A 57,084-nucleotide genomic window follows, 5' to 3' on the forward strand; every position below is an offset into this window, starting at 1 on the left:
GAAAATAAACAGTGTCATCTTACACCATATACTGCCTTTCAGGCGATAAACTTTTTGGCACGTGACAACCACATACGTAACAAACCCCGCTTGACTATTGCGTGGTCAAAGTTTATTCAATAATAACAGTTAACATATTAGTATTAGCGAATATTAAGACCCAACATTTCTTGTATTTATTAGGATCGAGTACCTTTGCCAATATATCTGCAGGCATACTTTCAGTTGGGATGTGTCTTAGTTTGATTTTACCTTCACTGACGAGGTCCTTCATAAAATGTAATTTTACGTCAATATATTTTGCCCTTTTGTGAGAGCCTCCCCCCATTGGCCAAACATATTGCTGCTTAATTATCAGAAAATATACAAATCGTTTTCGTTTTAAGTTTCAATCTCCGCTTAATTTCGTCTACCCATTTATCATTATTGTGAGCTATTATAATGTCATCTACAGGAATCAACAGTAATAAAATTTTCGTACCTCCAGCCCTATAATATAAACAGTCATTAGAGGTTGACCTCTGCAACTTTACCTGCATTAATTTTTCTTTTAGTGTTTGTTGCCACACGCGCCATGATTGTTTTAATCCGTACAATGCTTTATGCAATTCATAAACCCAGTTTATTTTCCCTTCTATACTGAAACCTTCTGGCTGAGTTACATAGATTTCGTCATGCAGCTCTCCATTAAGGAAAGATGTTTCGAAATTAAACTGTCTGAGTTCTAGAGTGTTCATTGCAGCTAATGCAAACAGCATCCGAATAGTTGTGCTCCTAGCAATCGATGCATGTTTCTCCAAAATCTACTCCACTAACCCGAGTGCAGCCTTTAGCTACTAACCTAGCTTTGAATTTACTTTTCCCTTCTAATTCCTTCTTTGCAAAAACCCATTTAGTTTTTATCGCTCTCTTATCACTAGGTAATTCACATAATGTCCATACCTTTTGATCTTGAATCGCCTTTAACTTTGTTTTCATTGTATTAACCCAATCATTAGAATTTAGATTCTTAATTACCTGCATATATGAAAAAGACACTCGTCCTACTGCAATGACAATTGGATTTCCGTATCTTCGTGGTGGTCCAACATTTCTCCTAAATCGAGCACTTGTCGAGAGAGATGAATGGCTCTACTCTTGATTATGCTCGTGCTCTTCAGATTCATCATCCGAATCTTCACATTTGGAATCAGCCCCCGCTGACCTTCGGTGTTCATCTGCGTTAAACTTTTTCCTCTCATCTGAACTAGAGATCGGGAATACGTGGATGATTTCTATCTATTTCTTGTCTTCTTGACATTTTATCAAATTTCACGTCTCGTGATACCACATTGTACTTATTGCTGGGATCATACAGTCTGCACGCTTTCGTGGTGGGCGAATAACCAAGCAAGATGCATTTTCGGGCTCGTACTTGAAACTTATGCTTTCGTTGCACCTTATGGATATGTACTGTACATAAGCTGTGCATCCGAATACTCTAAGATATCTTAAACTCACTTTACGGTTAATCCGTTTCTCATACGGAATATTTTCATTCTTTTGTGGAATTCGAATCACGGTGTAAGCCGCTGTTAATACACTTTCTCCCCAGTACTCCGGTGGAATATTAGCTTCGAGCAACATACAACGGGCCTTTTCTAATAAAGCTTATTCATATTCATCCGCTCGAATTTTCCGTTCTGTTGTGGCGAGTACGGAAAAGTAAGCTGGTGAATTACTCCATTTTTACTCAAAACGCTTTAAAATTGACAATTTACATATTCGCCGCCGTTATCAATTCGCAGGTTTTTTATTTGTTTACCTGTTTGCTTTTCTACCAATCTTTTATAGTTTATAAAACAATTAAGTACTTCACTTTTTGATCTCAGGAGATATACATGGATCCATCCCGAATAAACGTCAATGAAAGTCAGCAAATATTTCGCCCCTCCAATTGATGTCACTCCCGTATGGACTAGACACACGTCACTATGGACTAGCTCTAATAGACCTCTTGTTTAATGATTTTTTCTTTGGCCAAACGGCTGGCGTTGACTTTTGTCTTTGGTACACATATCACAAACGTCATTTGGTACTGTTTTGAAGTCGAAGCTGTATGGTTTCCCCTTTAATATATGCTTCATGGTAGCTTCACTTGGATGTCCCATTCGTTTGTGCCATAACCAATATTTACTTTGAGGACTAGCTATATTAAAAATTGTTTTATATGTATCTAGTACATATAATTGGTTTATTTTCTTCGCTCTGGCATACATAAGTTCGCCCTTTCTGATGACACATTTCCATAAAAATGCGTATTCAATCCTCCCTTGGTAAGCTGGCTTACTGATAACTGATTGACAGTCGCCTCGGGAACATACCAAACATACACAATTGAAAGTTACACCTTTTACGTTTAATCGCAAGGATATATCGCCTTCATCTGCGACCCTCAAACTTGAATCATTTGCCACATATACCACATGATTAGCAGGTCTAAAGTTGGATATCGACTTTAACATGGTCCCCAACTGTCAGGGCCATCGTTCCTAACGCCCTTCGGTAGCAACTTTTTTCCTTCGCCCTAGGATCTCTATCTGTTACCGGCGTCTCGATCGCTGCCCGTAGATCTTCCTTCATCAACAGCATTTTTTATGTCGAATTGCCATTATGATAAATTAGTTGAACCGTTTAGTTTTTGGAAGTTGACGAACCCTTCCTTTGTGAAGGTATCTCCAAGTCAATTTTTCATCTCACACGTTGTATTTCGGATACCTAACCAAATCACATAGAAATCCAGTATTACTCCGAACAAAAAATTATAAAGACATTACTGGGCCCATAACCCTTTCGTTAGTAATTTGTTGGTGAAGTTGGATAAACTGAGTCAATAAAGATATAAACGGGAGACGGACAAAACTTCTATACGTCTTTATTCAACGAAAAGCTACAGTCAGAAGACATTAGAAAAAAAGTAACGAGAATTCAAAGGGTCATAGGCCTTTAATCAAAGGGCCTTTCAGACGATAAACTTTTGGCCCGTGACAGCTATATATCTAACAGATTCTTATTATTTTAAGCAGTATTATACAAGTGGATTCAATACACTTGTTTTCCTCTCTAAAGTACTCAATTTGATTTGGCTATAAAAATTAACAGTTAAAGATATAAGTTTACCAAAAAATTTATATGAGAGCAAATCTCATTTGATTTTATCAAAAAATTAGTATATCTCTATGGATTCTCCAGCAGTCACAGTGACAACATCAAGGCGACAGGCAATTTCCTGCTATGTGCGCTGCAGTGTGTCCTGTCTCACAGTGGCTATGGCTGCGATGATGGGCTTCCAAGATCCCGAAGGTCCCCAAAGTAGCATAAACCGTATATTTCAAGTAACTCCCACAGAAAGAAATCTAAAGGGGCCGTATTGGAATATCTTTGTGACCACGCTATCGGGCATACCAGACTATAACCTACTTTCTCCTGTGGCAAAACCATGACTGGACAATAAAGCGCATGATGTGGCATACGCTTTTAGACCTTTGATGCTATGATGATCTTTCTCATGCTCATTAAGATATTTACTAAGGCCCACCGTGGCGAGAGGACGTGACACATTCTTTATTTATTCATAATAAATAAGTAATTATCATTTTAGCATCGTTTTTAATGATCAATTTGTTCAAAGAGAACTTTTGAGATTCATTATTCTTCATACTTTGAATTAAAAAATGATTTATTTCAAAATTATCTACAGATGAACTTTAAAGAAATTCAAGAATTGAATTAGTAACAGAAGATCGCGTAATTGAAAGATTGAGGATTCGATTAGGCAATGCAATACATGAGCACATAGGCGATCTGCAAAGAGGAGGTGCTTCCAAACAGAATTTTTATGGTAAACTGGTCCATATTTAGGTGTTAGATACACGAAGAAAGCCCGGAAAACTCCAAGTGTCCAGCATATTGGCGAGGCGCGAACTCGCCACCAACTACCAGTGTTCAGTGGTGTCATCCATTCGACCATTGGTGGGCCATCATACCCTTACACACAAGATTGAATTCGACAGCACAGTGGGGATAGATTTCTAAGCATTTCTGTACTTAAATTATTTATTAAGAGCACAAATTAAATTCTATTTCCTTTATATTTTTCTGATTTGGAGTTATTCAAAGAAGAAAGGATAAAATCCTTTCTAAGTATTGACATAAATTCTTATTTCTGATATTTTTATAACACGTTAGATTTATTTTATATTCTTTAATTGTATATGTAATATCATTAATCAAACTTTTATTGGATTTTATTAGAAATATTTAATTCATCCGTTGAATTTCCATATAGTAATTAGTTTACATGGAAGTTTATGGGAATATGAATTTTACGTGGTTGTAGTTGACACGAAATTACCAATAATGTTATTAATTAAAATTTTAGACATCCCTCCTGAATACTAATAAGGACATTTTCACTCGAATGACATTCTATCTCCGTTCGTAAGTCATACAATAAAGATTTATTAGTATAAGTCGTTAATGACTTTATAAATAGGAACGATTATATTACTTGTTAAGATAGTTTCCTCTAGGCTCTACTAACAATTTATAAATGGAAACTATGTAAGAAAAAAGAAATATCAAGCTGATCAAAATTAAGATAAACAGCAGTGGAATAAGATAATTTTCTTTTTAATATGAATTTTGATATCCTTATTGAAGACTCCTCAGTTTTCAGATTCTTTGTTCTTCATTTCTTTGTTGGTTATGCGTGATTTAATAACACAGATAATATAAAAAGATTTATTGACACTAATGGCTTTTTACTCGATATCAAATTTGCATACGCCTATCACAGGTTTTCCCTCCTCCATTTTTAGATTTAATTATTTCAAATAAATGACTTACTCATTTAATTTTTTAAAATAGATTTTTTTATTTTAAATACTGTATATATTTAAACACTAATCAAATAAAATTGTAGGATTAATGGGATAAAACAATGCAACACGTGGGCGATCTGCCAAGCGGGAATGCCTCCAGGGAGGACTTTTCTACGGGAAACTGGCTCCTGTTTAGGTGTTAGACACGTGAATTAAACTTGGAAAACTCCACGGGTCGAACCCGCAACCAGTAACCGAACCACTACATTTAAATATTTTCAAAATTATAAATTGCATGAAATTTAACATTTAAAACTAACAATATAAATTATTTAACATTAAATTTATGCATATAAATAAAATAAAGAATATATTTTATTAATATTTGTTTTTATTGTTTGTTAATTTATGTTGGCATTTGTGACGTTTTTTAAATCAAACAATTGAAATATAAATTATTATTTGTCTTTGTGTTTTATAAACAAAAAATGAAGACAATAATATTTAAGTTTTAATACATTTTTCTTATTTTTAATTTTTTACTCGAGTATTCTTCAAAGATGAAAACAAGTTCAAAATATTCTAAGATAAATCTAAAATCTATTAAAATTAATTTTTGCTAATTATATTTATAGTATAGAATGGGTTAACCAAGCTCAAAGAGGAGATTTTAAGCACCATTCCAAATGTCCTTGCGGTTACCCTTGTAAGCCTCTGTGATTCATATCAGAGGGACTCGAAAAATGTAGTCTAAAGAAATAATATGTCGGACTGATGGGAAAATTCAATACAACACATGGGCAATCTGCCAAGAAGCACCGTCTATGAAGACTTTCTACGGAAAACTGGCCCGTATTTACGAAGAAAGTCCGGAAAACACCCCGTTAGACACGTGACGCTTTCTGTATCAGGCGCGAACCCGTGACAAACAACTGTTGTTCGATGGTCTTATCCACGCGGCCATTGGAAAACAAAAATACAACTAATTTATTTTATTTATTATTTTTATGGCTTTTGGAGAGTTGCCCCATATTTGTAAGTGACCCATGTATCTTCTCATCTCATTCAGCCCCAAAATAATCAAAAAATAAAGCATATTTATTATGGAAAATGAAATATTAAATCTCCAGAAACGAATCGATTGGCACGAAAACTGATGAAAGACAAAAAGTATAAAGATTTGTTTTTCGGAAAGAAAAATCGGTGTCAAAAATCAAATAAACTTAAAAGTAACGTTTTCGAAGAATAAAATATATAGATTATATAAAGCAATTTATTGAATTTGACATAGATTTATTTATATTTAGCAAAAACTTATTTATTCAGGAAAACATCATTCAACGTTTAAATTTTTCTGAAATTCGAGTGGTTCAATGTTACGAATCATAGAAAAAAATATAATAGAAATTCCTGAATATAAAATTAATGGATGGTTCAAGAAACTTTTTGTAATATTATACATAATTATATCACTATTTTGAATTTTATAAATCGTACTTTATAATATTCGGAATAAAAATTTACGTTAAAAAAAGTCTTTCTCATAGCTTTATTCATGAAATCTTTCCATTAGGATTGCACGGATGTCGTCAGAATCCATTTTCAGAATTTGCCTGAGGTTTGGATTATGATTCAAGTGTGACGTGACAAATTCAGGATAATGAGGAATTTATGTAACTTCAATTTTTCAAAGAATCTAATGCTCCAGCTGAAATCTATTGAAGATTCTTGTATAATATCCTTATTGATTTATCTTTTATAATTTTAATATATTAGAAATCAAATTATTTTATTATTATTTATAACGATTAAAGTCTTATTAGTTTACTTTAAAATTATTTTGAATTTCTTGTAACTGAAATTCTTGCACAAGAACTTCATCAAGTTTGTTGAAGATGATCAAGTAATAAAAAAATTTTCTTAAAAATGAGAATTTTTATTAAATATTCTGTAAAAATATTTTGGGATTCTGTTAAATTTATAAAACTTTAATCCCAATATTATAAATTGTTGAAATTTCCTTACTAGAAGAAGAATGATAGCAATGGTATCAGCGGAAAACTTTGTTTATAAATAAAAAAATTTCATTTAATATAAATTTAAAATATTTTGTGAGATAATCTGAAAACAGTTTTTGATGAGAATGTCTAAAAACCGAAAGATAACAAACGTCAGTAGATAAGAAAAACATTTAACTTCCGTCGAATGAAAATGTAAATTTTCATACCTCGGTCATCCATCAAGGAAATTTATGGTCAATGTCACAGTTAGATATTGCTAAATAAATCTTACCTTCCCCGTATCTACGATTTATAATTTTCTACTGCAACAATTAATTGAGTGGCCTTAACTTCGGCCATAATTAATTTGGCCGCTTTGCAAAGTGTTCGCTGACAGCTCCCTCTATAGGTAATATTCGAAAACAAAAAAAGTTCCTCCTCCAACCCTTCAATGAGAAGTCCTTTTTCTCATAAAGGTGGCTACTGCGATAAGTAGCCGTGTTGAGCCTCGGGCCAAACGTGATACAAGCAGCTGGAGTTGATGTTTGTTTATGAAAGAAGTGCTTTCCTTTATGTCCCATCAATAACACACGTAGCATGCTTTAAAAAAGGGATACTCTCATACTACAAAATAAGCTTAAAATCAATTTGTTTCACCTATAAAATTTACATCAAATAATAATTAAACTTTTTTAAAAAAAACGTAAATATTTCCAAAATTAATGAGAAGGTTTCAAATTTCTAAATTTTTTTACCCCACTCTTCTTGATCGGTTTAAATGATTAAAGATTTCACTTCAATAGTCAATAATTTTTCTTTTAGTGTTTGTTGCCACACGCGCCATGATTGTTTTAATCCGTACAATGCTTTATGCAATTTATAAACCCAGTTTATTTCCCCTTCTATACTGAAACCTTCTGGCTGAGTTACATAGATTTCGTCATGCAGCTCTCCATTAAGAAAAGCTGTTTCGAAATTAAACTGCCTGAGTTCTAGGTTTTTCATTGCAGCTAATGCAAATAGCATCCGAATAGTTGTGATCCTAGCAATCGATGCATGTTTCCCCAAAATCTACTCCACTAACCCGAGCGCAGCCTTTAGCTACTAACCTAGCTTTGAATTTACTTTTCCCTTCTAATTCCTTCTTTGTAAAAACCCATTTAGTTTTTATCACTCTCTTGTCACTAGGTAATTCACATAATGTCCATACCTTTTGATCTTGAATCGCCTTTAACTTTGTTTTCNGGTTGACCTCTGCAACTTTACCTGCATTAATTTTTCTTTTAGTGTTTGTTGCCACACGCGCCATGATTGTTTTAATCCGTACAATGCTTTATGCAATTCATAAACCCAGTTTATTTTCCCTTCTATACTGAAACCTTCTGGCTGAGTTACATAGATTTCGTCATGCAGCTCTCCATTAAGGAAAGATGTTTCGAAATTAAACTGTCTGAGTTCTAGAGTGTTCATTGCAGCTAATGCAAACAGCATCCGAATAGTTGTGCTCCTAGCAATCGATGCATGTTTCTCCAAAATCTACTCCACTAACCCGAGTGCAGCCTTTAGCTACTAACCTAGCTTTGAATTTACTTTTCCCTTCTAATTCCTTCTTTGCAAAAACCCATTTAGTTTTTATCGCTCTCTTATCACTAGGTAATTCACATAATGTCCATACCTTTTGATCTTGAATCGCCTTTAACTTTGTTTTCATTGTATTAACCCAATCATTAGAATTTAGATTCTTAATTACCTGCATATATGAAAAAGACACTCGTCCTACTGCAATGACAATTGGATTTCCGTATCTTCGTGGTGGTCCAACATTTCTCCTTAATCGAGCACTTGTCGAGAGAGATGAATGGCTCTACTCTTGATTATGCTCTTGCTCTTCAGATTCATCATCCGAATCTTCACATTTGGAATCAGCCCCCGCTGACCTTCGGTGTTCATCTGCGTTAAACTTTTTCCTCTCATCTGAACTAGAGATCGGGAATACGTGGATGATTTCTATCTATTTCTTGTCTTCTTGACATTTTATCAAATTTCACGTCTCGTGATACCACATTGTACTTGTTGCTGGGATCATACAGTCTGCACGCTTTCGTGGTGGGCGAATAACCAAGCAAGATGCATTTTCGGGCTCGTACTTGAAACTTATGCTTTCGTTGCACCTTATGGATATGTACTGTACATAAGCTGTGCATCCGAATACTCTAAGATATCTTAAACTCACTTTACGGTTAATCCGTTTCTCATACGGAATATTTTCATTCTTTTGTGGAATTCGAATCACGGTGTAAGCCGCTGTTAATACACTTTCTCCCCAGTACTCCGGTGGAATATTAGCTTCGAGCAACATACAACGGGCCTTTTCTAATAAAGCTTATTCATATTCATCCGCTCGAATTTTCCGTTCTGTTGTGGCGAGTACGGAAAAGTAAGCTGGTGAATTACTCCATTTTTACTCAAAACGCTTTAAAATTGACAATTTACATATTCGCCGCCGTTATCAATTCGCAGGTTTTTTATTTGTTTACCTGTTTGCTTTTCTACCAATCTTTTATAGTTTATAAAACAATTAAGTACTTCACTTTTTGATCTCAGGAGATATACATGGATCCATCCCGAATAAACGTCAATGAAAGTCAGCAAATATTTCGCCCCTCCAATTGATGTCACTCCCGTATGGACTAGACACACGTCACTATGGACTAGCTCTAATAGACCTCTTGTTTAATGATTTTTTCTTTGGCCAAACGGCTGGCGTTGACTTTTGTCTTTGGTACACATATCACAAACGTCATTTGGTACTGTTTTGAAGTCGAAGCTGTATGGTTTCCCCTTTAATATATGCTTCATGGTAGCTTCACTTGGATGTCCCATTCGTTTGTGCCATAACCAATATTTACTTTGAGGACTAGCTATATTAAAAATTGTTTTATATGTATCTAGTACATATAATTGGTTTATTTTCTTCGCTCTGGCATACATAAGTTCGCCCTTTCTGATGACACATTTCCATAAAAATGCGTATTCAATCCTCCCTTGGTAAGCTGGCTTACTGATAACTGATTGACAGTCGCCTCGGGAACATACCAAACATACACAATTGAAAGTTACACCTTTTACGTTTAATCGCAAGGATATATCGCCTTCATCTGCGACCCTCAAACTTGAATCATTTGCCACATATACCACATGATTAGCAGGTCTAAAGTTGGATATCGACTTTAACATGGTCCCCAACTGTCAGGGCCATCGTTCCTAACGCCCTTCGGTAGCAACTTTTTTCCTTCGCCCTAGGATCTCTATCTGTTACCGGCGTCTCGATCGCTGCCCGTAGATCTTCCTTCATCAACAGCATTTTTTATGTCGAATTGCCATTATGATAAATTAGTTGAACCGTTTAGTTTTTGGAAGTTGACGAACCCTTCCTTTGTGAAGGTATCTCCAAGTCAATTTTTCATCTCACACGTTGTCTTTCGGATACCTAACCAAATCACATAGAAATCCAGTATTACTCCGAACAAAAAATTATAAAGACATTACTGGGCCCATAACCCTTTCGTTAGTAATTTGTTGGTGAAGTTGGATAAACTGAGTCAATAAAGATATAAACGGGAGACGGACAAAACTTCTATACGTCTTTATTCAACGAAAAGCTACAGTCAGAAGACATTAGAAAAAAAGTAACGAGAATTCAAAGGGTCATAGGCCTTTAATCAAAGGGCCTTTCAGACGATAAACTTTTGGCCCGTGACAGCTATATATCTAACAGATTCTTATTATTTTAAGCAGTATTATACAAGTGGATTCAATACACTTGTTTTCCTCTCTAAAGTACTCAATTTGATTTGGCTATAAAAATTAACAGTTAAAGATATAAGTTTACCAAAAAATTTATATGAGAGCAAATCTCATTTGATTTTATCAAAAAATTAGTATATCTCTATGGATTCTCCAGCAGTCACAGTGACAACATCAAGGCGACAGGCAATTTCCTGCTATGTGCGCTGCAGTGTGTCCTGTCTCACAGTGGCTATGGCTGCGATGATGGGCTTCCAAGATCCCGAAGGTCCCCAAAGTAGCATAAACCGTATATTTCAAGTAACTCCCACAGAAAGAAATCTAAAGGGGCCGTATTGGAATATCTTTGTGACCACGCTATCGGGCATACCAGACTATAACCTACTTTCTCCTGTGGCAAAACCATGACTGGACAATAAAGCGCATGATGTGGCATACGCTTTTAGACCTTTGATGCTATGATGATCTTTCTCATGCTCATTAAGATATTTACTAAGGCCCACCGTGGCGAGAGGACGTGACACATTCTTTATTTATTCATAATAAATAAGTAATTATCATTTTAGCATCGTTTTTAATGATCAATTTGTTCAAAGAGAACTTTTGAGATTCATTATTCTTCATACTTTGAATTAAAAAATGATTTATTTCAAAATTATCTACAGATGAACTTTAAAGAAATTCAAGAATTGAATTAGTAACAGAAGATCGCGTAATTGAAAGATTGAGGATTCGATTAGGCAATGCAATACATGAGCACATAGGCGATCTGCAAAGAGGAGGTGCTTCCAAACAGAATTTTTATGGTAAACTGGTCCATATTTAGGTGTTAGATACACGAAGAAAGCCCGGAAAACTCCAAGTGTCCAGCATATTGGCGAGGCGCGAACTCGCCACCAACTACCAGTGTTCAGTGGTGTCATCCATTCGACCATTGGTGGGCCATCATACCCTTACACACAAGATTGAATTCGACAGCACAGTGGGGATAGATTTCTAAGCATTTCTGTACTTAAATTATTTATTAAGAGCACAAATTAAATTCTATTTCCTTTATATTTTTCTGATTTGGAGTTATTCAAAGAAGAAAGGATAAAATCCTTTCTAAGTATTGACATAAATTCTTATTTCTGATATTTTTATAACACGTTAGATTTATTTTATATTCTTTAATTGTATATGTAATATCATTAATCAAACTTTTATTGGATTTTATTAGAAATATTTAATTCATCCGTTGAATTTCCATATAGTAATTAGTTTACATGGAAGTTTATGGGAATATGAATTTTACGTGGTTGTAGTTGACACGAAATTACCAATAATGTTATTAATTAAAATTTTAGACATCCCTCCTGAATACTAATAAGGACATTTTCACTCGAATGACATTCTATCTCCGTTCGTAAGTCATACAATAAAGATTTATTAGTATAAGTCGTTAATGACTTTATAAATAGGAACGATTATATTACTTGTTAAGATAGTTTCCTCTAGGCTCTACTAACAATTTATAAATGGAAACTATGTAAGAAAAAAGAAATATCAAGCTGATCAAAATTAAGATAAACAGCAGTGGAATAAGATAATTTTCTTTTTAATATGAATTTTGATATCCTTATTGAAGACTCCTCAGTTTTCAGATTCTTTGTTCTTCATTTCTTTGTTGGTTATGCGTGATTTAATAACACAGATAATATAAAAAGATTTATTGACACTAATGGCTTTTTACTCGATATCAAATTTGCATACGCCTATCACAGGTTTTCCCTCCTCCATTTTTAGATTTAATTATTTCAAATAAATGACTTACTCATTTAATTTTTTAAAATAGATTTTTTTATTTTAAATACTGTATATATTTAAACACTAATCAAATAAAATTGTAGGATTAATGGGATAAAACAATGCAACACGTGGGCGATCTGCCAAGCGGGAATGCCTCCAGGGAGGACTTTTCTACGGGAAACTGGCTCCTGTTTAGGTGTTAGACACGTGAATTAAACTTGGAAAACTCCACGGGTCGAACCCGCAACCAGTAACCGAACCACTACATTTAAATATTTTCAAAATTATAAATTGCATGAAATTTAACATTTAAAACTAACAATATAAATTATTTAACATTAAATTTATGCATATAAATAAAATAAAGAATATATTTTATTAATATTTGTTTTTATTGTTTGTTAATTTATGTTGGCATTTGTGACGTTTTTTAAATCAAACAATTGAAATATAAATTATTATTTGTCTTTGTGTTTTATAAACAAAAAATGAAGACAATAATATTTAAGTTTTAATACATTTTTCTTATTTTTAATTTTTTACTCGAGTATTCTTCAAAGATGAAAACAAGTTCAAAATATTCTAAGATAAATCTAAAATCTATTAAAATTAATTTTTGCTAATTATATTTATAGTATAGAATGGGTTAACCAAGCTCAAAGAGGAGATTTTAAGCACCATTCCAAATGTCCTTGCGGTTACCCTTGTAAGCCTCTGTGATTCATATCAGAGGGACTCGAAAAATGTAGTCTAAAGAAATAATATGTCGGACTGATGGGAAAATTCAATACAACACATGGGCAATCTGCCAAGAAGCACCGTCTATGAAGACTTTCTACGGAAAACTGGCCCGTATTTACGAAGAAAGTCCGGAAAACACCCCGTTAGACACGTGACGCTTTCTGTATCAGGCGCGAACCCGTGACAAACAACTGTTGTTCGATGGTCTTATCCACGCGGCCATTGGAAAACAAAAATACAACTAATTTATTTTATTTATTATTTTTATGGCTTTTGGAGAGTTGCCCCATATTTGTAAGTGACCCATGTATCTTCTCATCTCATTCAGCCCCAAAATAATCAAAAAATAAAGCATATTTATTATGGAAAATGAAATATTAAATCTCCAGAAACGAATCGATTGGCACGAAAACTGATGAAAGACAAAAAGTATAAAGATTTGTTTTTCGGAAAGAAAAATCGGTGTCAAAAATCAAATAAACTTAAAAGTAACGTTTTCGAAGAATAAAATATATAGATTATATAAAGCAATTTATTGAATTTGACATAGATTTATTTATATTTAGCAAAAACTTATTTATTCAGGAAAACATCATTCAACGTTTAAATTTTTCTGAAATTCGAGTGGTTCAATGCTACGAATCATAGAAAAAAATATAATAGAAATTCCTGAATATAAAATTAATGGATGGTTCAAGAAACTTTTTGTAATATTATACATAATTATATCACTATTTTGAATTTTATAAATCGTACTTTATAATATTCGGAATAAAAATTTACGTTAAAAAAAGTCTTTCTCATAGCTTTATTCATGAAATCTTTCCATTAGGATTGCACGGATGTCGTCAGAATCCATTTTCAGAATTTGCCTGAGGTTTGGATTATGATTCAAGTGTGACGTGACAAATTCAGGATAATGAGGAATTTATGTAACTTCAATTTTTCAAAGAATCTAATGCTCCAGCTGAAATCTATTGAAGATTCTTGTATAATATCCTTATTGATTTATCTTTTATAATTTTAATATATTAGAAATCAAATTATTTTATTATTATTTATAACGATTAAAGTCTTATTAGTTTACTTTAAAATTATTTTGAATTTCTTGTAACTGAAATTCTTGCACAAGAACTTCATCAAGTTTGTTGAAGATGATCAAGTAATAAAAAAATTTTCTTAAAAATGAGAATTTTTATTAAATATTCTGTAAAAATATTTTGGGATTCTGTTAAATTTATAAAACTTTAATCCCAATATTATAAATTGTTGAAATTTCCTTACTAGAAGAAGAATGATAGCAATGGTATCAGCGGAAAACTTTGTTTATAAATAAAAAAATTTCATTTAATATAAATTTAAAATATTTTGTGAGATAATCTGAAAACAGTTTTTGATGAGAATGTCTAAAAACCGAAAGATAACAAACGTCAGTAGATAAGAAAAACATTTAACTTCCGTCGAATGAAAATGTAAATTTTCATACCTCGGTCATCCATCAAGGAAATTTATGGTCAATGTCACAGTTAGATATTGCTAAATAAATCTTACCTTCCCCGTATCTACGATTTATAATTTTCTACTGCAACAATTAATTGAGTGGCCTTAACTTCGGCCATAATTAATTTGGCCGCTTTGCAAAGTGTTCGCTGACAGCTCCCTCTATAGGTAATATTCGAAAACAAAAAAAGTTCCTCCTCCAACCCTTCAATGAGAAGTCCTTTTTCTCATAAAGGTGGCTACTGCGATAAGTAGCCGTGTTGAGCCTCGGGCCAAACGTGATACAAGCAGCTGGAGTTGATGTTTGTTTATGAAAGAAGTGCTTTCCTTTATGTCCCATCAATAACACACGTAGCATGCTTTAAAAAAGGGATACTCTCATACTACAAAATAAGCTTAAAATCAATTTGTTTCACCTATAAAATTTACATCAAATAATAATTAAACTTTTTTAAAAAAAACGTAAATATTTCCAAAATTAATGAGAAGGTTTCAAATTTCTAAATTTTTTTACCCCACTCTTCTTGATCGGTTTAAATGATTAAAGATTTCACTTCAATAGTCAATAATTTTTCTTTTAAATTCACTTTTTATAATTTTAATTTATATTTTATTATTATTTATTAATATTTTATGGAAAATAAATTGGAAAAAAGCCAGAAAACTCTTACGAAACTTTACTGTAAAATTTGTAATTTACACAACTGCTGATTGGTCAATATCCGCAGAAGATTTAAAAATTAACCAATAGATTAAACATGCCAGAGAAAAGAGTTAAAAAAAAAAAAGAAAAAAAACGACTTTATTAGTAGCGAAAATAGCAAAAATTAAATAAATTACAGAATTATTTTAGATATTTTTTGATTTTTCTTTTGTTAAGTAAAATTACCTTCATTAAGATAGCGAGAGAGAAAACTAAATTATGTGCATGTTTACCCCTCTTATTTTTTTTTATCGGTTATTTCCTAGAATCTAGTCATCATCCAACGACTTGAACTTTACTGTATATTTATTTTTGTATCTTATCCCATCTTGGAATCCACCCATTTTAAAGAATCATGCCTAACCCTCTACAACCTGGTTTCATGAACTTGATAAGAAATCCTCCGGCTGAGTGGTTTTAAGTGATGGATTATGGTCATTATATTACTGAATAATATCTTATGGTTTAAACATGCACCTGACAGCAATTCGGGTTTATATCTGGGATTATAAAACAGAAATAACTCGTAGAATGTATAAACGTTAAAATATATATATATATATAACCCTTCACGATAATATAATCCCATTCGTAAAATAAATTATCCATTTATTTTGGAATGTATTTACTCCTTGTAATAAAACATGTCGTGAAGATCAAAGCTTCCCTCGAATTTTAAAAAAAGTAAATAAAATAACCCCTGTAAAGAACGATTATTTTCTGATTTTGGAATTGAAAATAATTTTAAATAATTTTAATTAATGTATAAGAATTTTTTTTTTTCGAAAGGTAAAATGTGAAGGTTTGCTGTTTAACATAACAATAGATTAAGTGATTGATATACTTAATTGTATTAAGATCTTAACAGAAGAATGAAAACATTCTTTCACACTTTATTATGTTAGACGTTAAGACAAATAACAGAGATTTTCAGAAGTCAAAAGAGATATTGTTTTAATGAAACAAACCCGAAGACTTAACAAGCGATTTAAAATATCAAGAAAATCTAGTGTTAGATAATTAGCAGACGAAGAAACGCATCTATCAAAGCCAAATCACTAGTTTACCTGAGTGGAAATATCTTGGTCTTGACAACAAAACGAGAAAGATAACCGCCAACCGGGCACATCTTCAAGCAAAAGTAATTAGAGGTCAGTTAAAAGATTGCACTTATACAAGCTGACAGATAATGATAAAGTTACCATCCACCTGAAATGAGCCACAGAGTCAGCAATGGGTTGAATTTTGATAAAGGAATAAATTTATATCCGACCTTTCAACTTTTCTCTAAAATATTTCCTTTTATTTTATTTATTTTTTTAAAATAAATATAAATCTATTTTTAAAAAATGACAGTTCTATTATTTAGTTATTTGTTATTTTTTTTTTTACAAAATATTTTTAAATTGCTGTTTTAGAAGTTAAAGAAATCAAATTAGAATTAAAAATTCTTTTTATTAACCCCTATAATTATATTTAATTAACATTAAATTACGTTTAATTTAATAATTTAATGTGAATTTGGATGTTAGTATTAATATAATTTATAATTTTAATTTATTTTGTATATATTTAAAACCAATAAATTAAAAAAAAGTAAGTTAAAAAGTTTAAATTTAATGAATTTTTACATTTCTTATGATAATTTTAATTAAGTTTTTACCTTTTTTAAAGTCTTATTAACAAAATTAAATCAAGAATAAATATGACAATTAAATTNATCAAGCACCTCTTACCTTCATTACAATACAAGAAAAATCACCCTATATAACCTCTGTTGGTGCCTCGAGTGCCACCGTATTTTTGTATTAAAATAATAATAATAATAATTTTGAATATAAATAAAAGAATTATTTCTAAATTTATTAATTTTTATAAATTAGAATTTCATCCTTACCACCATAAATAATTTATATAAAAATCAAAATCATGTCTTGTCTATTAAATAAAATTTTATTTATTATTATATTAAGAAAAATAAATAAATAAATTATTATATTATCATACGTAATAGCTATTAACGATTTTTTTATAATTAGTATTTATTAAAATTTATAAGGAATTCTTTTAAAAAATAAAATAATATGACATTTATAAGGCTCTTAATTTATATTTCTATAACCTATAATTTATAAATAGATACATTTTTATTAATAGAAAATAATGTAATATTTCAGGGTAGAGATGAGTTTTATAAATTGTTATAATGAATAAATTCTTTATTAAGTCCGACCCCACTCGAGACAGGTGACTCTTCTATATCTCCTCACCCCCTTTACCTTTAACCACCAAAATTTAATAGCATCAATCTCCCTAATACACAAACCTCCCTGTGAAATTTCAGAGATATACAACAAAAGGCATAGGAGATATTAAGTTACAAAGATGTTATACATAACAGCCAAAAAAGTAATAAATAAATAAAACTTTTAAAAATAAAATAAAAGTTTTTATAATAAATTAAATTTTACATTTAAGATAACGTATTAAAAAACATTTTATAGTGTAAAATATTGTATTAAAATCAAGTTTAAAAATTAAAATAATAATAATAATTTATTTAAATACGAACTAACATTTAAAATACTCTTTAATGACTTTTATTAATTATTTTTACGATGTTTATATACTAAAAATGATTAATAAAATATTATAGAATACATTTTCAATTATTTCTGGTAAGATATTTATAAACTAATAAACATTTTATTAATGTTATACACGATTTTTAACTACTAACACAAGCGATAACTTGAAAGATAATGTCAACTAATAATTTTTAAATAAATTTTATGTTATTTCTTCTTATTTTCCTGGTAATTTTTTTAATAAAAACATAATTTCGAATCTCTTCGAAGCAGAAACAATAAGAATTTCCAGGAAGATAGAAGGTATTTAAAAAAAAAAATGTCAACTTTAAATAAATTTAGTCATACAATTCGTATATATTTATGGGATTAACCATAAAAATTAATTTTTAAATTAATTAAGACATATATGCCTATTAGCTTTATTAAAAGGCTAGGTTATCTATGCCTATTAGGTTTAGGCATAGATAATCCGGCCTATATTTAGGGCCTTGGATATATCCAAATATATGCAAGCTGATACTCATTAGATTGTATATATTTAGCTGGAATTCTGTATATTATTTAAATATATTTAAAAGAGGCCTTTAAAAGTTGGCTTTTTTAGGGCCTCGTATAACTTAAAACCACTTCTGTGAGCGCCTTATTGTACAAATTAGAATGTATAATTGTAAGAAGCTGTTGTAAGATAGTAGAACTTTATTTTTTCTTTTTTTATATATATATTTACAGAAAGGATTTGGTTTCAAAGGTTTATAATTTCTCTTTATAGTTTACTAGAAAGTTGATAAGCATATATCATATTATTTTATATATAAATAAAAGTGTAACTTTAATAATTATTTATGTTTAAATAAAGAAAGTAATTAACTAATAGGCTTATGTTTAAGTACAAAACAATGTCTAATGCTTTGAATGTTCACTCTCAGAAGCGCTTAAATGAATATTTTCTGAGCATTTAACGTTTAAAAAAGAATAAAATATTATTTTAAAATAATAAAATGAATATAAAATAATTACTTTTCTGAGTAAACAAGTTAATAATACGAATTTAAATGCATTAAAATTAATATTTACCAAACAATTGAGCGGCATTTTTAACGCTTATAAATGAGAAAAAATTCAAAAAAACATAATAATTAAAAATAAAGAATATTTATTTTTAAGTTAATTAAAAGTTATTTTTATTATATTTTAATCGAAGGACAAATTTGTTTTATGAGTTACTCAATGAAGAATCATGCAACAAGAGACGTGTAATTCGACTCTAACTTATCAAAGCGGGTTCCTTTAAAGGCTAACAATTGTTGATTTTTCTTTTTGATGAACCTTTTTATATGAAAATAAAGAGCGGGTATCGATTCCTAACAGATGTTTACACATTTTTCAATTAAAATAAACAAACCATAGAAGGTAATTATGCGTAAGATTTCATCCCTCGCATTGTTTTGATTCATGTGTCGCGTCGCGTCGCGCCTCGCTCAAAACTCCTATTACGTGTAAAACGTAGCAAAATTTTAATTGTTTACACACTTATAATGAAAACTAATTAACGTCGCGAGTAGATATTTTGCGAATTAACTAAACTAATCTAGAATATTAATTAGTTTACTTTATACGCGACGCGACGCGACCATTCGCGCATGCTACGGCGCGACGTTGATAATTAACGATGCAGATAAATATCTACTGTTTTCATTTTAACGACTTTTATTAAAATATAAGTTATAAGAAGGAAAATAGTATAGAAAATTACGCGTTATTTAATTTATAAAGTAAGTTTTTTTTAATTAATTCCAAATACATTAATTTTAATAGAAAATATATGTAATAAAAAAATACTTATAATTTTCTAAAATTAGATTAAACATTTTTATATTCATTTTATATATTTAAATTTAAGAAAAAAATATTTTTAATAATAGATGTAGCGATGTGTTTACATAAATTATCAACAGATGGCAGCACAATAGACTTGTACCAGAAAGATAAATTTCCTATCGTTTGATTGGTTGAAATTGACGACCAATTTACTGTTTTTAAACTTTACGAATCGCCATTTTTAATAATATTTAAATGTAAATAATACATTATAGTGAATTACTTTCTAATAAAATGTAATAAAAAGTAAGCAAAAGCAATTAAATAAATATAATAACTACAAAATAAAGAGGAATGCAAATCTTAATAATTAACATTTGCATATAGGCAAAGAATATCTCTAGCTAATTATTCGCTTTGGTCCGGTAAATTAAAATTGAGTCAGATTATTTTAAAGTTTGATTTTTTTCACTTTGTTAGTTAGTTTCTATATCCGCGACTAGATGTCGCCACTTGTTACTTGAACTCGTATTTGTAACATCGAGTGTTCCAGGTGTAGGCACGACTCTTCATGTATACAGTACAGTACCTCGTGAATTTGTTCTTTGTATATATGTGTAATTATAAGATATATATATATAAATTTAATTATAAGTATTCTCATTTTGTTTGTCTTCCATACTACGTGGTGACCACACTACCTCTTCCACACAATACAACATTAAGGTTTATTGTTGGCCTCTACTTTCATCTATCTAACCCTTTCTCGAGATTAAGGAAGGACAGACACACATATAGACTGACGACAGTGGGAATTTATAGGTGTAAAATGTTTTTCAGATTGCAGCCCAATACTTTTTCATTAAAGAAACAATAAGAAGGAAAAAAAACAAAGAAGTCGAGGTAAAACAAACCTTCACTGATCAAAGTGATCCATATTCCAACTTGGAGTTTGAATAATTTTCCTTTTTGAAATCGCGATAAAAGAAAAATACATAGAAGAATTGAAGCCATAATGTAATAATTATTGTCAAAATCATTGTGGCAATTCCTGTGTAATTAGTGATAGAAAACGTTTGATTTTGACGAAAGTAATTTGAATTTCTTAGTTTTATTGTTGTATTTAATTTTACTCTTCTGGCGATGCTGAATATTACAGCAAACACTAAGGCAAGAAGACAGAGATTTTTTGAATATTACAGCAAACACTAAGGCAAGAAGACAGAGACAGACATACTTTGACAAAGATGTCCAGGATATACTGGGCGTTTTTCTTGATAGAAAAGGAATTATCATACAAAAAGTAAGAAAGAAATGCATCCAGTAGAAACATTCGATTAAAGATAAATAAAATATCTTCAGAAGACCGAACAAATAATTATGGTTTCTTGTGAAGCTTGAACAGGGATTGAAGAAATTCCATCCATAAATCATTGACATTGAGGTAAATGATGACAGAAAACATTTCAAACATATTTCCTGTTGAAAACTTATAAGTTTAGGCCAAATACTTGATGAAGTTTGCATTTTTTCCTTTTCGGATAATTGTAATAAGCTTAGCGGTGTAACAACGTGTGAGAGCCGAAATTGGTGAAATATTTTGTTTAAATATTGTTTGTGGAGAGAAAAAGTTAAGAAGACAGCACGAAAAAACGAAAGTGTTAAAGATAATTAAAACTGGGTCTCACGGACTTATTTCCTTGTTGAAGATGACACAGTGAATATCTCACCCGGAACCAACGAGTAAAGATTTCACTATTGTCCCCATGTACTAAAATTCCTAACGAAGTCATGGAAAAAACCCAATAGGAGCCTCCTAACAAAAGAGGAGGGAAGGGTGATGACATTCATTCATTCATTCATTTCTTTATTAACGCACACAATGGTACATGCCGGGTTCCGCAGTGAGCACTATCCGGTGATAACAAATTACAATAATAAAGATACAGATAGATATAGCTGTTACAAAATACATAATTAATTATANCAACTAATAATTTTTAAATAAATTTTATGTTATTTCTTCTTATTTTCCTGGTAATTTTTTTAATAAAAACATAATTTCGAATCTCTTCGAAGCAGAAACAATAAGAATTTCCAGGAAGATAGAAGGTATTTAAAAAAAAAATGTCAACTTTAAATAAATTTAGTCATACAATTCGTATATATTTATGGGATTAACCATAAAAATTAATTTTTAAATTAATTAAGACATATATGCCTATTAGCTTTATTAAAAGGCTAGGTTATCTATGCCTATTAGGTTTAGGCATAGATAATCCGGCCTATATTTAGGGCCTTGGATATATCCAAATATATGCAAGCTGATACTCATTAGATTGTATATATTTAGCTGGAATTCTGTATATTATTTAAATATATTTAAAAGAGGCCTTTAAAAGTTGGCTTTTTTAGGGCCTCGTATAACTTAAAACCACTTCTGTGAGCGCCTTATTGTACAAATTAGAATGTATAATTGTAAGAAGCTGTTGTAAGATAGTAGAACTTTATTTTTTCTTTTTTTATATATATATTTACAGAAAGGATTTGGTTTCAAAGGTTTATAATTTCTCTTTATAGTTTACTAGAAAGTTGATAAGCATATATCATATTATTTTATATATAAATAAAAGTGTAACTTTAATAATTATTTATGTTTAAATAAAGAAAGTAATTAACTAATAGGCTTATGTTTAAGTACAAAACAATGTCTAATGCTTTGAATATTCACTCTCAGAAGCGCTTAAATGAATATTTTCTGAGCATTTAACGTTTAAAAAAGAATAAAATATTATTTTAAAATAATAAAATGAATATAAAATAATTACTTTTCTGAGTAAACAAGTTAATAATACGAATTTAAATGCATTAAAATTAATATTTACCAAACAATTGAGCGGCATTTTTAACGCTTATAAATGAGAAAAAATTCAAAAAAACATAATAATTAAAAATAAAGAATATTTATTTTTAAGTTAATTAAAAGTTATTTTTATTATATTTTAATCGAAGGACAAATTTGTTTTATGAGTTACTCAATGAAGAATCATGCAACAAGAGACGTGTAATTCGACTCTAACTTATCAAAGCGGGTTCCTTTAAAGGCTAACAATTGTTGATTTTTCTTTTTGATGAACCTTTTTATATGAAAATAAAGAGCGGGTATCGATTCCTAACAGATGTTTACACATATTTCAATTAAAATAAACAAACCATAGAAGGTAATTATTCGTAAGATTTCATCCCTCGCATTGTTTTGATTCATGTGTCGCGTCGCGTCGCGCCTCGCTCAAAACTCCTATTACGTGTAAAACGTAGCAAAATTTTAATTGTTTACACACTTATAATGAAAACTAATTAACGTCGCGAGTAGATATTTTGCGAATTAACTAAACTAATCTAGAATATTAATTAGTTTACTTTATACGCGACGCGACGCGACCATTCGCGCATGCTACGGCGCGACGTTGATAATTAACGATGCAGATAAATATCTACTGTTTTCATTTTAACGACTTTTATTAAAATATAAGTTATAAGAAGGAAAATAGTATAGAAAATTACGCGTTATTTAATTTATAAAGTAAGTTTTTTTTAATTAATTCCAAATACATTAATTTTAATAGAAAATATATGTAATAAAAAAATACTTATAATTTTCTAAAATTAGATTAAACATTTTTATATTCATTTTATATATTTAAATTTAAGAAAAAAATATTTTTAATAATAGATGTAGCGATGTGTTTACATAAATTATCAACAGATGGCAGCACAATAGACTTGTACCAGAAAGATAAATTTCCTATCGTTTGATTGGTTGAAATTGACGACCAATTTACTGTTTTTAAACTTTACGAATCGCCATTTTTAATAATATTTAAATGTAAATAATACATTATAGTGAATTACTTTCTAATAAAATGTAATAAAAAGTAAGCAAAAGCAATTAAATAAATATAATAACTACAAAATAAAGAGGAATGCAAATCTTAATAATTAACATTTGCATATCGGCAAAGAATATCTCTAGCTAATTATTCGCTTTGGTCCGGTAAATTAAAATTGAGTCAGATTATTTTAAAGTTTGATTTTTTTCACTTTGTTAGTTAGTTTCTATATCCGCGACTAGATGTCGCCACTTGTTACTTGAACTCGTATTTGTAACATCGAGTGTTCCAGGTGTAGGCACGACTCTTCATGTATACAGTACAGTACCTCGTGAATTTGTTCTTTGTATATATGTGTAATTATAAGATATATATATATAAATTTAATTATAAGTATTCTCATTTTGTTTGTCTTCCATACTACGTGGTGACCACACTACCTCTTCCACACAATACAACATTAAGGTTTATTGTTGGCCTCTACTTTCATCTATCTAACCCTTTCTCGAGATTAAGGAAGGACAGACACACATATAGACTGACGACAGTGGGAATTTATAGGTGTAAAATGTTTTTCAGATTGCAGCCCAATACTTTTTCATTAAAGAAACAATAAGAAGGAAAAAAAACAAAGAAGTCGAGGTAAAACAAACCTTCACTGATCAAAGTGATCCATATTCCAACTTGGAGTTTGAATAATTTTCCTTTTTGAAATCGCGATAAAAGAAAAATACATAGAAGAATTGAAGCCATAATGTAATAATTATTGTCAAAATCATTGTGGCAATTCCTGTGTAATTAGTGATAGAAAACGTTTGATTTTGACGAAAGTAATTTGAATTTCTTAGTTTTATTGTTGTATTTAATTTTACTCTTCTGGCGATGCTGAATATTACAGCAAACACTAAGGCAAGAAGACAGAGATTTTTTGAATATTACAGCAAACACTAAGGCAAGAAGACAGAGACAGACATACTTTGACAAAGATGTCCAGGATATACTGGGCGTTTTTCTTGATAGAAAAGGAATTATCATACAAAAAGTAAGAAAGAAATGCATCCAGTAGAAACATTCGATTAAAGATAAATAAAATATCTTCAGAAGACCGAACAAATAATTATGGTTTCTTGTGAAGCTTGAACAGGGATTGAAGAAATTCCATCCATAAATCATTGACATTGAGGTAAATGATGACAGAAAACATTTCAAACATATTTCCTGTTGAAAACTTATAAGTTTAGGCCAAATAATTGATGAAGTTTGCATTTTTTTCCTTTTCGGATAATTGTAATAACCTTAGCGGTGTAACAACGTGTGAGAACCGAAATTGGTGAAATATTTTGTTTAAATATTGTTTGTGGAGAGAAAAAGTTAAGAAGACAGCACGAAAAAACGAAAGTGTTAAAGATAATTAAAACTGGGTCTCACGGACTTATTTCCTTGTTGAAGATGACACAGTGAATATCTCACCCGGAACCAACGAGTAAAGATTTCACTATTGTCCCCATGTACTAAAATTCCTAACGAAGTCATGGAAAAAACCCAATAGGAGCCTCCTAACAAAAGAGGAGGGAAGGGTGATGACAATCGGGAGCAGTCGTCAGCAACTAAAAGTCTAAATGATGTGTATGTTCCGAACTGCCGATTCCATCCTTCGCCAATCGCCGCCTCGCTAACAGGATAAAACAAAAGGATTTCCCTTCGAACAGTCTCCGAAGTTCCCATCGAACTGAACATCGATACGTCGTAGGTCCAACAAGTGTTTAAGGTATTTATCGTCTCGCGAACGAACGTGAGCTCTCTCTCTTGGTCCGGGTCGCGACAAGCTTATCCTTTCCCTTATAGGGTATGTACAGTACCTTTTAGTAACTGTGCTAAGCATCTGATTTGATGAAAACAACGATAAAAACCGTGTAAATAGATGGTATCGATTAATTAATAAACGGGTATTTTGTTAAATCATAACTTTGTGGAGTGTACTGTACTTCTTCCGGTTATCTCCTTCCGCCTCCATTCCAAGTCCGAAAGCTTACAACGCGATCGCTCGCGCGAAAACTAACGTAACGGCCATCGAAATTTCCATGTCCGGAAGACACGGTGGTGTCAGTTTTGACAAGGCATCAGAGGTACCGACCCTGCGGTCACAAACGCTTATATTTATAGTAGACTCCCCTATAAAACGGGTTCATATGATACGGATTCGTATATAATGGCGAAAAAATTGCGATCGTATTCGTATAAACACGCTAAAGGAAACTCGTATGATACGGTAAAACGTCATCGCCGACTCGTGTAGGGACAGGATTCGTCGAATCTACACCAATAGCGGATATTGCACAAACCGTTGAGTTTAAACGAGCGGCGGACCTACTAAAAACAATTTATTATTTAACCGCCATAAAAAGTATATTTATATTAATGATGTCTCCAAAGTTCAGCGAATTTTTCGCAGAAAAATAATTTATCAGGAAACACGCGCCCGCCGTTCGATGCGCCGCTCCGCGACGAAAACAAGCAATGGCGTCGTCGAACGGTGCATATTCGGTAAGTAATCCTACAATTTTTTTGTTTATAGCATAGTTTATATGGATTATAACCAAAAAATTATACGTATTTTGGAAATGTTGAGTCGAATTAGTCTAGAATCGGTTAATTTTATGGAAGAAATCCTTTCAAACAGCCGTAGTCCCTAAACTGCATACGTGCCGGCCTGTGATTGGCTCATGTATTTAAGGACTCGTAGAACATGAATTTCATAAAACACGGAACGTATCTACCGTGTTATAGGGGGATGTACTGTATATTATAAAACACTTATTAAAGGAAAAAATTATCCGTTATAGAAAACAATCAAGTTAATTTTTCAGTTTCCACGATAAATTGTAGCTTGCTACCTTGCACTCACTTATATAAAAGTTATTTTAGTCTAATGATTTTTGTATGCGATTGTCATAAGTGGAATTTTAAAACTTTCATGTATGCAACTAAAAGATGCTTGAAATTTTAATAGCACTATAAACTATAAAATAACACTATAACACAGAATAATTGATATTTATGAAAGATCAACAGGATGAAGTATCGGTAAACAAAAAAAGTACCAAAATATTATTAAGCAGGGCGCATTTGTACACAATAATAATGCCTTTCTAGAAAATTTTGAAGAACAGTTTGTAGAAAAATGTACAAATATATGTTATAATATAATTTTTTATATTCTGATGAGTGAATTGAAAAGTTTTTCTAAATGAAAATAATTTCTGAAATGAATTGAATGAATAGATAAAAAAAGGTACCCAAAACATAAAATGGGAATTAATAAAAAAAACAGCCTGATACAATTAAAAACCAACCAAACATTAATAAATCTTATAGAATTTGCATATAAAAGAAATTATTTTGAAGTTTGTAATAATTTTTATAGACAAACAAATGACGTTAGCATGGGGTCAAAATTAGCTGAACTAGTAACGATAGATATAGATAAAAAGTAAAAAACATTCCCGGTGTTAAAGCTGTAATGAGATACGTGGATGATTACTTATTGATTTTTAATAATGAGATAACAAATGAAAGGATGATTTTAAATACAATAAATAATATAGACCAAAATATAAAACAATCAGTTGTTACTCATATACCCCAATAGGTATTAAAACGAATACATTTATGATGGAATTAAAGAAGATATACACAAGAACAATGCGTAATGGAATTACACGAATTAGATTATAAATTCATCTTCGATATTTATCCAAAAATTTGGCACACAATATTACAAAAATAGGTTTAATATAAAAAATAAAAAAAGATTAAGATTACAAAGCCATTCCTTACATAACTATTATTTATGATAACTGTTCAAAACTTTTATACAAAGATAATGTGGTTTTGGCCCCATCTTTGACCAATAAAATCTCACACGAAATTCATAAACTAGGAAAACACAAAACCAACGTTGATATATTGAAAAAAAAAACTGGAATTGTTTATAGGATTAATTATAACTGTCAAAATCCGAAAGAAAATAGGAGAAACAGGAAGGACTTTAGAATTACGCATTAAAGAACACGAAGCTGCCGTATGACTAAAACATATAATACCCCTTGGTTTAACCACATCAAAAATAGCAACTACCAAATAGACAGAAATAATAATAAAGTCCTACACTATGAAAAAAATATTTATAAACGTAAATTCAAAGAACACATAGAGATAATAGAATATAATAATGATAATTTAATAAATGTGTTAAATGGTATGCAAATCGACCAGCAAGGGTACAACATAATACAAGGAGCAACGTTGAGTTAGTAAATTATATCGTAAGGATTATACATTGTCACGTATGAAAAAATTATTTTGTATGATAGTGGTGTTTAAAGGTTATACAACATACTGTATACTGTTAAATTTTGAAAATAATATGCTTTTAATTAGAAAGAAACCCGTATGTATATTTATATTTTTGTTTTAAAGTTTTTAAAATATTATTGTAAAATGTTACTAAGTTTTATAGTTTATATTTACTTGTGTTACAAGATGTACATTCTTTCGATGTAACACTATACACGCCCTTAATGTAATTATTAAGGTGGTGAAAATATTGTAAATGGGACTAAAAGTACCGTATAAGTAAGAAAATTAAGCCATTGAAACCTATGGAGACCCTTAGGGTATTATGAAATGTGTTTTTATTGTTTTGTAAGCATTATCTACTCGACGTAGTTTTTTGTCAATTTAATAATTAAAATTTATTTTGTAGCACTGAAAAGGAGATAGAAAGATAACCTAGCACGAAATGCATCTGTAAGAAAACAATAAAAGGAGTTTTATAACAAAACACGACAAAACACGTGGTTATCTTCCTATTACAAATAGAACATTAAATTTGAGATTTATCAGTTATTTCTGAAGGAGATAAAATTACAATGATGCCTCGTTTATTGAATTTAATTCATTCTAGGACAGAGGCGTAGTGAGGCTTTGGCCAATGTGGACCCGGCAAAAGGAGCAAAAATTGAGTTTTTTAACTGCTAAGTATATCATTAAAAACATTTTTCTTTTTAATTTAAAATGATAGACATAAAAAATGTAAGTTCGCATTTCCACTATTAGAAGATTTTTTGTAAACAATTTACATTATTCAGATAAATTCATACGAAAAGAAAATGTTTGAAAAAAATTGACAAACAAATGGCGTATTCAGTGCTTCTGAGTAACTTTCTATAAAGAGAATTACATAAAAACACACTTTCGTTTAACGAACAATTTTATTTCTGTATTGTGAGAAAAAAGTACAGAAACGTATATGCTGTAATATTTCAATATTTCTTATTTCACAAATAGATAGTGAAATAATGTGAAACATGACACTTTTGCTTTCAATTTAAGTTCTTTGTTTCTCAAAAACAAATATATTTTTGTATTTTTGAGAATAACATTTACTCAGTAAACTTTATTTTTTCGTAAACAAAAACTTCTCTTAAAATTAATTTTTAAAATGATATATTTGTAATGTTAGTGCTTGTTAATGTTAATGTTAGTGCAACTTAGAATTATCATTATTTCGCTTATAATTTATTAAGTAATAATTTGTTGCGAATGATTAATTATATTTAATTATTTCTTAATTAAAGTAATCGAATAAACGAATAACATATGCAATGATATTTTAAATTTCACCATATATTAGGTTTGTGGTTGTGGTTTATTTAGTTATGGACACGTGGCCGATCTGCCTAGGGAGATGCCTCCCAAAAGTACTTCAATGTATAACTGGCTCCTATTTAGGTGTTAGAAACGTGCAGANTCAGATGTTAATTTAGTATCAAAAACACAAAATATTTGAGTAGCCCGAGAAATAGCCGAAGATTGCAGCGCCACAGCACTAGCGAAAATTTAAATTTGCCGACTGGAATGCTTTCGGATAACGGACGTTTCGGATAACCAGCTTTCGGATAACGGACGTTTCGGATAACCAGCTTTCGGATAAACGACGCTCTACTGTAGATGGAAATGAAACAGAACACATGACACTTTTGCTTTCAATTTAAGTTCTTTGTTCCTCAAAAACAAATATATTTTTGTAGTTTTGAGAATAACATTTACAGTACACAGTAAACTCTTAACAGTAAACTTTATTTCTTCGTAAAGAAAAACTTCTCTTAAAATTGATTTTTAGAATGATATATTTATAATGTTAGTGCAACTTAGAATTATCATTATTTCGCGATCTGCCTAGGGAGTGCCTCCCAAAAGGACTTCAATGTATAACTGGATCCTATTTATGTGTTAGAAACGTGAAGAAAACCCGGAATCCCTACCTAGCCAGCCCGTTGGTAGGCGTGAACTCACGACCAACTACCAGTGTTTAGTGGTTATATCCACGAGGCCTCTTGTGGGCGCGCCTATTCACTCGGTAACAAACAACTTTCTGCAATAATTGTAAAAATAAAAACATTTTGAATTTTTTGCCTCTATGTCCTTACTTTTATTGATTTCTGTTTATATCTTTCCCTACTTTGTCAGGAGAAAATAAAGAGATTTTATTTTGATTTTTTTTGACTAAGTTCTCTATATGATAGACAGAAACTACATTAGTTTAATAAATTCTGTTAATTAATAAACAAAGTACAAATTAGACAAAAATAGGAACAAAAATCAAAAACATCTCAAATTCATGTTTGGAAATTGGGTTAAAATATACAATCGATATCTACCTACTTTTTCCAAGGAATAACAATGGATTCTCCAATACTCAGCATCACTGGCAATAGAAGCAGTCCGTTAAGAGCAGCGAAAACCATAATCAACAAGATTATTTTGAAAAATATCACAAAAGTATAGGAAGGTCCAAATGCCAAAACAACGACACCCAAGACTGTAGACAAGCAACCTTGAATTACAGGATATCCCGTGGAGTACAAACTATATTTAATTTTTTCTTCGGATGATTCCTTCTGGCAACACTTATACGCGTACGCCACGTGAGCCGAAAAATCGATGCATAATCCCGCACTCATCATTAAAATCAGGACCGACATCACATCTAATTTGACATGCCACCAATTCATGTAACCCATTGTCTCTACTAGAATGCAGACGACGTTTAATGACACGCAAACGGTGCAAGGAATATCTTGTATCAGCACCAGGAATATCAGGCTTACTACAAAGACGGCGACACCCACGTTTTGCAAACAGATAGCCGTCAAGTTTAAAGATTGCTCGTAGAAAACAAATGAAGGGTTGTATACGATTACGCGATATTTGCTACGATCCGCAATCTGACGTAAACCTTCTAAGAATAATTTCTCATCAGTTCCGGTTCTGACGCCTTTGGACGAAACAAAACACCTAGAAGCCACAATTTGGTTTCTCTCTCTATCCCAAGATAGATCGTTCCGAAATTGAATGGCTGGCTGAAGTCGGAGAAATACTCGTTTCAATCCTTGAACGAAACCTCGTGGATCGCTCGTGTTAAAATCTTTCATCAGATAATTTAAGTCGTTATTGTGAATGAAAGAAAGATATTCTCGTATCCAACATAAGGAGTGTTCGCGTCCACTGATATAAGGAGCGTTATGAACCATTGACAAGATGTTCTCTACTTCTTCTTGTACACTGGGATTTGAATAATCTAATGTCTGGTTAAAAACGATCTGTATTACGTGTGGATAATCTGTAAAATACAAATAGTAATCATTTATGAATTTTGTGATTGGAGAAGAAAATGGAAAGATTTCTTTTAAGTCCAGTCCTTGTTTCATATCTTTGATGCTGTAAATGCTTCCGGCAATATTGCATACGAACATGAATACGATTAGCATTTTNGCGTTATGAACCATTGATAAGATGTTCTCTACTTCTTCTTGTACACTGGGATTTGAATAATCTAATGTCTGGTTAAAAACGATCTGTATTACGTGTGGATAATCTGTAAAATACAAATAGTAATCATTTATGAATTTTGTGATTGGAGAAGAAAATGGAAAGATTTCTTTTAAGTCCAGTCCTTGTTTCATATCTTTGATGCTGTAAATGCTTCCTGCAATATTGCATACGAACATGAATACGATTAGCATTTTTACTGATTTTCTTCCGAGGAAGGTTCCGAAATTTTCAGAAACGAACTTCATAGCTTTAGACTGCTTCCTGTCTGTCTCCTCTTTTCTGACTTCGGATGTTTCGTTTTCTAAAAAAAAAGTTACTTTAAGAAATTATTTTACGATTCGTTTGTTATTAAAAGGAAGGTAATTATTTTAAGCAAATTCTGCAGTATTCTTATGAGCAGTTGTAGATTATAAAGTTTTAATACAATCATTTGCATACAGCTAATACAGTTAGTTAGTGAAATTTGGCAGCTATCACTGCACTACTAAGGAGAGTTAATTTTAAGATGCTTCGTTCCCTTAGCTTCACAACAATATACTGTACCGCGTGACTATTATAACGGTTGATGATAGCTTAAAACGCACAAGTACGTCCACTGGCCGTAGATGTTAGACGCTCGTCGTAAAGATAAAAAAAATCTTATGGTAGAGATCAATGTAAATTTTCAGTAATCGGACAATACTGATGTAGATTCACATGTAGCGCGCGACCAGCTTACGACTGCTATCGACTCATAGACTTTGTGGCGAACTTTGACCTCGAATATCTCAGCGTATAGAAGGAATTTGAAAATTCCGGTTTCGTCACGACATCGGTCTTGCTAAGTAGTACTTATTTACAAAAGACTATGTTTAAGGGTCATGCGGTTGCTTTGAACTTCGAAAACGCTGACTTATAAAGCTTATTCTCCTTATGTGCCGCTCAATTATATTTAAATAACTTTATAAAGAATTCATGTGACATTTATGCCATGTAATGAAATTTGTTAATTACTGTTAATTACATATAGGCTAGGACACAATATAATGCTCAAATTCAAATGTCATTTTAGGTCTGCGGGAATGTCACCTTTGACTTCTCATGTTTTGATAAAAGTATTGCTGTCATCAAATTAATCAAGCCGCTTCACGTGTTTTTCTTTAATATTACTTACCTGTGATTGTAAAAAACCGAATAAAATTCGCTCCAATAAAAGCAACATTCCTTTGTAAAAAGCTGGAAGTAGTAATTCGTTTTGCCTCTATGTCTTTACTTTATTGATTTCTTTTGTATCTTTGGCTACATTGGACTTTGNATGCTCAAATTCAAATGTCATTTTAGGTCTGCGGGAATGTCACCTTTGACTTCTCATGTTTTGATAAAAGTATTGCTGTCATCAAATTAATCAAGCCGCTTCACGTGTTTTTCTTTAATATTACTTACCTGTGATTGTAAAAAACCGAATAAAATTCGCTCCAATAAAAGCAACATTCCTTTGTAAAAAGCTGGAAGTAGTAATTCGTTTTGCCTCTATGTCTTTACTTTATTGATTTCTTTTGTATCTTTGGCTACATTGGACTTTGTTTATTAATAGGACTTATTATACTGGTGTAGTTTCTGTTTAGGAAATAGAGATGATCTTATTCAGAAAAATCGAAATAACATATCATTGTTTCACCTATCTGCCTTTAATTTTTCTATTTTTTCTAGTTTTTCCTACTGTTTATATTTTCCACTTCAGCAGANTAATCATTTATGAATTTTGTGATTGGAGAAGAAAATGGAAAGATTTCTTTTAAGTCCAGTCCTTGTTTCATATCTTTGATGCTGTAAATGCTTCCGGCAATATTGCATACGAACATGAATACGATTAGAGTTTTCACTGATTTTCTCCCGAGGAAGGTTCCGAAATTTTCAGAAACGAACTTCATAGTTTTAGACTGCTTCCTGTTTGTCTCTTCTTTCCTGACTTCGGATGTTTCGTTTTCTAAAAAAAAGTACTTATTTTACGATTCGTTTGTTATTAAAGAAATTATTTTACGATTCGTTTGTTATTAAAAGGAAGGTAATTATTTTAAGCAAATTCTGCAGTGTTCTTATGAGCAGTTGTAGATTATAAAAGTTTTAATACAACATTTGCATACAGCTAATACAGTTAGTTAGTGAAATTTGGCAGCTATCACTGATCTACTAAGGAGAGTCAATTTTAAGATGCCTCGTTCCCTTAGCTTCACAACAATATACAGTGGGTGATCGGTTAACGAACACTTTCGTGAAAGATTTTTATGTTCGGACAAAGAACACATGATCGGATAACGAACACCTCACAGAACAAATACAAGAAGAAGCGATGTAAAATAATGAATATCGATTGGTCTTCCCATGTCTTCGGGAAACAATTCGAAACTTTTCGGAGTGTGGGAAACGTCGACATCAACGCTCAAGCCGGTATATACCGATCGGATAGTATTCCTCCGAACTTTGAAACTCTCTTTTGTAATTCTAGCCTTTTATTTTTCTGACAAAATAATTCTTTTATGTATTCGCGAGACTGTCGGGTAGGCACTCATTAAGTTTTGCATCTGTCTTTCTTTTCGAAAGGTGAGAGTATAATAGCAAAGGTGGAGAGTAGGCAGAAGATGCCTAATGTTGCTGGGCAGTATGGCCTGAACAGGTCTACAGTAGGCAGCAGTTCAATCTTATTTAATAGGACTTATTATACTGGTGTAGTTTCTGTTTAGGAAATAGAAAAGATCTTATTCAGAAAAATCGAAATAAAATATCATTGTTTCACCTATCTGCCTTTAATTTTTCTATTTCTTCTACTTTTTTCCTACTGTTTATATTTTCCACTTCAGCAGAATTTCGGCTGTAGATTATTTAATACTTAATGATTAAATACTGAAAGTGATATTGTGTGTTGTACATTTTGATTGGCTTGTATGACAAATCTAGTTTTTATCTCGGGGCGGACTAGTGCTGTAGGATAACAGCAAGTGACAGAAATGTACCTAACATTTCCGGAAAAATTGGAGGGAGATTTTTCCAATTCTGACAAGATAATGTGCCTGCTCATCGTGCAAAATTAAAGTGGAACTGTTTTTGACAAATGGTGTGCGTGTTACGAATTGGTCTGATGTCTTCTCATCTTATATAAATACGTTTGGCATATTAGCAAAGAAAGAATATTCGAATGAAAAGCTCTATATATACTCCAGTGGAATAAGTAAAACAGGCGATAACTGATGCTTGGCAGGAAATCATAGGCGAGAAAAAAGTTATTAAATAAATTCCAGAAAGAGTTTACGGAGTAATTAATAAAAAGGTGGACATATTGCTTATTAGTAATAAATAAATTCGCTTATGATTTAAATTTTCAAGTGTTTCTTATCATTTTGAAACAATATATTCTATACAAGATTGTTAAAATTCATGTACAGTGCACGTGTGTTTTCACAGGATACTGGTGTTGGCAGGCCGTTGGCCGCACATGTAGGAATTTTAAAGTTTTCTTGATATTTTCATCGGATATGACGTTGGACGGGCACGTACTCCTTCTATTCTGCGAGATATAAACGTCTATAAACAGAATGCTAAAAGCGTTTACCATATTTGTTTTCGTGTCATGTCGGAACGAACCGGAAAGTCGTTTCCTAAAAACATCTAGTAACGTAATAATAAAGCGATCCCCAATCTGTAGAGCGGTAGTCTGAAGCCTTAACCGCCTGAGCTGTCTGTGCACGAAAAAATAAATTCACACAAAAATATGTACTTACCGAAATGCTTTTCTTTTACTGTGTAACAAAGAATGGAACTAAGACGACGTTCTTCTCTGTAGCCATCAAGCGCCATGAGACTTCCGAAAAAGAAGATCTGATAGATGAGATCGAAAAATATGGACAGAGCGCTGTAGCAGCAAAAGATACGAACGACTCTAAAAGGTGAAGTGATTCCAACACAAAACGAAGCAAGATTAGTCAAGGATGTGATGGTGATGGACACTCCCGCTTCGGAAAAAGCATGGCTCATCCTCTGCATCACGTTGTCTTTTGCGTTCGTTCGCCTCCAAGCAGACAACAAAACAAAAGAATCGTCTAGGCCAATACCTACAAAAATCAGTGAGCGTTAATTTTTCGAAAAATTGATTAAGTAGAAATAAACACGAAACACTAGAATAATTTTTAAAATTTTCACGCAGAGTAGAGATGCAGTTTATTTCAGAAAACACGAACAAACTGTCCTGGTTTAATGAAATTTGAGAAAATAACATTATAAGAGAAACAAATGTGTAATANAACGAAGCAAGATTAGTCAAGGAAGTGATGGTGATGGACACTCCCGCTTCGGAAAAAGTATGGCTCATCCTCTGCATCACGCTGTCTTTTGCGCTCGTTCGCCTCCAAGCAGACAACAAAACAAAAGAATCGTCTAGGCCAATACCTACAAAAATCAGTGAGCGTTAATTTTTCGAAAAATTGATTAAGTACAGTACAAATAGACACGAAACACTAGAATAATTTTAAAAATTTTCACGCAGAGTACAGATGCAGATTATTTGAGAAAACACGAACAAACTGTCGTGGTTTAATGAAATTTGAGAAAATAACATTATAAGAGAAACAAATGTGTAATACTTGACGATGCTGTCACAGTGAAGTAATTGAACAACAGTATATCCCACAGAATTTGTTGCAATGTTGACTTAACTTGCGATGTAAATATGATTTGTAATTAATTGAACTTATTTTGCTTTTCCACAATTTTAATACCAGTAAACGTTTTAAAATTGTTTGACACTTTAACAAAGTTGATTTTCGTAGTGTTGGATCGAAGCAAAAGTTTTTGGAATTTTGAATTTTATAGTACAACATTAATTTTAAAAGCAAATAAAAAAACATAGTTTACTCAAGAAAATAAACGTCATTACATTCAACTGCCTTCTTCCATGGATTGGGTAGGTCACGGTTTCTTGCTGAATAAAACTCAGGCTATTTCTACTGAAAGAACTCTGCAAATGTGATTTTCATTTGGTCATCAGCGAATCGTTTTCCATCCAAGAAGTTGCGTGGAGCTAAAGAGACAGCAGTGGAATGGTGCAATGTCTCGTCTATACGGGGAAGAGGGAGAATCTACCATCAGTGATCTACCTTGACGTGTGGTTTTGCATTCAGATTGTGTTGAACCTTAACGTTCATTTTGCAGACCATTCCATTGTCATATGAGTGACAAAGTACAATGGAGTAGTCACAACCAGGCGTTTGGCTTATTTCCCACAAGGTGATGGGGTTGCTTGGCTTCCAGCTGGACAGAAGATTTTTCTCAGGAATGTTCATTTTCGATTCTTATCTTATCTTATTGCTTAACTTAAAATTACTAAATCAATCGTAGATTGTATACGTGGGCACGACTTTCCTATCAAACAGTTGTAATATAGCGCGATTAGACTAAAGCCTGGTACTCACATGCTGCAACGGACGACGGAACTCGTCGACGGAACGGCAAAATGATGTCACTTTTGCCGTTGCTGAAAGCGGAACAGCAAAAATTATAACAATAGGAAGGCCGTTTAGCAATGTCGTCATAAAGATCACCTGGGACCAGGGTTACCACTCCTTGGTTTTAAAACCCAGATCTGGGTTTTTCGACCTTCTCTGGTTTCGAGGTTTTTTTTTTTTTTTTAAATGACTTAAAATAAAATGACTTAAATAATAAAAAAATTTAGATTTTAGAAACAAAAACGAAAAGGATGGTACTTTATTTGCTGAATCCTGAATCACGTGGAGTTAAAAACACTCAGATACACTTAATGACCTGCTCAAGCTATGAAACCATACCCCGCAATGATTTGCTATGGTGAGACAAGCAGCAACATTTTAACTCCAGCTACTTAATTAAAAATCTCGATGGCTTACGTGTATTTTGAAAATAAAATGTATTGCTTTATGCAATAATGTTTGTAACATTGTGGTTTGAAAATGTATAAAGTAGTAATATTTTTTATTCTTAATTATAGGCATGATATATATATATATATGTTGTATATTTTGAAAATATACAGTACATTGTAAGTTTGTATATGAAGTGGTGTAAGTTTTAGAACAAAAGTTTTAGGAGAATTAAAATGATGGTAGCTAAACATGTTGCATTTATTCTATTAATTCTTAAATGTGAATAATTATATACAGTATTTAATCAATGTAACTTACCTACAACACAATGTTAGTGTTCTAAATTTTAAGAAATGGACTTATTGAGTCTAATACTGTATATAAATTATCTATGGCAATTATGGGTTCGGCCAGGCCCACAATGGGGGTGACCGGGTGGTGAGGGATATGTCGGCTTCCGTTTCCCAACATTAATTGCAAAAAACGAACTTAACTGTTGAATCGTCAAAGAACAGGTTGCTTGCTAAACAAGCAATCTGTAGGAAAAATCTTAGCTGTTCGCTGTATGAACCGGAACCTAAACTAATTAGAGATGTAGTACAAGGAATTTGAAAGAAGTATAAAGAAGCGACAAGAAGAGCATAAAGATTGTGCAGAACTGTCAATGGAAGAAGAAGAAACAGAGTAACTGTAAAATAACATTAACTACTGTGTAAATTAGGTAATAAATGGTTTTTTAAATTTGTATTATAGTGTGTGTAATTATAACAGCATGAATGTACTACGATAAAGTATTTATACAGTAGACCCCTATAACACGGGTTCATATAATATGGATTCGCATAACATGGCGAAAAAATTGCAATTGTATTCAAAAAGAGACTCGTATAATACGGTAAAACGTCATCGCCGACTCGTGTCGCGACAGGATTGGTCGAATCTAGACCAATAGCGGATATTGCACTAACCGTTGAGTTTAAACGAGCACTGGTCCTACTAAAAATCATTTATTATTTAACGGCCATAAAAATTATTTCTATTAATGATGTCTCCAAAGTTCAGCGAATTTTTCGCCGAAAAATAACTTATCAGAAAACACGCACCCGCCGTTCGATGCGCCGCTCCGCGACGAAAACAAGCAATGGCGACATGTAACGGTGCACACTCGGTAAGTAATCCTACAATTTTTTGTTTATAGCATAGTTTATACGGATTATTCCCAAAAAAATTATACGTATTTTGGAAATGTTGAGTCGAATTAATCTAGAATCGATTAATTTTATGGAGGAAAACCTTTCAAACGGCCATAGTCCCTAAACTGCACACGTGCTGGGCTGTGATTGGCTAATGTATTTAAGTGACTCGTAAAACACGGAATTCGAATAAAACGGAACGTATCTACCATGTTATAGGGAGGGCTACTGTAATTATATTTTAAATCACGAATTTTTTGGGTAAATAATCTGGTTTTTTTTCATCCAGTTCCAAGTTTTTTCATATGTCGCGAGTGGCATCCCTGCGTGGGACGATAGCGTTCGAACTATGACGGTCGGCCAGCTAAAAAGCTTTATTTGTACACTAATACGCTAATACATTTCATTTATACTCTACATTACTATCCGATTTAGATATTAATGTCAAATAGACTTACTTACTGCTTAAAGTATTGGGATAGGAGTAATCGTAATTCGGCGACGAAAGTATTCGATATTCCTAACTTTCGACGATTTAGAATATTTTTCCTATCCAAATTATTCGTTTTAGAGGTTTTTTTTTTATTTGCGATAAGATCGAAGGCAAACTTAAAAAGTTTAAATGATATCACAAAGCGATCCCGGTAGACGCCATTTTCGACTACTAGCACGTGGCCTAGCTACTGTAGTAACTGGTTTATATTTACGGCTGGCAGATGGCCCGTTTCAATTGTAGGGTAATTTCCGCACGTGAGTACACGGGACACGGAAAGACGACGGAATCACAACCGTTTCTGTCGACTGTTTCCGTAATCCGTTGCCGCATGTGAGTACCAGGCTTTAGTTGATTCAATACGAAATTCTATACCAAATAGTAAATCGCACATCTATGAGTTTGGTCGTCAGAAATCGTTGGTAAACTTCATGTATCTTTGATACAGTAGAACCTCGAAAACTCGGCCTAATATGGACCGAAGGGTGGCCGAGTTTGTGAAAATGCCGGGTTATCGGGAATGGGGTTAAAAAAAGATAAGTATGCGTGTTTCCTCAGAAAATAGTGTACTGTAATTGTATGTATTGTTTGCTGGAGAATACAACAGAGAATAAACTGCCCAAATACCCTTAAACAAAGGAAAAGTACGTACTTTATGAAGGCATAGAGCCTTTACTACATGAAAATGAAAATTAATGAATACACTGTGTACAGTAATTTACCTGATAAGACAGACCTCAGAAAAATAGTTTATGAGAGCTTTTACACTTTTATAAAGCTGTCTATAATGAAAATTAATTAACTAAGGATTTTTTGCCCTGCCAGGGTGTGGCCTAGTTATCCGGAGTGCCGGGTTATCGAGAGCCGAGTTTTCGAGGTTCTACTGTATCGCCGTTTTGAAGATGTTTTCACTTGAGATTGTACATAGTCTTTGTTTTACATACCCCACAAAAGTTGAAAATTTTATCTGTCGAATAGCGATTTTAATTATATTAATTTAATTTTAATTAAATGATCGAATATTCTACAGAAGTCTAAAAATTCCACAAACTTTTGCATCAATGTAACAGAATTTTGAGTCGACAATTATAAGTCATAAAATAATAAAAAACATATTTAGAAACTTATCCCTGAAATTTTTCATAATAGCAAATACTCGAAAAGTGTATTTTATGTACTTACACTCAGAAAATTCTTTTGTAGTTACTATTTGCAAAAGAATACAGATGTGTTTACTGTTTACTGTATAAAAAATAACTAGAAAACGTACCTATGAAAAGAAATAGCATCGTTGTATTGACGTCAGAATATTCCATTCCGCAGTGTAACAGCAAACCAAACGATGCTATAACTGCTAAAGCGGGACTAAACCACCCTGCTAGTCCAATCCACGGTTTACTTCTGACGATGTCGAACGCCATACAACTTGCCACCGAGAAGGAAATTACTACAGGAGTGATTATAAATGAGAGCGGAATGCTCAGTTCTGTGTTTCTGTTTACTTCGGCATTGACACTGCGAAGACTAAGGAAGGAAACGTCGATGTGTCGAAATTCCACTCGAGTCACTATATTCAAAAATTCCTCTTCCCACTTTAAAGCTACTCGCTTCTTCTCGTCTGTTCCGAAATCCATAAAATACGAGAGATGAACGGCCTTGAAGTCCGTGATGTATCCGGTGTCATTAGTTGATACTCCACCTACGTTCATAGCGTATATTTTTACATCAAAACCTGTTCGTTCTACTGGATATCTAAACACGTAAAGAAGCAAAGAATAAAAAGAAATTGTACTCACTTGTCAGATGACATTATTCTGGGATTTTAAATTAAAATTAATATGGCTAAATGATTGAACTAATTCGGACGTAAGTTTACTTTCTGATAATCTAAATCGTCACAGACGAGATAGTAAAAAACGATGGATGAAAGAATACGATACAAAAACGCTAATTACACAGAAGAAAATAAAGTATGGAATCATTAATAAACAAATAAGAATAATGTGCAAACAGGCAAAGTAAACAAGTTGAATCAATTATGTCTGGAAATGGAACACTACGCAAATGGGAACGACTTAAGAAGAGTATACGAAAAGCTAAACTTAATCTCAGAGAAAAAATGAAATGTAGAATTGGAACCCTGAAATTCTCTGGCTGGGACTCAGAATTGGGAATGGAAATGGAAATATTTTATTGCAGAAAGATGAACAAATGCTACAATGACGAATGATCTACGGAAATGAGGAGAGTTTAAACCTAGAAAGAATAAAGGCGAAAGAAGATAGTGCAACATTTCTTAAGGATGAGATTTATGCTGCATTGAAAAAACTAAGGGACAGAAAGACACCAGAAATAGATAAAATACCAGCAGAACTCCTTAAGGTTATGGGAAAGATAGAACAAGAATCCTAACTAATTTTTAAACAAGGGTTTAGAGACAGATATTCCGGATGATTTCACAAAATTTTTCTTCATCCCTGTTTTTATAACTGCGGGTACCTTATATTGTGATAAACACGGAACTAGTAGCTTGATAAGCCATGCCTCAAAGGTTTTAGTTAGTATCATACAGCGAAGAATAGAAAACTACATAAATGGAGGCCTTTACAATGATACGACTGATAGAAAAAGAATAATTGATCATAATACAGAGATATTTGAATGTTTGTTGATTTCGAGAAGGCCTTTAATAGTGTTAATCAAACGCTGTTATTTGATACTCTGCAAAAAGTAGGTATTGATAAAAAAATTACTGAAAATAATAAATTTACACAAATTGTCATTTTATCAACACTATTTAAAGAAACGCAGGACCTTTCCTCGTTTAGACTCTAGAGCAGCGTTTCTCAAAGTGGGCGATAACGCCCCCTTGTGGGCGCTGGAGGCTTTCAGGGGGCAGTAGAAGGCTCAAAGAGAATTGGGGGGCGTTAAGGAAATCTAGAGGGGCGACGGCAGACAAATTCTATATATAAAAATTCGACGGAATATATATAAAATGTTGACATTTTATATATTTTTTATTTTTTATTGAAGGTCACAACTTGAATATTTCTAACACATTGACTTATATTTTAGCTCAGCGTTTCTCAAAGTGGACAAAAACGCCCTCTTCTGGGCGATGAGTAGATCTAGGAGGCGCTGCAGGCAGGGTATTGAACGGTGACCAAAGGCAAACTTGGGGCTGATAAGAGGAAACATTGCGTTTAATGATTTCCAGATGTTGAGAACAATGTACAGTAAGGACACAAAGTGTGAGAATATTTCCAATCCTTTTCTCACACAAGAGAAAATGGGTTAGGGGGCGTTGGGTATAACTTTACGGAACAAAGGGGGCGGTGGATCGAAAAAGTTTGGGAATCACTGCTCTAGAGTCTAGAGTAGTGATTTTCAAACTTGTTGATCCATCGCCCCCTTTGTTCCATAAAGTTATACCCCCTAACCCATTTTCTCCTGTGTGAGAAAGGATTGGAAATATTTTTAGGAAAACTTTTCTATGAATCTCACACTTTGTGCCCTTACCGTACATTGTTCTCAACATCTGGAAACCACTAAACGCAATGTTTCCTCTTATCAGTATAACAGAGGAATGGGAACGGCTTTCAGTGACCCCAATTTTGCCTTTGATCACCGTTCAATACCTTGCCTCCAGCGCCTCCAAGATTTACTCATCGCCCACAAGGGGACGTTATTGCCCACTTGGAAAAACGCTTCCTACAAACGTACATGTTCGATTCTATAGTACCAACAATGACAAAGGATGTGTATTGAAATTATTTGTCTGACAGACAGTCACTAACTAGGTTAACGATATTTCCTCTTTGTGCAAATTTTCCGAACATTAAGAGGATAGTAAAAATAAGGTAATTGTCACTATTCTCTTTAACACAAAAAAGCAGAACTTTTTATATTCGCTCACAGAATCACAAAGATAAATAAAATTAGATACTTTTTGTTCACTTTTTCCTCGCCAATGGCGAAGTAGATGCAACCATTGTACACTAGTTCGAGTCTGAACTACAGACGGCTGCCAACAGTTTTCTCGATTTATCTTACATGCCTAAGACGTAAATAGGTGGCAGTTTGTCACAAACGTACCGCATTAGGCAGTACGAAGATCTTCCCGTAGAAGATCTTGCACGTGTTGCAGTAACTTATCCCATCACTTCAATCCTAACGATAAAATGGCTAAACATATTCGAAATTGCAAATTTTGATGTAATTACAAATAATTCTTTACAAAGATAGTCTTACCTCATGGAAACGTTTCCAGGATGTTTCATCATGTATTTCAAAGAAGAAACAAAATTTTTCGGGCATTCGTTACGATCATTCTTCATACAAATATCTCGGTAACTGTAGAATTTCTTATTCCAAAAGATGCTGATGTTGCGAATGATAACATCCATCTGGATTACATCTTCTATCGAAGAGGTGTTCATAATGGAACCGTTGTTCTTCGCCGAGGCAATGACCGCAATAAAATTTTCGTATGTGGAACTTCTAATTAATCTATCTTCGGCCTCGTCGCCGTTAGAAAACAGATTCTGGATGGATTTTCTATCTTCCAAAACTCTCGCGTTTCTCGGACTGTACAGATATTCGAAATCCTGTATCATGGAAATTTTGAGAAGTCCGGATCCTAAAATCACTGTAACCAATAAGGTGGCAGCGATGCAATGTTGAGGATATTCACCGACAAATTTGCCGATTCGAGAAAACCAATAAGATAAATAAGAGTCTAAAGTCTTCTTCATTCTTTTTCTAAAAAACAGTAAGAAAAATTAGTGAATTTTTATTTGATTTTTATGACGTTATTCGGTCACTTAACATAGGACTAATCGCTGTTTGCAATTTAAGCACACGTCTCCGACAATAATGAAGGAGATAATTGTTTTACTGTGTAGACTCATAAATTCTCACTCTCGTCCGTTGTCCGTCTGCCTGTTTTTTTTTATCTCGAGAATCTAATTAGATGGATGAAAGATGAAACTACATTCGGAATCTTTAGGGGCTGGAGGCCCCGACCAACTATATAAGAACTTTCAATGCAAACCCAAAGTCGCATTATTTTGATTCAAATCTTTCCCCTTGAAAGCATTTCAGATGTCCGGGATTGTTAAAGGAAAAGTATGATGTACAATACAGTACATGACAACACACTACTAATTTCAGGTGGTGAGCGTATATTTTAAATTTTATAAATAAGGAAAGGAATAAACATAGATTTTATAGTAAACTTTACGACATACTAAAATGAAAAAAAATTTAATTTTCAGGNAAAATGGTATTTTTTTATTTCACTGTTTTAACTGTGAACGAAACTAGATCAAGGTATTTCTTACTTTTACTAGGAAGTTATTTACATAAATTATCAGTTTGTTTGATGATTGAAAAGATATTTCGATGGTTTAATAGTGTTTTTGCGTTACTTACTTTATTATCTGTCATTCCAAATGTGTTTAATAATCAAACAAATTGGAAAATCTAATTTGAATTTGAATGCAACTCGTTTCTAAAAGATTTTTCGTTTAGTTTTTTGTTTGGATCTGTATCAAATTATTATTTCGGCAACCCAATAGTGCTGTTTTAAGAATAAAAAAGACAGTTATAACATACAGAAATCGTTGCGATATGTTTGGGGAAAACAACACTATTGGGTTGCTGAAATAATAATCTAAAAATTCTTCTCTGTATTTATGAATATAATATGAAGAATTCTCAATATATTCATTTGATCAATTCGTCATAGATTGAATTCATTTACTAGTAATTACACTTGTTCTATCCAGGCAGGAAGATTTTATGTAATTTTCTCTTCTGCGATTTTAAATTACGTAATCTCAATTGTCTATTCTTCTATATTATCTTGCCTTAAAAAATTAGTTGAAAATTATGTACAGGATCTTCTAAGATTAGGTAAAAGAGGAGTATGGAAAGTACAGATTCTCATAAGAATAAGACTTTCGTATAAAAATTCTTCTTTACATGTAACCTACCTAAGTCTTTATAAATGTATTTCTTAAGAAGTATGCAATAAATGATATTACAAAACAATACAAATGAATTAATAATTGGTTTATTATCATATTTTACAAAAACAATTTTACCAAAAAACAGTAATATAGTAAAAGAATAAATGAATTTTTTATAACTTTGTAAAGAATATACTTTGTTCCAAAATGAGAGAGTCATCTCTGCAGTTATATTTCGATTACTACGCTATACTAAGGAAGATTTCTAGTAGACTGAATCGTTTTCATCATATTGTGGCAGATTACATTAACCCTTGTAGAGAATTTGGAACAAAGAAATTATCCGAAATACCACGTCTAAAGTCATTTCACGTTAAAAGAGATTAAAATTTAAAATCATGTGTTACATTTTTTCGATTTTAAGCTTTCAGAAATTCATATAATACAGCATATGATTTGCTACAAAGCGAAGAGGTGACTAGGAGCGTACAGTTGGTTATCACAGGATTATTCACTATTATGGCTGAAACATGCATCTTTCCATTACCAGAAACTAAAAGTGTTCGTCTGAGAGATAATATTTCTGAGTAAATAATAATAGACAATTATTTAATAAAAAAGCCTACTGTCTTGTGATGTTATTTAATAATAAACAAACTACAAAAATTACAAGAGTAAATGGAAGAACTATCGATAAAGTAAATGATAGTCGTCAGGCAAATGGACCAGAATGTGTATTCAAAATCTATGAAATTTAATCGTTAGAAGAAGGAGAAAGAATAAGAAATAACGTCTCTTTGATATAATCGAACACACGAATAAAACAAGCATTGATATTTTAAATTGCATCATTCATTCGATACCTTAAAAATTGATAATCATGGATGTTTTTAAAAGCTATAATTATAAAGAAAATTTCTACTTTAAAATACTGATAAACTTTTATGAAACAAACAACTTTTTGTGCTACTTTCAAAAATAAAGTTACCTCAAATTTTACGTGAGAATTACTTTTACTGGGAGAATGGAAAACTTTTCTTTTTCCAAGGAGCAACAATTGATTCTCCAATAATCAGTAATACTGGCAACAGAAGCAGTCCGTTAAGAGCAGCGAAAACCATAATCAACAAGATTATTTTGAAAAATATCACAAAAGTATAGGAAGGTCCAAATGCCAAAACTATGACACCCAATAGGGTAGACAAGCAATTTTGCATTATCGGATATCCCGTAGCGTACAAACTATATTTAATTTTTTCTTCGGATGATTCCTTCTGGCAACACTTATACGCGTATGCCACGTGAGCCGAAAAATCGATGCATAATCCCGCACTCATCATTAAAATCAGGACCGACATCAGATCTAATTTGACATGCCACCAATTCATGTAACCCATTGTCTCTACTAGAATGCAGACGACGTTTAATGACACGCAAACGGTGCAAGGAATATCTTGTATCATCAACAGGAATATCAGGCTTACTACAAAGACGGCGACACCCACGTTTTGCAAACAGATAGCCGTCAAGTTTAAAGATTGCTCGTAGAAAGCAAATAAAATGTTGTATACGATTACGCGATATTTGCTACGATCCGCAATCTGACGTAAACCTTCTAATAATAATTTCTCATCAGTTCCGGTTCTGACGCCTTTGGACGAAACAAAACACCTTGAAGCTACAATTTGGTTTCTCTCTCTATCCCAAGATAGATCTTTCCGGAATTGAATGGCTGGCTGAAATCTGAGAAATACTTGTTTCAATCCTTGAACGAAACCTCGTGGATCGCTCGTGTTAAAATCTTTCATCAGATAATTTAAGTCGTTATTGTGAATGAAAGAAAGATATTCTCGTATCCAACATAAGGAGTGTTCGCGTCCACTGATATAAGGAGCGTTCTGAACCATTGACAAGATGTTCTCTACTTCTTCTTGTACACTGGGATTTGAATAATCTAATGTCTGATTAAAAACGACTTGTATTACGTGTGGATAATCTGTAAAATACGAATAGTAATTATTTATGAATTTTGTGATTGGAGAAGAAAATGGAAAAATTTCTTTTAAGTCCAGTCCTTGTTTCATATCTTTGATGCTGTAAATACTTCCTGCGATATTGCATACGAACATGAATACGATTAGCATTTTCACTGATTTTCTACAGAGGAGACTTCCCAGTTTTTCAGATAGGTATTTCACGGCTCTATCACACTTGTTCGAGTAGGTTTCGTCTTGTCTGACTTTGGATGTTTCGTTATCTACAAAAAGAGTTTTAAGACATTATTTAATGATTATTTGTCGATATTATTAATAGCTATTTAATTATTGTTCTTAAGCATGTTTATTAAGCATTGTTCTTATAAGCACTTATAGATTATAATAGAGATTATTCTGACATGTGAGTGATTTAAACAATTATTGATGTTTTTTTTTTTTTAGCTTAAAATGACAGACATTTAATATTTCCACAAAAAATTCGTGTTTCGAACTGTTTTACACAGAAAGTTAGGAGCATGTCACTATATTTGTGTTTTCGTGTAAAGCCGAATCAGAAAACACTACGTTGTTTTCCCAGAGCAAACCTAGTTTAAATAGAAGAAAGATTTTTTTCCCTGGTGCAAATATTTAGATTCATCTTTATTTTTCTTTATAATTTATTATTCAGTGTTTATGTCTTAAGTTTATATTGTTTTTACTGAAAATTTTTAAAATAATAAACCTACACAAATTTTAATACTAACAGAACACGGTTTATACGGTTCATATGTTCTTATTATATGTTTTGATACCCACTGCTTTCAGTTATTCTTTATAAACTGAGAAGTGTTTAATAGAAAAATAATTGAGTGTGCTAAAAATAACTGAAGTCACGTTATCTATCATTAAAAATAGATAACGTGACTTGACATAAACGGTGTTTGCTTATGCAGTAAATATGATAAAAATAGTGAAAACATAGTTCTACTGTTTATTATGGAAAAGAGGTTTATACTCCGAGTTTCACTTCAACATTATCATCATCTCGCAAATTTCAAGCAACAACGCTGGCGTCGTGTCTGAGAGAGTGGAAATTTTCACTTATGATTGGTGTAAACATCCACAACAATTAAAATTATTTAGATATGGTATAAATCGTTCAATAGAACCAATTGATCATGTGTGAAAAAACATTGAAAGAAAACCGTTTGGTAAAACTGTGAACAAGTGTATCGAGTGTTCGTAGGTGCACACAACAATTCTTACTTACCGAAATGTGTTTCTTTCACTGTGTAACAGAGAAAAGGATTGAGACGATGTTTTTCCCGGTGGCCATCAAGGGCCATGAGACTTCCGAAAAAGAAGATTTGATAGACGAAATCGAACAATACAGACAGAGCGCCATACATGCAGTAGATACGAACGACTCTAAAAGGTGATGTGATTCCAACACAAAACGAAGCAATGTTAGTCAAGGAAGTGATGGTGATGGACACTCCCGCTTCGGAAAATGTATGGCTCATCCTCTGCATCACGCTGTCTTTTGCTTTCGTTCGCCTCCAAGCAGACAACAAAACAAAAGAATCGTCTAGGCCAATACCTACAAAAATCAGTAAACGTTAATTTTCGAAGAATTCATTAGAAAGAAATAGACGCGAAAGACTAGAATAATTTCAAAAATGTCGCGCAACGTATATAAATTATTTGAATAATCTGTTCTATTTTAATGAAATTTGCGAAAATAACATTATAAACAAATGTTTAATGCTTAACAGTGAACGAATTGAAAGACAATGATTTTGTAATTAAGAGAAAAAATACATTGCAAGTTTTTAATTTTAATTTGCGATGTAAATATGATTTGTAGTTAAGTACATTTATTTTACTATTCTACAATTTCAAATATTAAAATTCTGACACTAACAAATCTCTTATAGAGCTGTATTACTAGAAGTTCCGAATGTCCAATTGTTTAGCAAGAATGTGACGACATTCTTGTAAAGAATGTCGTCACATTCTTGCTAAACAATCGCACCATACGGCAATAAGATGCAGCTGATTTTGTAGGAAACCGTTAATCGTAAATAGCACGTGTGGATTTGATCACCAAAATTGATATATTTAAAGAGTACGTATCGCGAACATTTTTTCACTTACGATTCTGCACTTCAACCCCATTATATTACATACCCTATAAGAAAGTTCTAGATATAATTTTTCGAAGAGTAATTTCGAATATTCTACAAAGGGCTAAAAAATTCCAGAAACTTTTGCATCAACCCAATAGAATGTCCAGTCGACAATTTCAAGTCAGAAAATAATAGTAGATATTTATAAACCTTTCTCTTGTCTAAGTTTAAATACTGCATTCTAAAAGTATTTTCATTTATACAATTCTTTTCATCATTACTTTTTAAAAATAATTATAAGTTAACTTTTACTGTATAAATATAAGTATAAAATTAAAAAACGTACAGTACCTAACAAAAGAAATGTCATCGTTATATTGACGTCAGAATATTCTATTCCGCAATGTAGTAGCAAACCGAATGCTGCTATAAGTGCTAAGAGGGGACTACAGCATGCTGCTAATCCAATCCACGGTTTACTGCTGACGATGTCGAACGTCATACAACTTGCCACAGAAAAGAAAATTACTATAGGAGTTATTATAAATGCGAGCGGAATGCTCAGTTCTGTGTTTCTGTTAGCTTCGGCATTGACACTGCGAAGAGTAAAGAAGGAAACGTCGATGTGTCGAAATTCCACTTGAGTCATTATATTCAAAAATTTCTCTTCCCACTTTAAAGCTACTCGTTTCTTCTCTTCTGTTCCGAAATCCATAAAATAGAAGAGACGAACGGCCTTGAAGTCCGTGATGTATCCAGTGTCATTAGTTGATACTCCACCAACGTTCATAGCGTTTATTTTTACATCAAAACCTGTTCGTTCTACTGGATATCTAAACATGTAAAAAAAGCAATTAATAAAAAATATACTGTAACTTTTGATAGCAAGTCTTCAATTTAACATCCTATTCTAAGGTATTAAATTGAAGTTAATATAGTCAGATAATTAAACTAAACCGTTCGTAAATTTTCTGTTTGAGTATCTAATTCAGTATTTCTCAATCAGAAGTCGTGTGGACCCTTGGCGCCACAGAATTTTCAAGGGGACACAGGCCAAAAATAAACTTTCGGGGAACCAGAGCAAATTCTAGGACAGATGCAGCCAGAATAAAATATTAAAATTATACAAGAACGATTAAACTTCAATAAGTATTTAAATATAGGCCTATATAAATAAAATTACAAAAGTAAATTTGATATGAAAATTTTGAACCTAAAATTTGTTATTAGACAATATACATAGGGCCTATATTTGTTTCGTGTAAACGAAGATGTGTGGAATCTTGCACGTGTACTGTACGCAATGAATGTCATTTTAGTTTTTTTATTCAAAGTATGCTTACTATTAGAATATAGTTCTTTTTGAGCCCATGAGAAGATCAATGAGAAAAGAATATGCCTTTATAGATTTTGAAAAGAGACAAATATAAGCTCCTCATTGCCAAGGAATATAACGAGAAAAATTGGAAAACAGAAGATTAAGAAGAATTAAGTTACTTGAAACATGTGGATTAAAAGAAACCCACAGGTCATCTGAAGTTATTGCGCACTGAAGAGGATGGTGATAAAACAGATTTTAATAACTACGCGACAATTCGACAGACAGCATTGAACTAAACCGCTCTTTAATTTTCTAATGTGATTATCCAATTTAATTTTTCTCAATCGGGACCCTTATAGGCCCTTGGGAGAATCGTGAGATCAAATATCTCACCTTATTCACAAAAAGATAAAAGCTTCTCCAAAAGTAAATAATTAGCATAAATCAAGAAAACCACAGTAAGCCAAACAAAGAATAAAATGGACAGAAAAGTGAGAAAGTATTATATGGTCATAAAAAATTTATTTAATTTATACGATCGTAATTTCCTATTTGCACGACATCATAAAAGTAGAAAACATTTTTTCCATACGACTACAAGGTGACGGTTTGAGTAGGACTCTCAAGACAGGGAAAAACATCAATTGCCTTCTGGTGTTGATCCGTAAACCAGCGACAGTTTGTCACTCTCCTTGACAGCGTTACACTGGAATGTCCTTGACCACGAACGTAGACTCAATAAGACATACACCACTGGATTGCCACGTCCTCTAGCTACATAAATACTCGTAAGCTTCATGTTTTACTCTGTAATAATTCGAATTGTATTTGCATCGTTTTTAAAAAGCATTGTATTCTGTAAATGTTATACTGACGAGGAATTACTAAAATATAGTGATTTGAAATGCATATATGCTACAATGCTAATAAATAATGTTACAAATACTTGCGATGTTAAATTAGTCAATGCGATTTCAGACAATTGAAATTCGGAATAGAAAATTGTACCAAATTTCTTTGGTTTACGAATCAAGAATTTAAAACTGAACTACCAGTCCTTCATTGGTTTTAGCCACTTTCCCACTGGTTGGCACAGATATGAAATAAACAACGTCAGGTTTTACATACATTTCCTTTAATTATAATACTAAAATAAACTCGCACAAATAGAACAAATAGCACTTGAAAAGTGCATTACATTAATAAGAGGTATTCATATATTCAGAGATTTCGTACGGCTTATACATTGTCTATCTCTGGAGTATCCATATTCATAGTGCAGCAATAGTCTGTTTAGGTAGCAGTTTATTGTATAGCAGACTAATACCACTTTCCTCATATCTCTTCTCTATGGTCACAATATCGTGAAATACAATAACTCACCGTGTTCATTTCTAACTATTCCACAATTCTTCGGAAAGAAGTCAAGATACACATGGAAGAACTGAATTTTTGTACGTATTATAAGCAAGTTGTTCATAGCATGATACAGCTCACCCATAATCCATGTAATTTTGTGCTCTGTTCTTTTTGAAGAACCGCAATCAAATATCTTTAAATTATTTTCCATCAGGCTTTTCGTCATTCTGTAGAATTTCATTAAACTGATGATCTCAGAAGANATAAACTCGCACAAATAGAACAAATAGCACTTGAAAAGTGCATTACATTAATAAGAGGTATTCATATATTCAGAGATTTCGTACGGCTTATACATCGTCTATCTCTGGAGTATCCATATTCATAGTGCAGCAATAGTCTGTTTAGGTAGCAGTTTATTGTATAGCAGACTAATACCACTTCCCTCATATCTCTTCTCTATGGTCACAATATCGTGAAATACAATAACTCACCGTGTTTGTTTCTAACTATTCCACAATTCTTCGGAAAAAAGTCAAGATACACATGGAAGAACTGGATTTTTGTACGTGTTATAAGCAAGTTGTTCATAGCATGATACAGCTCACCCATAATCCATGTAATTTTGTGCTCTGTTCTTTTTGAAGAACCGCAATCAAATATCTTTAAATTATTTTCCAGCAGGCTTTTCGTCATTCTGTAGAATTTCATTAAACTGATGATCTCAGAAGACCTTCCAAATCTATAGAACAACAATGACTTTTTCTTTGATTTTGGCATAATTTCCCTAAGAGAATTTTCTTCTTAAATATGTATAAAACTCACTATTTCTGTTCACATTGTTTACAAAGCTTTTTGCAAGTTCCGATTTTACATGTAATGATGGGAGCAAAGTGTTTTTAGAATAAATCAGTAATTCATTTTTTATCTTCTTCACATCTGGCTGAAGAGTAGGTCATTCAGTCTGGTGTAGTGAAATCCCCAAGCCCTAATATTCCATTAACAAATGAAACAACAACAATTTCTAAACCCTAATTATAAGCGTAGTAAGAGTGTTATTATGGTATTCTTTTGGTGATTCACTTACAGATAATCCTTTCCATGTGAAACCGCACGTATGATAGAAGGAATGTCAGGACACGCCGTTGTCCGCTTTTGTTTTTGCTTAGAAATTTGTTCTTGGATAAGTGAATCATGCAAAAGTTGGAGTCTTATATCTGGTCGATAGACTTTCCTGAAATCATCGGCACTGCAANCTTTCCATGTGAAACTGCACGTATAATAGAAGGAATGTCAGGACACGCCGTTGTCCGCTTTTGTTTTTGCTTAGAAATTTGTTCTTGGATAAGTGAATCATGCAAAAGTTGGAGTCTTATATCTGGTCGATAGACTTTCCTGAAATCATCGGCACTGCAATTGGTTCCGAAATTACGCAGCTAAAGTCATCGGCGCTGTTTACGTATTGTAGTAACATTTTTTCCTGTTTAAACAAAATTGCACAAATTGCCATTTCATCAGTAGTGTTTACACGAACGTATGGACAGCGAAAAGATTTTGAAGTGTTCCTCACATGTCTAACACATAAATAGAATGCATTTTCCCATAAAAGTACACCCGGGCTGTACCTTCACTCACAAGATCGCCCATCAGTCCAACCCTAACAATGTAATGTCTAAAAGTATTTGAAATTACTCACTTTGAACAAATTGCAAATAATTATTTACATTTATAAAGTCTTACCTCATGGAAATCTTTCCAGGATGTTTCATCATGTATTTCAAGGAAGAAACGAAGTTTTCCGAGCATTCGTTACGATTATTCTTGATACAAATATCTCGGTAACAAAAGTATTTGTTTTTCCAAAAGATGCTGATGTTGCGGACGATGACATCCATCTGAATTAAATCTTCTATCAAAGAGGGGTCCAACATGGAACCGTTGTTTTTCGCTAAGGCAATGATCGTAATTAAATTTTGATTTGAAGACATCCTAATTATTTCATCGTCGGTTCTGTAGTTATTAGAAAACAGATTCTCGATGGATTTTCTATCTTCAAAAACTCTGCTGTTCCTAGGATTGTAGAGATACTCCATATCCTTTATTTTAGAAAAGTTGAGAAATCCAGTCCCTAAAATCACGGTAAATAATAAGGTGGCAGCGATGCAATGTTGAGGATATTCACCGACAAATTTGCCGATTCGAGAAAACCAAGAAGATAAATAAGAGTCTAAAGTCTTCTTCATTCTTTTTCTAAAGAAATAATAACAAAAGTTAGTATATTAGTTATTTAATGTTTATCACATTATTCGGTAAATTAATTAAAATAGAATAAGCGAAACACTACAAATACGTCATTACGACCGGTTTTTAAAAAAATACTTTNAATATAGGCCTATATAAATAAAATTACAAAAGTAAATTTGATATGAAAATTTTGAACCTAAAATTTGTTATTAGACAATATACATAGGGCCTATATTTGTTTCGTGTAAACGAAGATGTGTGGAATCTTGCACGTGTACTGTACGCAATGAATGTCATTTTAGTTTTTTTATTCAAAGTATGCTTACTATTAGAATATAGTTCTTTTTGAGCCCATGAGAAGATCAATGAGAAAAGAATATGCCTTTATAGATTTTGAAAAGAGACAAATATAAGCTCCTCATTGCCAAGGAATATAACGAGAAAAATTGGAAAACAGAAGATTAAGAAGAATTAAGTTACTTGAAACATGTGGATTAAAAGAAACCCACAGGTCATCTGAAGTTATTGCGCACTGAAGAGGATGGTGATAAAACAGATTTTAATAACTACGCGACAATTCGACAGACAGCATTGAACTAAACCGCTCTTTAATTTTCTAATGTGATTATCCAATTTAATTTTTCTCAATCGGGACCCTTATAGGCCCTTGGGAGAATCGTGAGATCAAATATCTCACCTTATTCACAAAAAGATAAAAGCTTCTCCAAAAGTAAATAATTAGCATAAATNGCCACATCAATAGCGGACATTTGAAATTTGCCGACTAGGACGGTCGGTTAACCGAGGCGTCGGTTGATAGGGGGTCGGATAATCGAGGCTCTACTGTTAATCAGTAATTCATTTTTTGTCTTCTTCACATATGGCTGAAGGGTAGGTCATTCAGTTTTGTGTAGCGAAATCCCCAAGCCCTAATATTCCATTCACAAATGAAACAACAACAATTTCTAAACCCTAATTATAAGCATAGTAAGAGTGTTATTATGGTATTCTTGAGGTTCGATTGTAATTGAATGGATGGATAAGATGTTGCTCGTTGTGCTCTTAAAAGTTTTAGTGTTTTTAGTGGAAATTTTGTTTTAATAATGTGGTACTATGTAGAATATTGCATCGAAAGACAAGGAGAATCATAATCAGTCAAGTAGGACCTCTTAAACTTTGAACTTTTTGAAATTTGGGCAAAATAGAACATTTTCCGGAAACTGGTACTTAAAGTACCTTTCAACCAGATCGGTTGACGCCGACTAGTGCGGACTGCCAGATTATTGTAATATCTGAAATTTCGTGGTCTTCGGACCATCTACTGCTTTAATACCGTCAAACTTCCGGTTGGGGGTCGAACGCCGATATTTCGCTTTCGGCGAATTGGTGGATAATATCCTTCGGGAAGTTCTTTTAGGACCCTTTCAGTAGTTCTCTTAGAAAATTTCGATCAGTTATTTACAATAGTTTTTGAATTATGGAGATTCTAGTTTTCTTGTTCGAATTTCGACATCGGCCAAACTTCCGTTTCAACAGCAAAGGTCATTGACCTTTCTTTATAGAGATATATTAGTTAAGTGGGAAATCGGTAAATTCGGCTATTGCTCTTATTTAACATAGAGATAATTATATATTTTTGGAATTGGGATAATTTAAGGGAAATACTGGTGATATGGATAAATATATAGAATAATCATACATAAAGTTATTAAAGGAATTACAATATACTTTCACTATTTTCGATTATTATAAGTTAATCTTAAGCCATATTATATAAGTTTTGGTATTTATTTCAATTTATATATATATATGTAATTAGACTAATCGATCTTAAGCTTACTCCTTGCGTTATTTTGGATATAATTTAAAATTTGTTCATATATTGGTATCATATCCACACTTTTTATCGATATGGAGTCTGCTACTCGTGAGATGTTTAGAACCTCTGTCGATGGCATTTTGGATGAAATTAAATCGTACGCAAAAGCCAATCCTAAAGGTAGATTCAATGCACCTATGCACGTGCAATTCATTTTGGATCAATTCAATAAGGTCATTGACCTAGTTGAAGGCATCTTTGATGGTTTAAAGCCCCTTGATGCCACCCAGGAAAGAATGACTACTTTGGCTACAAAGAAGGACATAATTTGTTTGAGCGAGAATCTCAAAATGAATGATTTCCAACAAACAATTTTGGATAGACTTGACAAACTGGAAAATAACATTACCCATAGTTTAGTTAATGAAAAACATAATGACATAAACAATAAAATTCTAGAAAAATTAGATATCATACAAGATAACACTATGCCTGATTCGCAAAATGAATTATTGAGAAAGCTCAAAGAGATGGAGGATAGTTCGATTGACAGGATTAAAAATGATATTACAAAGATGATAACTAAGATAAATGAAGGTTTTAATATGAGAGAGGATCTACAGCAATCTCAGAATCAGGTAAATTTATTAAACGAAGGTACCATCAATGAAATTCTAAACAATCAGAAATGCCTATACGAGAAACTGGGAAAGGTGGAAACTATTTGTAATGCTGAAAGACAACCATTGAAAACTTACAGTGAAGTCTTAAAATCTGGCAAACCTAATGTAAATAATTGGCATAAACATCTGAATACAAGTATGGAGGTACTACTTTTGTATAATGTGGATGGAGAGGCTGATTCAAATCATTTGAGGAAAATCCTGTACGATCGGGTAAGACCATCGCAATTGGCCATAGGAATCGATAAAATCAAGAATATCGGAGGAGGGGGTGTGGCAGTGGAAATGGGGGACAGTGAAGATGCGAATAAATTTGAACAATTTGTCAGGAAGGAAATTCCACAAATAGTAATTAAGAAACCAAAGAAAAAACTGCCTCACTTAGCTATTTATTCAGTGCCATCTGAGCTATCAAGAGAAGAGTTACCATTA

At 32.3% G+C, this 57,084-nt stretch overlaps 3 protein-coding genes across 3 annotated transcripts; all 3 read right to left on the minus strand.

Moving 5' to 3' along the window:
* Positions 1 to 30,422: 30,422 nt before the first annotated feature.
* Positions 30,423 to 35,617, minus strand: LOC111623640 (patched domain-containing protein 3-like). Its single transcript, XM_023366303.1, has 2 exons — positions 35,352 to 35,617; positions 30,423 to 31,897 (listed from the first exon to the last, which is right to left on the minus strand). The coding sequence occupies exons 1-2, from the start codon at positions 35,611 to 35,613 to the stop codon at positions 30,423 to 30,425; spliced, it is 1,737 nt and encodes a 578-aa protein (XP_023222071.1). The 5' UTR covers positions 35,614 to 35,617.
* Positions 35,618 to 43,396: 7,779 nt separating this feature from the next.
* LOC111623641 (patched domain-containing protein 1-like) lies at positions 43,397 to 43,903 on the minus strand. The gene has a single exon (XM_023366304.1). The coding sequence runs from the start codon at positions 43,901 to 43,903 to the stop codon at positions 43,397 to 43,399; it is 507 nt and encodes a 168-aa protein (XP_023222072.1).
* A 1,360-nt stretch (positions 43,904 to 45,263) lies between these two features.
* Positions 45,264 to 54,219, minus strand: LOC111623638 (patched domain-containing protein 3-like). Its single transcript, XM_023366301.1, has 4 exons — positions 53,647 to 54,219; positions 49,578 to 50,059; positions 48,368 to 48,697; positions 45,264 to 47,378 (listed from the first exon to the last, which is right to left on the minus strand). The coding sequence occupies exons 1-4, from the start codon at positions 54,147 to 54,149 to the stop codon at positions 46,135 to 46,137; spliced, it is 2,559 nt and encodes an 852-aa protein (XP_023222069.1). The 5' UTR covers positions 54,150 to 54,219; the 3' UTR covers positions 45,264 to 46,134.
* Between the last annotated feature and the right edge of the window lie 2,865 nt (positions 54,220 to 57,084).

This window comes from Centruroides sculpturatus, unplaced genomic scaffold (genome assembly GCF_000671375.1).
Source record: "Centruroides sculpturatus isolate CEXI.00-Female unplaced genomic scaffold, Cexi_2.0 scaffold436, whole genome shotgun sequence".
Taxonomy (NCBI): Eukaryota; Metazoa; Arthropoda; class Arachnida; order Scorpiones; family Buthidae; genus Centruroides; species Centruroides sculpturatus.

What these genes read in the sequence shown, in the direction of transcription:
- LOC111623641 (XM_023366304.1), bottom strand. Translation starts at nt 43,903, where the DNA reads ATGAAGAAGACTTTAGACTCTTATTTATCTTATTGGTTTTCTCGAATC.
- LOC111623638 (XM_023366301.1), bottom strand. Translation starts at nt 54,149, where the DNA reads ATGAAGAAGACTTTAGACTCTTATTTATCTTCTTGGTTTTCTCGAATC. An exon ending in CCTGGAAAGATTTCCATGAG is followed by an intron (nt 50,060 to 53,646) that starts GTAAGACTTTAT and finishes TTACATGTTTAG; the next exon opens with ATATCCAGTAGAACGAACAG. An exon ending in GATGACATTTCTTTTGTTAG is followed by an intron (nt 48,698 to 49,577) that starts GTACTGTACGTT and finishes TGATTTTTGTAG; the next exon opens with GTATTGGCCTAGACGATTCT.